The sequence below is a fragment of the Elaeis guineensis genome, chromosome 16 (genome assembly GCF_000442705.2).
Source record: "Elaeis guineensis isolate ETL-2024a chromosome 16, EG11, whole genome shotgun sequence".
Taxonomy (NCBI): Eukaryota; Viridiplantae; Streptophyta; class Magnoliopsida; order Arecales; family Arecaceae; genus Elaeis; species Elaeis guineensis.
In genome coordinates this window covers 35,701,573-35,772,847 of record NC_026008.2, presented here as the reverse complement: position 1 = coordinate 35,772,847, position 71,275 = coordinate 35,701,573, and the positions used below count along the sequence as shown (strand labels likewise).

The following is a 71,275-nucleotide window of genomic DNA, read 5'->3' as shown; positions in this document are numbered from 1 at the left end:
CTTCTCAATACCTTCTCGACCTAGCTGGCCCAGCCAGAGTATTAAAAAATAGGAAGGGCAATTATGAGGAAAATTACGGCTGCAGTTACTGCTTGCAGCAGATAATTTTAAATAAAACGAAGAATGATGGGAGGAGATTGCGGCCGATCATCGATGATGAACAAAAAGGAGAAAAAAAAGAGGCTGCAGCCCAGACTGTCCACAAATGATTAGCCTTGATAATTAAAAAATTATGAAAAAAAACACGTGCACATTCCTTCCCTAAAATCCCTGTTTCAAGCAATCTCGGGCATGATCTCCATAGTAATTATTGGATACATTTTTTCTGCGGGTCATCTAGAGTTCCAGAGGAGGATTTTCCTTTCAAATCGATAGAGATGGCCATTCCAGCAGGTGAACAGGTGGCGTCATCGCATGCTCAGCAATCTCAAAGTGAGAGGGGATTATAAATACCCCCTTTTGCGAGATGGTGAGCAGGTTTGTAGAAGGCCCCCCTCCCCCCCGTACTCCAGATAAGCATTCGATGAGTATTGTAGGGCTTCATTTTTTAACTGTGTTTTCTCTATTTTTAACCTCATCAATGTCTATAAAGGGTGGTTGCTGCAGATGTGCTACAGCCATCCGTTCCCCCTAATACATCATCTGAGGAAGGAGGCGATTACAGGGGTAGGGTAGGGTGGGTCCTTTCTATTTTTCAGCATAAAAAATATGATGTATGTATTTCATCACATGTTGAACGTTAATGTAGCTGTGCAGCCACTATTGACAGGATTGTCGATTGAGAAGGTTGCTGCATACCGCAACCTTCCATTCCCGAAAGAGATAAGAAAAAAAGGAGGTTGCTACATGCCGAAGCCTTCCATTCTCGAAAGAAGAAATGCAGAAAAAAAGAGGAAGGTTGCTGCATGCTGCAGCCTTCCATTCCCGAAGTAAGGGCAAAAAAAGGTTTCAGGATAGGAGAAAAAATAGAGCGAGTTGAGCAATCAGGGCCATTTGGTGAGGAGTTCTTTTTTTTGGATTCGGACAGATCAAAGGATTTCCTTCGGATTCGAATGGGTATAAGAAAAAAGTTTTATTCTTTCGGATTAAGCTCCTTTTTGGATTTGAGTGGTAAAAAAAAAGTTACGAATCCTGAAATAGACCAATGGATTCGAGTTAGGGGATCCGAGTCTTTTTTTAAAAAAGAAGGGTTGGTTTGTGTTAGGATGGTCCAAATGGATCTGAGTTAGCCTGGATTCAGATTAGATTCAGTTTAGCCTTTGGGTTGGGATTGGGTCCGTAATTTATGTCTAGCTTGATTAGATTTGGGCTAGGGTTAGGGATTTGACAGTGGGGACGAAGAGGGCGATGGAGAAAAGCAAGGTTTTTAACTAGGAGGTGACAGGGTGGTGGAGGTTTTCGATATCGGGTGATTGGAATGGCGGTGGAAGGGTTGATGGGTTAGTAGTTGGAGTATTGGGTTATGCCTGCCCTTTTGTTCAGAGGGAGTGGTGCCTACGATGGGTTAGGGTTTTGACGGATATAAAATTAGGGCTTTGGGGGTGGAGGCCGGAACAGTGGAGGAGCATTATGGGGATTAGGTCTATAGTAGGCTAGGGTTATGAATCAACAGTGGGTGGGAGGAATGGCTAGAAGAAATATTAGTCAAAAAAAAAATAGAAAAATAAACTTGGCCGCTTGAGTATGAGGATAGGAGGGGAGGCGGGGGGTAGTGTGAGAAATCAAAGGTAAAAGATGATATCGAAGATGGAGAGCCCAGCAAAGATACCACGTCGGTGATGGACGGCAAGAGCTGTTCGGATGCAAGGTGAAGAGAACGGCAGCTTCATGGCAAACCGAGCGACGGAGATGGCGGGAACCAACAGGTCATGGTGGGGGGAGGTGGCTTTCTAAAGGGGTCGGAGGATGCTTGATGCCGGGGGTGATGGTAGATGGTGAGGGGCGGCTGATCTGGAGGTTCCAAAGTGTATGTCGGGGTTGAGGTCAAGATGAGGCCATGGGTCATCGGAGGGAAAGACCTGAGGGGGCATCATGGCCATTTACGAAATTTAGAGAGGGAAGGGGGATGATTGGGGTTGCAGGGAAGAGAGCGAGGGCGAGGAGGAGGGTTGCATCCACGGAGGAGGGGGCATCTAAGAGGGTTTGGGGGGGAGGATTCAGGAATATTTTAGAGAGTGCGGGGAGGGGGGGGTCATCTGAAGGGCAAAAAAAAAAAAAGAAAAAATGTCAATGGTTCTTATAATGGGGGGAGGGATGTATTGCATGCAGGCATCCCCATAGAAATAGAATTTTTTTTTGAAAAAAAGAAACAGGAAAAAAGAAAATCCTCCTTTTTGGTTTATTTGTTGGTTAAAATGATTTTTTTTAAAAAAATAGGTTTATTATATAGCATTCTTAGATATCAATTTTGAAAATTTTTTTTTATAAAATTTCCAATGCAAGTTAAAAAAATAATAAACCATTAACTTTTATGCACTAAGAAAAGATAATTTCTTATCCTTTTATTTTTTTTAAAGATACTAATTTTAAATCATTATTGCTACAGCCATGTTTATCATGAAAATTTCATCAAAGATCATGCTCAAAGAAATAACTGATAGGTTAAGAGTATACAAGCTGCTTTATGGATTAGAAATCCGAGATGATGGTACTCTAAGGGTGCACGTTCTGGTTGTTCTTGAACATGTTGATGATTCGCCTGAAATTCTTAAGACTTGAGGTCTTTGGATGCACGATCAGGAGGAATCAGCTATAGTATTTACAATAAATAGATTACAAGAAAGGATTTGAGGTCGGAGATTTTAACTTTGAGGATAAAGAATATTATAAATGCATGTACCATAGAATTAATGATGTTCACAATCAGTTACAGTATGAGCATAGACAATTACGTTGGAAATATGTTGTATCTATCGATGGTATAAAAGACTATTGGATGAATACAGTGCATTGGAGAAAGAGATCGAAAAATATAGGAGAATGTTCAATTCAGATGCTGAATCTTCTATTGGTGAGAACGTCATGTGAGCAGGGGTGGTAGAAGTTTGTATGTGTTGCCTTAAAAGGAATATGACGTGCGAGTGTTCATGAGTGCCTTAGCATTTTATATTTTAGGTTTACTTTAGGCACTTTTTCTTTTTTGGTATGTAGGTCTCCAAAAACTCTAATATATTTTGGTTCGTCAGGGTTGCCTTGCTTTTCATCGTGTAACTCTTTAACATCTATAATAAATTTTGCCTTGCTTTGCTATACTTTGTTTATATTATATTCTAAATGAACACAGCCCTAATAAGCCAATTCTTCTCTTTTTTCGATATATAGGTAGGACATAATATTATCATGTTCTACAAAATTTATTTCTTATATACTGAGTTTATATTTTCAAGGCAAAAAAAAAATCCCCTCTATTTTCGTTTATAACAATTATGACATGCTCCAAACATATAGAGTGTTGCCTACAATTGTTGGGCAAAATTCCACTTAATTACAACTTTTCCTTCTGAATGAACTTCTTTTTTTGTTCTTCTTTTTTGAGCAAGGCAATTTGAGTTGCGTAATTCCAATCTCCCTTAACATGTAGGTGTGTGGGGTATGTGGCATGCTTTTTTTTAAAATATTATCAAATTCATATCGTTATATGGTTTGGCCTATTTACCCTAAGTGCAGAAATAAGTAAAAAAAAAAAAGATCACAATGGTTTTTTTTTTCCTTTATGCAGGCCAGTTTGTATGCACAATTCCAACTCTTTCTAACTTGTACCTTCGAGAGATATATTTCTTACCCTTACTATCTTCATCATAAATGAGGCAAGAGAATATATTTTTTTAATTTTTTTCCATAATCATAATTCAGTCCGCCACACTGTCCCAACTATTGCCTTCTTTTATTCTTTAGTTCCTAAAGCAATATATTGTTGTATAATAATATAATGTACTATATTATGTTAAATTATCATATATAATAATGTTATCTAATATATATTATATCATAATATAATATTACTCTATATGCTAATACTAAAATATAATATGTAATAATACACATTAAGATAATATAATACACTATACAGATGATAATATACTATAATATATAATTATGATATAATTAAATGGTATACTACAATATATAATATGCTGCATTAATACATATTCTAACATAGTATAATATAATATAATATTTATAAAATAAAGATTATTGTGGGAAGTAGGGTTAGATCATAGCACCTTACTACAAAACTATAAATATATAAGAACGTTGCTTATAGATTGCATAACTATTTTCTAGAATGCAAAGGAACATAGGCAAATTTTTTTCCTGCCAAAATATTGTCAGCACATAGATAAGCAAAGCTGACTATATTATAGTAGTTGAAGAGGTACATCATGAAAAGTAAGGTTGGCCTATCGAACCAAAGCATATTAGAGTTTTTGAAGAGCCACATACTAAAAAAAGGATAAACGTATCCCTCCTAAATTTAAAGTATGGAGTGCAAAGGTATATATGAACAGCGGCACGCATATTTTTTTTTTTTTAGGTCAACACATGCAAACATTTGTCCTCTAGGATAAATGCAAGCTACTAAGTTTTTGGCCTTTTTTTAAGGATGGATCCTAAAGAAACGTAGAAGAAAAATAGAATGAAAAGGAAGAATATCATTGCATAATGAAGAGCTAGAAATCTTTTCAGCAAAAAATGACATATATATTATCATTCGTCGGCAGATGGTGAAGGAAATCTACGGATCATAGAAATCAGATGTGCTCTAGATTTTGATCAATATAGGATATTTAGCACCGAAGGAGTTGTTCACAACTCATCAGACAGTCAATATTTTTTTGAGAAGATCGGCCTGCTGAACATAGAAGAAGGTAATATTACTTATATTATGTTCTTAGATAATTTCAACTAGATTTTATAACATCAATTGATGTCGAGGTTGAACGAAATTTTAGCTGATGATGAAGTATACAACTAAGAGGATTTCGTGCTATTTTTATATGATCCACAGAGTATTCCTCTCCTAGATAATTCAATTGTTTGTTTTCAGATTTTTTTCTGTGCCCTCTTTTTCGACCTTATTTTCTTAATGCTGTAGGTCATTTTTTTGAAATTTTGCACATCGGTGTCCCCAAACATCAGTGCTAATTTTGTGGAGCTCTTTTCTAGTACATAGAACGTGTCCATAAAATATGTGGTACATCTAGATCTGTATTTACGTTATATTGCCGTGAAAGAAGGGTTGATTTGCCATTACTGAAGCAGGCTTCAGATTTTTTAAATGCTCTATTGGATTATGGTGGAGGGAGAAGGACCTCAAAATTCTGCAAAAATGTAAGGGCATACAACTCCAGGTTTGCCTTTACATCCATTGGAACCAGAATTGATAATAAAATTAATCGTAAACCCAAACTATATGTATTCCGGATCAATGGACAAAATCATCATAGAATGGATTCGCTACTCCCACTTAAGGATGGGAGGCCTAAATTTGTATAGCTATACATATATGATACCGAAAATGAGGCGAGCAATAGGCTCAGTGTACTAAATTTGGATGATATTTCATTTGATATGGATTGAGAAATTATTGTGGGATTGATAAAGATGTTTGACGAAAAAAATCAAATTGTTAAGGCTTTTAAAATGGCCAGGGATTGTTTTCAGCAATCTCAACTTTTGTCGGTGCATTTAAGATTGTTAGACAGACGGGATAGAGATAGCTCACAATATAACTCACTTTTGGCTGCAGAAATAGTAGCACTAATTGTTGTCGATCTCGGTCAAGCAGATCGTCAGCATGATATTATTGTTGAACATAAGACTGAAGGTTTAAAACGTATCAATGACCTGCATCCTAGCTTTATGGCTATGCAGTATTCGATTTTATTTTCATTTGGTGAGGATGGTTTTAGAGTTGGCATCAAGTACAAAGAATCCTCGCGTGGACATTTAGACGCTAGGTAGTGTGTCACCATGAGAGAATTCTATGCTTATAAAATACAGCAACGAGTGAATGAAGGTGAAACATTGATTAGGGGAGGAAAAATATTTCAGCAATATATGGTTGATGTATTAATTGTCATGTGTTAAGGAAGAGAGATTAGATTATATCAGACAGAATCAAAAAGATCTTCGATCGAAAATTTATCAGGATATTAAAGATGCTATTGTTCGTAGTGATGTTGATGGTAATGCAAAAAACTGAGCATAGACCTGATATTGTTGGCAGTCTTTAAGTTAAAAGTCAAACAACTGGTATCAGATATTACCAAAAAAACTTATTTTGGAAGGGCGGCTACAGGTAACATATTTTTTTTTATATGTTTGCAATCCTACCACAATGGTTGATGGCAAACATTCTTATATATCTTATAATTTTTTTTTCTTCGTACAGCCCTATATACTATAGAGTTTCAAAAATGTGGATTACCACACGTGCATATATTGCGTTGGTTGGGAACGGAGTCCAAGCATTCGACCATGGAGGATATAGATTCCATCGTATGCACTGAATTACCTGATAAAGCTAATGATCCCGTTGCTTATTAGTGTGTCGCAAAGTTTATGATGCATGGTCCATGCGGAGTAGATAATCCACGATCTCCATACATAAAAGGAGGATGCTACTCAAAGTATTTTTTCAAAAAAAATCAAGAGTGCACAACGATAGATAAAAATGGCTTTGATACTTACAAACGAAGGAAAGATGGAAGATATGCCCAAAAAAATAGAATAAGACTCCATAACCGATTCATGGTTCTCTATAATTTACATTTAATAATGCGGCATCAAGTACATATAAATATAAAATGGTACAATAAATCAAAGATGATTAAATATTTATTTAAATATATCAATAAAAGTATTGATAGAATGAGGGCAATAATAACAGAGAATGTATTGATTTGATAACAATATCGGAGAGTGGAGTTACAAAGAGGTTGATGACATCAAAATATTTTCTTGATTATAGATATCTATCAGTATATGAAACTATTTAGAGATTGTTCCAATTCGACATACATTTTAAAGAATCAATCGTTGAATGTTTGGTGGTACACCTTTCAACTATGAATATGATTATTTATCATAGGGATCAAAGTTTACCATCCATACTGGCGAGAAAAAATATCGATAAAATGATGTTTACAGAATGGATGCACACTATCGAAGTTTTTGAAGATAGTCGAGATTTAATATATACAGAATTTCCTACGAGGTGGGTATCGAATGCTCAAGATAAAATATGGATCAGAAAGAAAAGGAGGAACAGAATAAGCAAAATCATGTACATTCATCCCAGTTCGGATGAATTATATTATTTGCGGATGCTGCTGAATGTGATGAAAGGAGCGAGGAGTTATGACAACATTAAGATTATAGATGGTATTGTACATCCTACATTTCAATCCGCATGTAATGCGCTTGATTTATTAGAGAGACAATAAGGAGTAGTATGAGGCATTGAATGAAGCCTCTTACTGGGCAACAGGATTCGAATTAAGGCAGCTCTTAATAACTTTGATTATATTTTGTGAAGTTGCAGATCTGTATAAATTATTCCAAATGCCCTGGGATAAATTTTTGGATGATATTACGTCTAATCTAAGGAACATATTGGAACTTTCCAATTTACGAGTTTCGGAATCACAGTTGAAAAAATATGTTTTGTTTGAGCTAGAAAAATTGTTCAATAAGAACTCATGTTCTCTTTTAGATTACAATTTTTCAATGTCCAATGGAGGTATGATGGAAAAGACAAATAATAAATTACTGAGAGAGGAGCTTGATTATGATGTGTAAGTTTTGTAGCATGAGCATTCGATGTTGGCGTGTAGATTAAATGAGGAGAAAAAAAAAATTATGACGCAGTGCTGCATGCTGTTGATAAAAATAGAGGTGGCTTATTTTTTGTATACGGTCATGGTGGAATGGGCAAAACCTATCTGTGGAAGGCCATTATATCAAAAATTAGATCTGATTGTAAAATTGTTCTGACAGTTGCTTCTTCTGAAATAGCATCGCTTCTATTACTTGATGGTTGAACAGCACATTCAAGGTTTAAGATTCTAATTCAGGTAGATGACCACTCGACGTGCAAAATTAAGAAAGATACTTAGCTCACGAAATTGATTGAATCCACAAGTTTGATTGTTTGAGATGAAGTCCCCATAAATCATAGAAATTATTTTGAGGCCCTTGATAAATCTTTAAAAGATATTTTGCATAAGATGGAATCTGACGGCATGGAAACACCATTCGGTAGTAAAGTTGTACTGCTTGGAGGGAATTTTAGATAGATTTTGCCTATTATAGTTGAAAGAAGTAGAACAGAAATAATTGATGCATCGATAAGCCGATCATATCTTTGAAACTATTGTACTATTTTTTTTCTAAAAAAAATATATGCCTAATTTGTGATGACATAGATGAAGAATCAAGAATATCACTGACTAACTTTGTCAAATGGATATTGGATATTGATGATGGAAAAACACCGGCTATAAAGTTGTATGATGATGAAGAAGAAGCAACGTGGATAGAAATTTTGGATAATCTACTCAAAAAAACTGATACAAATCATGTTTAGATATTGCTTCTGCAATTTATTCTGATTTTGAAAAAAAAATTTTCAATCATACATACCTAAAAGAGAGAGCTATCATTATACCTACAAATGAAATGACTGATAAAATAAATATGTACCTACTTTCTCTTCTTTCTGACGAAGAAAGAAAGTACTTAAGTTTAGATTCAGTATATCGGACATCAGTGGACATTGCATGTGAGGATGTTCTTTATTCGATCGAGTTTCTAAATTTTTTAAATTTAGTGACATTCCGCATCATGATTTAAGATTGAAAAAGGGTGAACCAATAATGCTACTGTGAAATATAAATCAAAGTATGGACCTTTGCAATGGCACAAGATTAATAGTAACAAATTTGACAGAAAAAATCATCAAAGTGGAGGCATAACAAATGCTAACATCGATGTCAGGGTATACATTTCTCACATTATAATGCAGGTGAAGAAAACAAAATAACCATTTATTTTTAATTGAAGGTAGTTTTCGATAAGAGTTTGGTACGCCATGATTATTAACAAAAATTAGGATCAAATATTGAATAAAGTTAGATTATATTTGTCAAATCTGGTATTCATTCATGGTCAGCTTTATGTTGCCCTCTCGCGCGTTACCTCATGTAATAGTCTGAAGATTTTGATAAAAAATGATCATAAAGAATGTGAAAATAATACAAAGAATATAGTCTTCAAGAAAATTTTTTCGAACTTGCCTCAAGATGCTTCTTCATCATTTAAAAAATTGTTATATACTTATATGATCATATAACTATCTATATTGTAACCCGTACATTATTTTTTTTAAAAAATTTGTTCATGCAGAGTGATCGAAATAATGAATTACAATATGCTCTCGAATTTATCATTGAAAAAATAAAATCAAAAAATAAAGGTTAAGAATGCAAGAATTTGGGATTCAATAATTCCTAATGCTGATGATCAGCTGCTGAGTATCGACTGTATCTTTATCGATGAGAAAGTCGTGATGGTAATTTATTTAGTATTACTTTTGTTATGCACAACCTCTCTTATTTTTTTTTAACAACTACAGGGAGATACTATCTAAGCATATATTCATAGGGAAGATTCAGTGCAATTCAAAATCCTCTTGATTGAAGGGAGCATCCATACGATTTAATATTGCATGGAACAAAAAAAGTTACAGAGATGCTATACACAGATATATCATCTACATTAATGAATAGACAGGTGTGTAGCAGGTTGATGATCCTCACTCTGATATATCTCTTTTGAAATTTAATTTTATTGACTTCGATGGGTTACCAGCCCGAAACCATAATGATCTTTATTTGATAGGTACATGTTAATTAAGTTTGTTTTTGTTAGTGGTTCTACAATTTGATACTATGGCTGTGTTTATCAAATTATTTTCAGATGTTATTAGTCACATAGTGACCATTAGAGCTCTCAAACAAGTATACATCGGGCAAAAGTTGGTTTAAAGAAGGAATCTGAAAATTGAGAACTTGAGGTAGCATATACAAGCACAATCTATCTTTTGATAACCGTATAGTATATTGCTTCCTAAATATGCGTAAATATTTTTTAGCATGCAGAAGTTATTTGTTATCTTTTGGGCTACCTCAGTCGAGGCTGTTGACTATCACGCAATTAAGCAGGCAGAGTAGAAAGGACCTGTTGTTGCTATTTTCTCAAGAATGATAGTTAAAACTTATAAAGGTAATTTATAAATATCCTATAGGTTATGGCTTGCTTTACCAAATTATCAGCTCTAATATTATCCCATATATTTTCTTTGATTTAGACAAAATATGCCTATCTTCGTGTTCGGCTTCAAGACTTTATATGTCTCTAGAAATAGAGGAAATAGAGGAGTATTGAAGCAGGTTTATATATCCCTTTTCTTATTTTGTATGTGTTGTATTGATTGAAAAATAAAACCTTATTATAATATGGATATGATTGTAAATTTGAGTACAGGATCAATATGCCGATACCACCTATCAAATTTAAAGTGCATGAGCACAATATTGCCGTGCATCCACACGATGAGAGCATTTTTAATAGAAAAATGTTGCACAAATTATTACCTTTGGAACAACAGGATTTTATGGTATAAAATAAATCGATCGAATGAATATGATATTCTTTTATATAATGGTTTAATAAATTTTTTCCATCCTTTCAGAGTGTGAAATTCATGTGCAAAGCTAAAATAAAAGATATCGACACGTCTTATGGATGATGGTATAAAACATGTTTTAGTTGTTGAGTTGCAGTGAAGGTTTATCATACAAAAAAGTTGTATGACGAACCTCAGTAGGATATCATACAAGAAAGTTGTGCAGCAAAATTCTTATATACATCACAAAGACTTGAGGAGCCTAATCTTTCATCTCCTGGTAAAGAAATAGGTCGTAGCCTTTCTCTAGAAACCACTCCAACCAAGCGATTATCAAGTTTGATGAGATAGTATTTTTTTAAAAAATATAACAGCTTTACCCACTTCCATGTTATAAATTAAAGTTATCCTCATCATATGACGGATTATGTGCAGCGATGCATCGGCAATCTCGTCCTCCAAAAGATCGAGATGAAGGTACTCTACCTTTCTGACCCAAATTTATGTATTATTCTTGCTCGAACCGAATTTAATGCGCTTCAATATTTTAATGCCTAGATAATATTTAAGTAAATTTTATCCTTTTTTTTTCAGTTTGAGTGGAGCAAGCTATGTGGAAGAGGAGCGATGATCTGCTCTTTTTTTTATAAAAAATAATAAAATAATAAAAGTTTATGTATCATGGCATAACCTATATAACAGATAATGTTCGAGATTGTTTACTAGCTCCTTTCGTTTAAGTAGCAGTATGCTGTTTTTCTTTCTTTTCATATGATAAAATTTTAACTTAGGTTTATTTTCTTTTTGGGACTACCAATATTTATTTATTGAATATTTCATCTCATCTTGCTACTAAAGATTAATAATTATTTTTTTAATTAATTAGGCTACCGTGGTTGAATATGATTTTACATAATGATGCCAAATATAGCATAACTGATTTTTTTTAACTATTCAACATATTGTTTGCTAATGGTTATCATCACATTTACATTATTATTTTAAATTAATTAAATATTTTTAAATTTCAATCCGCCACATAGCACGGGTAACTTGCTAGTTAAACATGAAATGCAAAGTGTGCAAGGGATAAAGATAAATTGTAGTAAAAAAAAGAAAGGTGTTTTGTATAAGTTTCTTTTTAGAACTCATGTGGGTGTGTTTAGTCTCATGTCAATTATTTATAAAAAAGATCTTGGATATTTATATAAAATCAAGAAATCAAAATAATTCTTTCAACAAGCATTTTTGAGTGAGATCCTTGTTTGTTACAAATGGTATCGATCTAGCTTATAACCCAGTGAACTAAGAGATACTGCAACATAAATTCATTAGGACTAATCATAGGTGAATTATGGTATTTATAAATGGATTTGCATAAATTTAGATCTTATTCTGATGAGAACATCATGGTTTAAATGGGAACATATGTGAGGATCCGTGCCGGTGCATGTTTAATCTCACATCATTAGTTATTCACTAAAAAAATATTTGATACTTATACAAAGCCAAGAGCATCCAAATAATATATCTTCCAGCTAGCCTTTTTTAATAAGATCCTGGATTATTACATTCCCTTAGCAATTGTTCGCTAAAAAGTATTTACAATGTTCTTACTTTTCCAACTAGGAAGTCATGGCCGTGTTTGATTAGTCATGGTGTTTGATTAGTTTTTATATAAACCATAATGATTAAAGGGCCATGTTTGATGATTTTTACAGTTAATTGATCTTTGCAGCCAATAATAGCACATCCCTTTTCATTTGGGAGAAGTTGAAGGCTAGAATTCTGGTAGTGGTATCCGCGTCCTATTTCTCAAAACAACATAACCAGGCTATATATCCTAGAATATTTAATGACAACCGCACAAATATCATTCAAACTTTGATGTTAATAGCAAATATGCCGACATTATCACACCAGCCAAAGAGTTAGAGACCCTTCTAAGGAAGTTAACTAGTACAACGAAGTTTTCACTTTACTTCTAACCCAAAAAAGAGAGAAAAATATAAACGTGGGAATTCCTAACTAATAAATTAAGACTTGATACATACCCAAGGTTGGGGGACCCATCAGAAGCCTAATACGAAACCAAAACCACCCTGTGAGACCCACCCTAAATGATTCATGAACGTGGCAAACGCTTGTCGAGCTAGCTCTACCCCTTAGGTAATATATTTCTGGTGGCGTGAACAACTTTTGTATTCTGACAGCGGCCGTCCATTTCCATTCACTGTGCTACTTGAACTTGTATCACATGTATGTATAGAGACAACTGCACTATGTATACATGTACAAGTGATATGCACGAAATTATCATATATGTACCTTATTCAATATATATTCGAACAAAAACAAGGTGTATTGCATTGGTCATGAGACTTGACGAATCATTATAATGTTTGGAAGTCATAATAAATTGGTATGGACATTGCCAAACTTCAAGTAGTCCAGCCAGAAAGAGATAAAAAACAAAGCTATGGAAAGAAGAGATGATAAGAGAAGCCACTAAAGGAAGATTAAGGTGGGGCTGACCACAGGCGTGGAACGAAAGGAGGACGGAAGGATTTGAGAGAGAGGTGGTAGCATGATGGAATGTCACATGAGAGCTTTCACGCAGACATCATGCTATCTTCCTCCACAAACAACATGCACTTACCAACACCACCCTTAATTATTCCTTTCCCCATTCCAAAACCCCATGCGTTGGTGTGCATGCAAGTATGTCCACTTGGTTCCCAGCAACCCACCCTTTTTGACCTTGGACTCTCTCTCTCTCTCTCTCTCTCTCTCTCTCTCCTCTCTCTCTCAGTTGTGCGGTATAGAAAATTGGTTGCTTTAAAGAGATGAAGGTGTTGGCTTGCTTGCTTGCATGACTTTCATGTGGGCTCTCTCCACCCCCTATATAAACCACAAGCCAAGTAGGTGGGAAGCAATGTTGGTTAATGCTTGATTCTCAAAAGAGATTAAGCTTTCCTGTTTCCTTTCTTGCCACAAGTTTCGACTAAATCGTCTTTACGGATTCAATGCATTTTCTGTTAATTATTTTTTTGATAGCTTCCCTTTGGAACTACAGCTTTGCCTCATAGTTCGTCACTCCTGGCAGGTGACTGGTAGGTTGAATTTTCGTTTATATGCATCATTAATTGTAGGAAGATCTAATGAGTTTTGGTTTGCAGTGGATTTTCTTGTCAACCCTCCAGATTTTCTTTTTTTCTTTTTTTTTTTTCATTTTTTTGTGCGTTGAGTATTCTTCATGGATGAGTTGCAGTTTAGGTATATAAAGCTTCTTCTTACAGATTATTGTAGTTTAGATATAGTTCTTCTTACAAAAGGCTACCAAGGCTCTCATAACAGTTTCACTTCCCCGAGTTATATATAGATAAACCCTGGTGATTGAAGATACTGCAGATCCGAAAAAACTTTTTTTCACTAATTTCAGCTCACTTGATAGGGTTGTGCATCAGATAGGATATTTTGATGCATGCATGAGAGATATTTCCACATGCACATGCTTAGTTGTGTTTGGAGAGGCGAACAGAATCTTGATGGTCGTGAGCTAAGCATGGTGCTCTTTCTTTCAGTACAATAATAGTCACCGTGCTCTTCTTAATTAGAGGCCATGTTAGGTTCTATGTACCAATGAGGATTCCAAGACATGCCTCATCCATTCACATGGATGACAGGAAAAAAAGTACCTAACAACGATTTCAGGCTCTGGCATCCTAGCATCCTTCTAGTGGTTATGGTTTTGCATCTAAATACATATACAACATATTTGCATCCCAGTTCTGCACTGAATCATGCTCAGTAGGTTGACCCTTTTTAAAATAATGGTCATCTATTCTTTCTGTTAATATTTCCTAGCTTAGTTGCACAAAGAAACTAAAAATTGTAGAATGCACATTACAAATAGGTGGTGCCTCTGGTGCCATGGTGTTGCTAAAAAAAATGTAATGATGTTGAACTTCTTGCAGGAGAGCATCTTAGGTGCTGCTGAATGCTGAAGCAAGAAATAAGCTATTGTAAAGTGGTCATGGTTGTGTAGTCGATATTGCAGTAGAAGCAATAATGATAAAGATAGTAGTAGCAATTGCATACAGCAGTAGTTCTGTGTTGTTCTTGATGTTATGTACATGCTGTTACTGCTGCTATATAATGATGTTTTGTTTCTCTTAAGATGGAGATATTACATTACTTTGCTTCAATAAAAAAAAAAGAATTATGTTTTTTTTTTTTTTTTTTGGTACTGAATGATCAGTTAACCGTAACTTGGAGTCTGACAAAGTTCGAGGTCCCGTTCATTTTGCCAAATATGTGATTGTGGCTATTCTTATTGTATGATCAGTTCCTAGAATAGATTTTTTTTTGTACATAGTTCCCAGAATAGATTTGAGATAGATTCATCAGGCTAAAATGTCCTGTGCTATCCAAGGTGTCATTTTCTTTAGGAGGTAAGGTGGTAAGTCTCTTTCTTTTGGTTATACTTGTTCTTTGTGTGGCAGTCGAAGATAGAGTGTTACCACCTACTTCTTTTAAAAATAAATTAACAAAAAACTTCATGAGGCATTGTGATGGTTGTGAAAACATTTATTCTGCATATATTCATTTTATATTTTATAAATGTTTCTCATAATGTGAATTCATGTAATACTACTAGAATATTATGTTAAGACCGATATAAATTGATATGATGTCCAAAGAATAAATATGTATTACAAAATGGACAAACAACTTATTACACTTGAGAGTGTTAATAATTTTAATAATTTTGAGAGTGCAAAAGTTCCCAGTAGATTAGTATTGGAGTGGTAGGCATATAATGGATAATAGTTTGGAAAAAAAAAACTTCATGTATTTTTTGTTCAGAGTTTAAATTTCAATAGTAGAGCTCAATGAATAGGTAAGCATGTCATGAACATGCACTCTTTGGAACATTGTTTCCTTACTGATAAAAGATGCATCTAGTCATGAAATAAACTGCTGACAGCTGCAACTGTAAACAATGCTCTTGTATCGTTGCTGATTTAGTCTTATTACATAGAACATATATTATATTCTATTTTCTTTTTTGAAGATTTCCAGTTTCTGACTCTTATACCTCCTTCCAGAGCAAGCAGCATTTGCAGTACTCCTAATATTTTCCTTTCTTTTGGTTAATTTTGGCCATTGTTTTGAAACTAAAGTTTTCTTGAATTTTATCAGTAAGAATTTTCGGTATTTATTAACTGTTGCTTAATTCCGCACAAGACACGTATATTCCACAATAAAAGCTGATTAGATCATCAAAACCCTCAACTCTTCCATCACATGCACATCCCCTTATTCATATTATTTATGCCATATCAATTGACCAACCTCAGCTAGTATTACAAATGTCCAAAGCACAACTGACACTACAGTTTTCAGTCACTTATGTACAAAAACCATAATCATGCCTTGTTCATCTGATTGATATCAAATTATCTACTATCACTAATTATATATGCTTCTAATTATTCGACCATTATATTATTTTTTTCACTTCAATAGATCAATTTGGCAGCTTGAGGTGGATGTTGAAGCATACTCCACTGCCACTTCTTGGGTATCAGAAACTTGAAGAACATCAACTGCATCTGAATATTCAGGTCCTTTTGATATATCATGGCTAAGCTGGGAAGCAACAAACTTGTCAAGAACTCTCCAATCTGTCACTTGCTCAACTGCTTGATCTATGTCTCCACTGCTATTATAAAATGTGATCATCTGAAGTTGGTGGCTGGGCTGTACTGTTTTGTCCTCTGAAGTTGTAAAGCATTGGAGAGAACTTCCATGGTTGATGTAGTTTGGAAGCTTAGGGCTCTCTAACTGAGGGAGCTGGTGGAAAGGTTCATGTGGTAAGTGGTAGTGCATCTTTGTCTCTCCCTTGTAGGATTGAAGATGCTGGTGGTATGTCATGTTGGTCTGGATTGCAATCCTATTCTGGAAATCAAGTTGGTCTTGCATGATGGAGACTTGTTCATCATACCAACAAGGAGATTCAAGTTCACTTGCCTTCCTGACAGTTGGCACTCGTTTCTTGAACACCCTGCAAACAACCCAACCCTCTTCCTGGAACATGAAAATTGAAAATAAGTCATGGAATCACAGTTTAAGGACTTTAATCTTTAATAATATTGGAAATAGTCCAACAAAAATTATAACTGAAAAAATCTGCTACAGTCAAAGATTGTCTTTGGTGCGAATTAATTAATATATTGCACTCACAGAACATGATCTCAAAAGAAGAAGAAGACATGCCATTTATGGAAATTAGTGAGAATAAGATTGAAGCGCCATCATGACACAGATGGATTACTCAAAACAAGGAAAAGTCTAAGAATAAGTGTAAATATACCTTGGACTGGCATTATGTGTAAGAATAAGGATTATGTACAACTTGCTCGCTCATCATTAATCAAATTTCCTCATGAATCAATGAGTCAAGATTAGCTCATCAAAGAGATTACGAGTTTGAAGGAAGTTGAAAAGCATGTGATTCTGATCTTTCCTACAACTTAGTCTCGAGAGGTTATTATTTTTTTTTTTCCTCTGACTTTCCAGGAGGTGGAGCAGGAGGACTTGCAGTTTCAGATCATTTTATTGGTTACTCTCATTGGCTTTTTTCTTCTCCATATGAGCGCTGTTGGTTAAATAGCTGTTACGTCCAATTTGTTTTGCGATCAAAGATTCTAATGCAATTAAATTCAAGTATTTAGCTCAACAAATATGTGCGCGCGCGTTCGTGTGTGTGTGTATATATTTGTATATATGTATGTACGCACGTATAAATATATATAACTTGGTATTGCACTTTTGTCAACCAATTAAATTTTGCTCCGAATTCATAAAATTAATTTCACCCCTAATGCTCATTCATCAATTCTTAGGAAATTTTATGCAGGTTATAAATTGATCATGGCGTTCATTGGTGAGATTCATTTTCTTTTTTCCATTTTGGGAACTGAGATTCTAATAGTATCATCTATCAAATTATAATTAAAAAGTAGAAAGTGCTTTATTAGTCAAGTCATAGGATCATAGCAGGACTCAGCATAAGAGTTTAGATGTTGCATGGCAAATGCCAAGATGCACAAATCATTTAGAAATTTAACGTATGTCATTGAAATGTTCCAAGCATAACTGCTTAATGAAACCCTTGCAAAGTTCCCAAAGTAGGAATTACCCTCGCATGTTCAATCCATTTTCTGGCTAATAGAGATTTTATTACATTTAATGACGAGAAGCATGTTACTTTTATGTTAAAGAGTTCAGAAGCTTCAGTTGGATACTATACTAACATTGTGGATATTACTTGCATGACAATTTATATATACTATGAACCACTAATTAACATATAGTGGTGAAACTGGATCGGTCTGAACAGATACCTGAACTCCAGCAGATTAAGGTGTGGACCACACTTGGCAGATTCTAACTTGATTGTGGAACCAAAACATTTGTTAACTCATTTGAAAATTAATGCAAGGCCAGCCTATGAAGACTAATTATAGCAACCAAAACCCTCTACAGAAATTGATTCCATCTGACTTGATGTGCTCAAAGATGGATCTGATCTCGGTCTAAATTATACATGTTGTGAAGCAAATTTGAGTTAGGCTCAGATCTAAAGTTTGGCTAGATCTGTAACTAAGCTTCGCTATGGTGAATATTTATGTCACTAAATTTCAAAGTAACTCATAGTATATACCATGAAAAGAAAACCTAAATATGTGGTGTTTTCAAGTGAAACTTCTTAAAATCCAAATTATGTGCGCCCTATGATCTGATTGTAATGATTAATAAATTTGTTTATCTAACATTCTATTATATGCAATCATTATACTTTTTCTTCCCTTTCCTTGAGAAAAACATACTTATATTTTCAGGAAATAAAAAAATAATTTCCTTTTCTCTTCTCTTCATGTTGTATCCAATGAAATTATTTAAGACAAGAACAAAATCATTTGCTTGCATAAACAGCTATCTTTTGCCACCGATCTTGGTCCATTTCTCTTAACTTATAAATTTCACCCTACAACTTGATTTTCCTTTTTGAAATAAAATCCAAGATAGAAGCAAAATAATCAAAAAGATAGCAATGTGATATAAGTGTTTGTTGTGTTGAATCAAAACATTCTAACTTGATTCGTGTCAATGGCCCATTAGTAAAAGAAACTGAGGCTTAAATTTAAAAATACTTGCCTGGGGAGGTGCATTTTCATTAGTTTCAAGCCGATACTCATGCATGATCCAATCCGACTTTTGCCCATTAGGGGCTCGGCCTTGATAAAATACTAAGGTCTTCCTCATGCCAATTAGGTTATGCTTCGAGTAAATTGGCTTGTCTCTTCCGGTGGCTTTCCAAAATCCTGCTGCTGTTGCTCTATTAGTGCGAGTACCAGTTGGATACTTCTTGTCTTTGTGACTAAAAAAGTACCATTCATTCTGCTCTTCTGTTCCTATCCTACATTTTTCTATTTAAGGGAACATGTCAGTTGAAAATAGAAATGTCTATAGAAATCAACTTGACTTTGATCATTAATAACTATTTTTGTAAATGGTACCTTGAAGATCCCATGGCTCAATTCTGTACAAATCAACATCTTTTATTACATCTAGGTCAATCTTTTTTGAAGCCATCTTTTTTCTGAGATAGTAATTCACAAGTTCTTCATCGGTAGGATGGAATCGAAAACCAGGAGGAACATGTGAAAAAGTATCCATGTATATTCTCTTGGATGTATCGAGTCCTGTAAATAATGCAAAAGGGTACGTAAACACAGAGATCAACTAACCATCTCATAGTATCAACTTATGCGATGGCATTCGTGTTACCATTCTAGCTTAATATGAGAATGAAAATTAAACTACATGAATGATATAAAATATGGACATATTTGAAAGGCTGCAATTGAAGTGCAGTAACAGCCTCCCAAAATATTTAGTTTGCAAAGCTAGCTAGAAATTTAGATATAAACATTTAAAAATATCATTGCATGCATGCACACCTTAAACCACCTTTGAAGAGAAAAGTTAACAAAAGAAATAAAAACTGTTTGACATGAAGACATAGATTTCACATATTTCAAGTGGACAAAGATTATTTTTTCAATATTGTAATTGCATGATGCTTATTAGAGGATCTAATTGATGATGCATATATTTCATATGTACATCTAGTTTTAATCATTATACTAAAAATAAAGCAAGTGCTTAGTTGGACTTGTAATTAGCAAATCAGTGTGTTGCTCTATAAATGAATACCATGAGCATAGTAGTAATCAAAAATATATGAGTGAAATCAGCTAACTTAATATTTCCTAGATCATCAAAAATTCATGATTTGGGACTTTGTTTTCCACATCTAGGTTACAACATGCGATGCAATGACATTGCACGTATTTGATAGAGCAAAGAAGGCATACAATATATTCCTGATTTATCATCATGAAGTATAACAGTATTTCTTTAATTTGTTTGAGGAATTATTTCAGAAACTTGTAAAGTATTTTGATGTTAAACAGTCACTTTGTCTATTATTTTCTTGTCGTTCGGATAATCTATTTTGGCATATTTTTCCCTAGTAAAGTATAAAAATATCTCTCTCCAAGTAATCATAAGCCAAAGGAAATATTTATGTTGGCATATATATTTTGGTCTACATGGATAAGACAGAGAATTCTCTTTATTTGGAGCCAAAGGAAACGACCTTGGTTCGATCTATGCATGGAACCAACTACATCAAATGTAAACTAGATGACAATGAGAAAGATGACTTAACTTCAGCTACTAAATGCAAGAGTGAGATTCTGACATTCTCATGTGGAACCTTAGAGGAACTTATATATTGAAATATCTTTGTTAAAACAACGTAGTTCGGATGTGAACCGCACTCCTAATATTGTGTTAGAAAATTAGTTATAAGCCTTGGACAACGAACGACTAAACCATAAAACCTTCTATTGTTTTTTTTTTTTTCCTTTTTTTTTAAAATAAGAAAACCTTCTATTGTTTCAGTACTCCAAGAGAGAGTCAGATCCTCTTGTAGAGCGTTGATAAGAATCTCTGCAGCCAAAAACAAAAACACATATAAACTCATTGACAAGAGGTAGATCTACACAACTACAAATGCTTGGCCGAGATGTATCAACCCATCCACACACACACACACACACACACACACAGCTTACCGGTTGTAGCACCCGGATTCCCTTGCTCTTAGCTAGCACAAGTATTTGTGTTTAATTCTGAGCTATTTTTGTCGCTTCTTTGATCCAGCTCAGTAAAATCAGGCACGGGGAGGGAGGAAGGGAGAGAGAGAGAGCTTTGGGCCTTGTCCTTTTCGTCCGGGAGCAGCACCAACCAACCTTGGGACTTGAACCCCCGAACCTCGTCCTTCACTCCCTCCAACCAGCAGGAGGGGAATCGGATCCCAAGGCAAGCAAAACCCAGAGAGAGAGAGAGAGAGAGGGAGAGAGAGATGAGGGGAAGAGAGAGAGAGAGAGAGAGAGAGATGGAAGAAAAAAGGCCAGATGCCGTTAGGTATCTATATCTAAAAACACGGATGTGGTGAGAAAGGATTGCTTGTAAAGACTTTCTGGCGTGAAAAATGGAGAGAAAGCCTTCGCCGCAACCGCCACCCACCCGCCTCCGACAACGACCAGATCCGAGTGCCTCTCAAAGGAGAGAAGGGGATGTGGGGAGAGAGAGAGAGAGAGAGATGGGGGTGTAGGGTGAGAGAGAGAGAGAGGAGCAGCAAACGGAACGGGAGAGAAAGCAAAACGGGGAGAACCAGCACTCAAGCTTTGTTAAAAGCTCGTAAAGTTTGGAACACTCCCCGTCCCACTTACACAAACAAAAGCAAAACTCATTAAAAGAACATAAGGTAGCAAAATTTATCTAAAGAAAGAGAAGTAAACACCGGAACGGGAGAGAACGGGGAAAGAAAGGAAGATATAGAGGAGACGTAATAGAACAGCCACCTCGTCCAGTCCATCCCTGTGGCCCGCACCCAACCTTCCATCACCTTTTCCATCATGCCCCTCTTTATAAACCCCCCACCCCCCCCCCCCCCCCCTCCCAACCTCTTACCACAGGTCCACAGCTACCTCACAATATGCTTTTACTAATAGCTCACAGTTTAAAAAAAAAAATTGAGAGACAAAAGGAATGTGCTCCAAAAGAGCACAACCTTTGATCACCCAAGTGGTCCATGGACCCTAAGCTTTCAATACTCCATCCCATATTAGATTTGTATTTCTCCATGGTTGGTCGGCTAGTGACTACTGTTGCTCTCTACGCTTTTGTCTGGCTTTCCCTGTATTCGCCTTTGGGTCACGGACCCCACCAACCGACCTACGATAAGGACATCCCTCCAATAGAATTCCACAAACAGAGAGAGAGAGAGAGAGGGAGAGAGAGAGAGGGACGGAGCGAGAGCGAGTGGAGGTGGGACCCATGGGGAGGGAAATGATGGGGGCGGGGGGTGGCGTGGGAGGGCGGCTCGCGGTCCGGCGTGGGCTGGCCCCGATCATTAGGCTCGCAATTTGGGTGCTGGCCTGTTGTCCTCCGTGGGCCCCGGAGCATGCACGTGGGACCGCGTTCTCGAAGGTTGGCACGTGCCGTGGGGGGTACAGTCTGAGTGTGTCCTGAATCTGGCATGGTCTGGCCTGGATGGCCGGTTCATTAATTGCCTTCAATCTAAGAAATTTTCATGCATTTTTCATCTGCATGGATATATTCAAAGGTCTGTGCACGCGATATGGTTTGCAGCAAATACTGTAAGGGAGTAGCAAACATCTTGAATGAGGATTCCTTTTTTTTCTTTTTTTTGATGGAACTTGAAGGAGGATTTAGTTTAGGTAAATTTACTAACAATGTTGTTCCTTTCTCAGAATGATCATTTCTAGTATCTTTGCAAGTCAAGAAATTAACAGAGATCTGAATAAATATAATTATTTGGGAGCCTTTCATTAATTTTGATAGCCATTGATCCGATCCACAATGTTTACACTCAACATAGCTCTATCATCCAGTCTTGAACCAACAATTAGCTTCTTTTTTTTTTTTTTTTTGCTAAGTATATATAAAAAGGTTACAAGCACTAAACTATGGAAACATTCTTGTGGTGCAGCTATTGTCCGGGTAGAGAAAGGAAAGGAAATCTAGTACCACACTGTCACTCGGTACAGAAGTAGAATTCAGATAGAGGACATGAAGGGAGAGGATGGGAGAAAAACAACGTTCTCTTAAATCTTCCTAGTCCACTTTTTGTTGTTACAAGATGGTTCTCTGAATAAATTTATAAGAAAAATTTTGGCAAGCCACCAAAAATTTTGTTGTCAAATGAAATGAGACAAGTACCACCCAAAAGAACAAGCATCTCTACATGAATCTATATATATATAGTACAACATGACAACTTGTATCCCTTTACAAGTGATTCATGACTAAATTTAAAGGCACAAAAATAGGTATATGCTTAGAACTCAAAGAGAACCATATATATCATACGCATTTTTCATTTAACAAGTAGTGTGTGTGCAATTCATATTTCAAAACTGCTTTACTGAATTCGGTTTAATATCCAAAAAACTATGATTACACATGTAAATTTTTTGTTAGGATGAATATGAGATGGAGCAAAATTTACCTTAATGAAGCCGTAGGAGCGTTCTGCCTCTTCTTTCTTGCTGAAAACTATCACTTGTATCAAAAACTCGAAATAGGACTGATGTGCTTGAGAGTGATCTCTCTAAACATAAGAAAAACAGATAGAAGAAACATTTTTAGAAAGATGACGCTGCTATAGTAAGCAAGAAGTTAGAAGCATACGGATGAGTTCCAAATTTACTTAATGATGAATGAGGAATTGCATCCCAAAGAAAAAAAAAATCCAGTAAAAGATAGATAAAAGCTCTGCCAACCTTACTTCTTCTTGGCCCTTTAATCCTTATAAGAAGATGAATAAAAACAAGAAAGGAGGAATCCCATTATGTCCAAGTTTTAAGGTACTTTTTGACTCTTAACAGTTCCTCGATCAATGGAAAAAGATCTTGTCTAAAAGCCTTAGCAGGTCCTTTTGAGGTCAGATCAGCACCTAATTTCAGTCAACTTCTCGAATATTTTTCTAACTATCAATATAAAATATTGATCGGAATACCCATACGGAAATAATTTAGCTGCACAAAAGGTTAGCATGAGCCCGAGCAAAATGCTTATGCTTATGACTGGAAGGGGACCATTCACCAACTTATTGATGCCACGGAAACAAGAATTACTGATGTAATTATGACTATTTCTGAAGTAATGTCTTCCACTAGCATATGTTTTAGGTTCACAATTGATGTCAAATTCCTTGTCATTATGGTCTATCATCCGTTTCAACTGCTAATGTTTGTTACCTACACAAAAGATTATAGTTCATTGCTTAATTTGTTACTCTCATTACTCACTCTGTGATCATATTTACATGGGAGTCCATCAGAAAGTTATTTTTTTTCATTTAACAATGTGGAGTCCATAATCCCAGTCAGTGGTGAATGTGTAAGAGACCATCCTAGATCGGTTCATATAGCTCTTCATGCTGTATAAAGACTTGTACATGGTTCTTCTTGTCTTGTATACAAGGTCATGAGTCACGAGGCCAAGGCTTTTGACAACAAATGCTTGTCAACTCTCTCTCTCTCTGACTTTCTCCCATAGTGAACTATTCCTTCGCCTTTTTTTTTTTTGACTTTCTCACTTAGTGGCTCCTCATGTTCTAGAGCAGTGGCCCGGCTAAATGGATTTCATAATGGCGTGCTACCATCTTAGTATTGATGCTACTTTGTTGTGGGAGGTTGTGAAATATATGAGTCTCACCAAAAGAAAATGATAATAATAGTAGGAGAACATATGATTGCGTTTAGTTTGTATCTATCCATTCAACACAGTAACACCTGCTATAGTCACATACCAGCAGAACACAAAAAAAGATCATTTGTGAGTGGACTATGGAATGATTAGGACCATGCTCTCCAAAGGTACGGTATGGGATAGAAAGAAAACCAGACACAGTAGATAGCGTTAACAGGAGGACTAAGACTACTACGAAGGACAAATGCTATTTAGATGGATTGATGCGCATTTCAGCATGCTTTTAGGGGTTGTTTCTATCGTTGCAGAAAAGGAGATATAATGCTTGACAAATGCAGCCATTAATTTTCCAGCTAAATTCCTTTCTCAAGATAGTACGAAGAAATTAGTAGTGGAAATCGACTTGGGATCATGAGATAGATTGCAATTATATTGAATAATTTTCACATCATCAGAAAAAGCTGCTTGTGGCATGCTACTGCTTTGACACTGGCACCTTCAATGAGACCTATACTTGATCAGGATAATACTGACTGAAAACATCGATCCCTGAGTACTGCTGAGACATCAAGATCTCTTCATCGGTAATAACTCCAGTACTCGAAGCATGTATCCAGGGTCTCTGGTGCCAATTCAGTCGTACCAATTAAAGCAAGGACTTATGTCCTTTATTAACCACGACATCAGCTATGGGTTTAGAATTTTTTTCGTTATATCAATAATAATCCAAGTGGTTAACCGTAAAAACTCATGCCGACTTATTGTTGCAAGATTATTTGTGAAATCCAAAATAACAATAAGAAATCACATGTAGAAAATAAAACATAATATTTATATGGTTAAGCTTTTGATCTTTGTCCTCGGATGAAAATAGGAAGAGGTTTCACTATATTAAAAGATGGAGTACAAATAAAATAAATAATAATCTCTACAATATGTGGCTGCTCAAATAATAAAAAGCATGATTACAATATATAACCATCAAACTCTAAAATAATGAGAAAAGACCAAAATGCTTAAATGGGCCACTCAAATAACAAAATACCCAAATCGTCCGCTACCGCTACAGATCTTATAATGAAAAATCCACTCGGATCGTATCCTCAAAATAGTCGAATCGGATGATAAATCAGATCATACTAAATTCAAGCGATAATTAATATTTATATTTAGTCACATGTCAACTATACACTAGGTAGACCTTAGGTATTTATACAAGATTAAGTAATCCAAAATTAACTTTTTGGATAGCTTTGTTGGGTAAAATTCTAGATTGTTATAAATAGTATTAGAGCATATCTAGTCCATAATTTTTATACATTATAAAATATTATAGCACAAGTCTATTTGAGACAACCTGAAGTTTGTGAGATTTTTGAATGAATTTAGACCTTTAAATTAATGAGAATGCTAACGCCTAAATGAGAGGAGTTTTTGAGGATCTACATAGGTGTGCTTCATTAGTTAAATCATTATTGCCAAACTAAGCACAACATTGTTGCCAATCATTGATAAGCAACTTAATTTTCTTCCCAAAGAATGTGGATTCATTTGGATAATGTTTTTCTTTTTTTTTTTTTCTTAATTTTGGAATAGAGCATAGGTGAGCTATCTTGCATTTGATTGTCTCATATGATCACTCTTATAATATTTAGCCTAAATGACTTGATTTTTGGGGCTGTTGTTAGATTCAGCTGAGATTTTTTTTAAAAAAAAAAAAAAAATCAGAAGAGCTTTCCCTGTAAGGTTAAGCCTTTTAGTGCCAGGCTCACTGAGCTGCCCAATTCATCAGGCAATTAACTTTAATATTTAAACAAGAGAAGAAAAAAAGGCAGTTCTCAAAACATCCGAGGCTCCTGGTAATATTCTTTGCGACTAAAATATATAGTGCTAACACTGAGAAACCAGTACCAACCTCCACTTATAAGAAGAAGCTATTTTTGGAGCTTCCAGGTACTTCCTGAAACTAATTTCAATGGATGTTAAATAAAAAACATACTACGGGTATTAACTGCACAGTTCCCCCCTCTCTATCAATCATCAAACCTAAAACAAAACTATGAATTTTTTCTTCTAACAAAATGTGGATACTTGCTACTTTCATGAAATATGAATTGGGCTGGGTTTTGTAGATTTTTTTAAGAAAGAAAGGTATCTTGTGCCTTTGTTTTCAAAGCAAAAGGTTGGTGTGCATGTCAATTTTTTTCCAGTGGTATATGAATTACCTGGTATACAAGTTTCGACCAACTCTAATTTTTAGCATTGTTCTTGATGGTCTGCCATGATCAATGTCAGTAAATTTGGAACCATCTTTGCTGTACAACAATGGTTTAAATAAAATTGTTGTGAGTTTAGTAGCTTTACTAAATTGCTTTAGATTCTCAAACATCGCTGTACCTTGTGGAAGGCATCTTGGACTTTTTGAGCAAGCTTGTAAAAGACAAGAATCTGCATAATGAAGTCCTAGTAGCCTTCCAATATGTGAACCTCGAAGGAGCCCTGCAAGCGGCCAACCTTATATTTTGCAGGTAAGGTTACATGAAGCAAATCTTTCTCAAGCTTCATGCCAGGGGGACTATAGAACACTTCGGTAGTGGAGATAGAATCTTTGGATTGGTGTTATACAATTTGAGCTGAATAATTGACATTAATGAGTACTTGACTTCTTGTGCTTAATTTCAGAGACAGATTCTTTCAGTGTCCGAAATCTGATATCTCAAGTAGCTCAAGAGAGCTGAATAATTTGCTTATTTCCAAAGTTAGCGCTTGGGATTCAAGAAAATTCAACCATATTAAGATCCAGAAGGATGAGATCAATGGAGTGTTATGGTTTGAGAGCATGCGGTTTCTGTCATTTCATTCTCTAAATGAAATATGAGGTGTCCACCATGGTTTGCCCCAAAATGTGTTTGAGAACATGCTGTTCAAACAAGGTGATCAAATAGTTGAATATAGTTTACATATGACATTTGGACCAAGATGTCATGAAATCATCTTAATAAAATATTTGGGTTATGTGATAAAGTAAACACTGGAGAACTGGCTTACTCTAACTAAAATCTAAGGTCTGTAGCAAAGGAAGACTTCTTTTAGGCTGGTGAGCTGAAATTGGTGGCATATTGTTGCAAATTGAAATTTTCTCCAATCATGAACGAATAAAACAGTGTTCAGGTCGGATGCAATATTGTGGCAATTGATTGATTCAATTATTGTTGCAATTGTTTATCATGTTTTTCTGCTAAAACAAGATCAGCTCCGCAGTTGTCGTCTATTTGCCACCAAAGCTACCTAAACAGTGGTTTTTTTTGGTACCTTTGTGGACCTCTGACTAACCCTTATGCCCTAGATTTGATGTAAAATGTGGTTTCAGGACACTGGGAAGGTCAGGATCTTTTGACAAATAAAAAAAGACAAGAATGAGGATACGGATGCTTGTACTGTTGGGAGATGATGTGAGATGATGATATATTACTTGGCAGTCAACGATCAAAGGCTTATCTAGTTAATTGCTAATTCATGTTTTTATTATAGAAGTGACAAAAGCTTCAATAATTGAGTGTTTGATAACATAGAAACTAATGTTTGAAAGCAATGTTCAACTGATCCTAAAGGAATATTTGATCTTTTCATGCATGGGTATGGTCAAAGTCCACTGCGAATTGGAAACTGATTTTCCACTATAAACCCTCCTGCAATACATATTAGATTTTTAAATTATCATGGCACTCTTGATAACTTTTCCTGTCCAGCACTAAAAACATGATGTAAACACAAATCTTAAAGTCCAATGTGTATTGCAGACAGTCATGTGATGGAAACTTAAGATACAAAGACTGAAAAAGTCCCTGATTCATTTGGGAAAGAATAATTAAAACTGGCCTAACATTTAAAGATACCTTGGATTTCATCCTTGGCTCTGCAATGGTGCCCAACTTGAAGTGCAGCGATATTTGATCATAATACTTGCATTCTAATTTTTTAGATGCAAAACTTAGTAGCTGTCTATTCAAATTAAATTTCGAGAGAGAGTAAGGGATGTACATCTGCAGCATAATTATCCAGGTCCATATTTTTAGAAATAACCATCCAAGAATTGAACCGAAAACTCTAGTTGCTGAACATGGGGATAGGCCTCATTTTAACTGCTATACATTCAAATATGAAATAGTAAATAAAAAATTGAATACTGACTTTGAGAACATCTGAATGTACGTATCTACTTTTGTGGATAATTCTTCTTTAGCACCCTGAAATACAGCTGGATCAATGGCTTTATAGTATAAGAGATCTAATCAACAAGTGACCATGTCACTTTTATTCTTGAGAACAGTGGTGGAAGCGTCCCCTTTTTCTATTTAAGCTTTAGACTTCTTGTCCATTACAAGCAATGAGGACAATGGTGCCAACTGATGGACTAAAGTCCTGTGGGCTCTTAAGTGATATATAGATTTAGAATAAAATACCTGCACACTAGCCTTTAAAATAATCTCAATTAGTGTCATACATCCTCTCACAAAGAAATATAATCAAGTCGTCCTCTATGTTTATGTCTTAATACATAGTTGGAGGGTTTACGTTGCATTGTTTTATCTTGAGTTGCTATTTTACTGTTTCATCCATCTTCCTGTCAAAACATCTAGTAGCTCATATATTTTTTTTGGAAATGTCACGTCCCCGATCCGAGATTTTGAATCGAAGGTCATGGCAACCGCCGCATACTCATAGAAAACTCTTCCCATAAGCATGCAAGGCATCTTATCATACTATCCTAAAACAACAGCGGAATAATTAGTCAACAATTTAAATCTAAAATATAACGACCTAAACTTTTTCTTTAATATCTCAATAAATTCAACAACGATTCAAAGGCTTTGCATCAAATTCAATAAGCCTTTCAACCTAAAATAAAAGTATGAAGATTCTGCTTCTGATCACTCTTCCATTTATATCTTGTATCATCTTAATTCTTCAACATCTGTAAAAACAGTAAAATAGGAGGTAATGAGCTAGACGGCCCAGTAAGCAATGATCACTTTTCAACAGATTTCATCAGATATTTAAGTAAATCATCATTTATAAAAAATAAGCATATAGAGTTCATCAATTCGAAATCAATTTCAATTATACAACATAATTCATGCCAAATTCATTTCTTTTTCGAAAATTCAAGTTTCTTTCTAAATTTCAATTTCTTTCATTCTTAAATTCTTTTCGTCAACCATAAGCTATGACCACATTTTCCCTGTGGCAGGGTCATAATACCGCGTATCTGCTTGCGGTAGGCTGCGAATCATCTGGCAGCCATGTCCTTTGGAACCGCTGGTCTCTCTGGCGGTTTGTCGCTGGTCTCTCTGGCGACATGTCGCTGGTCTCGCTGGCGACATAAACCCTCAGGACAATCAATTGCCAACGTATATGCCCCCATTGGCAGGATCCTTTACATAGTCAGGTTGTCAGTTTTTATTGTTTCTTATATCATAATTCTTCATAAATCATGTTTCATATTCTAATTTCGATAATAAAATATATAATCATGTAGTATCGAAATCAATCAATATAATGCATCATGAAATCAATATGTTCAATCATGCTTCATCATAATATTTCAAATAAGATATTTTCATAACAAAATACCATTCATCCAATTCATGCATCGTTTCACAAATCATGTCAGAAGAATACATTATAATTTGCCGATAAATCTAGAAAAAGTGAAACATTACTTACCTCGAACGCATTCCAATAAATCCACATAATTCTATAAATTTTCTTTCAAAAATTTTATTCGTAGATCATATCGCGATATCTCATGATCAAACATCCACAATCCTATACAGAATCAATTTCAATAATTAGAAAGAATACGAATACCATATTTCAACGGTTTAGATTGGATCCGATCATCTAATTTCATCTAATCAAAATCTAATTAGGACCTAAACGATCCAAAGTTTGACTATCAGATCAAATCGGATTCGAAGTGATAGGACTGAGGTTTCTTCATCGATTTTATAAAATCAAGTAGAGAGAGAAAATCAGAGGAGAGAGAATTTATGAGGTACAATTCGAACTGATCAGGTGACACAATCCAACATTACGATTGGTACAATATTTTAATTGGTGAAATCAACATGATCAAATCAAGTCATGGCTAGATCGGGATCATGGATGATCAAATCTAAAGATTCATGGTCTGATTAAGGTGGGTGCCAGTACGCTGTCTGACAATCATAGATCAGGGTTCTTCATTAAAATCAGATCAGACTTATTAAAAGAAATTTCTTCATTCACTAACCTTTTTTTTTAGAGAGAGAATCAATCAAGAGAGAGAATATTTTAGAGAGAGAAAAATCTAGAGAGAGAAAACTCATCTTGAATTCTTCAGACAATATGATTCAACAAATTCTGATCGATCAAATCAAATCATGCTAAAATTATCATGTGGATAATTCAATAAGATCATGAGAAATAAAATCTAAAAATACCTGATCTGATCAAAGTGGATGTCGGTGTATCGTCCGACGATCACAGATCAAAAATCCATTACGAGAATCATTTAAATTCATCATCATTCTTCTCAAAATTAAAAATCTTAGGAGAGAGAAATAATCTAGAGAGAAGATTCTAGAGAGAGAATGTAGAGAGAGAAAGTCCAATTCTAGAGAGAGAAAATACTAGTTCAGGCTGAAGAGAGAGAGGGAAGAGAGAGAAACTCTCTTTCTCATATTTTATTATTTATATCATTATTTATTAATTAATTTAATAATTTTCTTTTCTTTTCTTTTCTCTCTCTTTTTTTTTTCTTTTTTCTTCACGGAAGAGAGAGGAGAAAATCCTATTTATTATTATTATATTATTATCATATTATTTTTCTTCTTTCTTTTTTTTTCTTTTTCTTTTTCTTTTCTTTTTTCTTCTTTTTCTTTTCTTTTTCTTTTCTTTTCCTTCTTCTTCTTTTCTTTTTCTTTTTCTTTTCCTTCTTCTTCTTCTTCTTTTTCTTTTCTTCTTCCCGTGGACTTGTTTTGGGCTGAAACAGGGGATCTTGAGGTCCCCTCGTTGGGTGGCTGGCCGGCGGCGCAGCCGGCGTGGGGCGGCCGTCGGCAGGAGGGGGTGACTCGCCGATAAGAAGAGGGCCAAACCGGTGGTCGGCGGTGACCACCGACGACGACAAAATGGCAAAAAAAGAAAATTCTTCCGCAACAAAATCCGACGACTCCGGTCACCGGCGAGCGTGCACATCGGCACGGAAAGGAAGGGGGAGAAGAGAGGAAGAGGAGGAGGCTTACCTCTGACGCCGGCGAGGCTTTTCCGGCGAGAAATTGGATGGCACAAGGACGGATCTTCGTGAGGAAATTTTCGGCGATTGCCGTCGTTTTGCTCCGGAATTCTTTGGTAGGAAGAAGGGAGAAGGGTCTCCCCTTTAAATAGAACCAAAGGAGAGGAGTCAAACTCCTCTCCGGTGAGGTTTCCAACTCCGATTAGGAGCCGGTCGGGAGAAGAAGACTCCCTGCGAGAGTCTTCATCATTTTTTTTTTTTTTTTTTTTTTTTGTTTGGACTGGCTGGGCTATCACAGGAAATTAGTTGCTCATATGTTTACTAGAAAAAACAAGAAAATCTTGGCTCGGAGCTAATGGGACTTCAATCCACTGGTTGGCACATCTCTTCTTAGAGTTTGTGAAGTAAGAAGAAATTCCAACTCAAAAGGACAACTCTTCCATTGTTATCAAGATGAAAGCTCTCTCTCCTCCAGAATCCAAGTCGGTGAGAATAATAGGAGCTTGCATGTTCCAACAAATAGCTCTTTCATCCACAATAACTTGCCCTTATGACTCACCCAGAATGGTAATTCAAGTAACGGAACATGTTTACAACTAAGAAGTCACATAGAAATGTAGTAGTTCCTTAACCAAACTGGCTTTCTTGCCGCTAGACTATTCTCTTTCCCATTTCCACATTTAAGATAAACATCAGAAACCAACAGACACAGCATCCAACAAACCACCCCCTTAGAAACAAAGGAAATCGGAGAGCAAGGCACCAACCCAAGCCCACCCGGCTTGGCAGCACGGAAACACAAAGGACTCCATCAGTACCGTTCCCTTCTCTCTCTCTCTCTCTCATAACTCTCGCCTCTTCGCCTTACACCCCCCCCCCCCCCCCCCCCCCCACCCCCAACTCTCCTGTATCTCCTCTCACCTCTCTCCTTCTCTCCTTAAAAACAGGGACGAATCCCCTGTTCTTCCATAATCTGCGAAAAAAGATCGAGTTTTTAGAAGGGAGAGAGGTGGGGATGAACAGCCGGCCCTTCCTTTCTCTCTCTGACGGTTGCCTGACCCTATGCCGGCCCATCATGTCCTTTGCTGACCCCTGGTCTTTCTCCTAAACCACACACTCTCCCCTTCATCTTCTGCTAATCTTTCTATAAAAGTGATCTTTTTTCCTCCAACCATGAAGAAATTGAGAGGTTTCAAGCTGCGAATCAAGGTAGTCCGCATTTGGAGATGGGCCTCACGTAGAAGTTCCACCACAGGGTACCTCCACCTCGCCCCCACGACTCCTCCTCCCTGGTGCCAACTACAACTTCACCGCGTAAAGGCCGCGCCTTTGACAACGAAGCTCCGCCAGTGGGGCCTCTGCCTCGCCCGCGGGCTCGGCGGCGTTGGTGGTGATCGGACGGAGAGGGAAGAGGTGGCGGTGAAACCACTGGAGGGTGGCGGAGGACGGGGGCCTCCACCACCGCCGCCGAAGGGACACCTGGCTGTATACGTGGGCGGAGGGAGGAATGGGGAGGAGGGAGCGCCGCCGCATCGGTTCGTTGTGCCGGTGATCTACTTCAACCATCCGCTCTTCTGGGAGTTGTTGAGGGAGGCGGAGGAGGAGTTCGGGTTCCACCACGCCGGCGGCATAACCATCCCCTGCCCCGTCTCCCGGTTCGAGCTCGTCCGGAGCCGGATCGCCGCCGATCCAGGCCAGACCGGGATAAGGGTAAACCGGTCCTGACCGGCCACCTAGATGTTAGACATGGCCGCCTTCTTGACGTGTCATGTCGCTATGCTACTTTTCTTCTTTTTTTCCCTAAAAAAAAAAAAAAAAAAAAAACTGCTATGTTGATCATGTAGACCTGATGGTTTGTGACTTTTGTCATGCACAAAGTTATTCTTGGTATGTCTTTGAATTTAGTTTTGTTCTTGCTAGATATTTTATATTTTTAATTTTATAAAAAATATTTTTGCTTATTTGCTTTAGGACCTTTTTTTAGGAAATAGAGAAGGTATGGTAACTTTTTTCCAAACATCCATACATGAATTGAATTGTCCATGAAGCTAAAATGGTGTGGTAGAGAAGTTTTGATCTTTAATAATATAATCAGTGAGAACCACATAATACACATAAAGATTGTAACTTTTTTTTCCAAACACTCCTATATGAATTGAATTGTTGTAAAATTAAAATGGTGTGGTAGACATCTTTTGATCTTTAATAATATAATTAGTGAGAACCACGTAATACATGTATAGATTACATGATGCACAATGTTACAACATTTTTTTTGGATGACAAATTAACTTTAAGGTTTTTTGTTTGCGGTAAAAAATTAACCTTAAGGTTAACAAAATGGATTAGTGTCGTCCTCTTTTACATTATTATTCAAATATAGTGACTTATTTGATTTGAGCTCTTGAAAAATTAAAGTTTCAATTTATTGGAAGAGTCATTAACTATATAAAAAAAATATATACTTATGAATGGGATTCTTGGAAAATTATTATGGAACCAAAAGGAAAAACTAAAATTTTCTATCATGCATGTGCCATAATGCCAATAAAATTGCTGCATGTAGTGAGCTTTTTTTTTTTTACTAACTCTTTCTTGCCTCTGGAATATGAAGAATTTCGACTCAATTTTGTTCTTATAGAACTATTTATAAATACACAATGTACGAAGAATGAAGATAGTAGAGAGAGAGAGAAAGAAGTAGAAAAGTCTAAAATAAGATGGGGATAGTATATATAAAAAGGTAATGTACATATACGTGTATGTGAAGATTGCCTATTATGTTCTTGACTCATACCTTGCTCATTAAACTTTTGACCCTGCTTGAGTTAGGTGTCTTAGATGTGAGACGTGTTAAAAATGCCTTGTTCGTGCCACGTAATCTACTTGAAAGATAATACATGTATTTGTCCAGCAGCATGTTAAAAAGTATTATGCAATCATTTATTTGCATGTACACCTGTATGGCTTATGGCTTTGTTAAATTTTAAATCCAGAGTTCATTTATTATAATCTTTAAACTATGATTACTCTAACAAGCGATCTACATCCATGTGGATCCTATTTGCACCCACTAGTTGATGGGTTTAAATTTTTTGGCCCAAAATTTATAGAATTTTAATTTTTATTCCTAACATAATTTAATCCATCACTCGCACATTTTCCATTGTGCAAACTCAAGTTATCTCTAAATGAGAATGACCTATTAATGATAAGAATTTTTGTTTAATCAAATGAAATGAACCTCTTTCAACTCATGATGATGTTCTTAAATGTAACATTAACTTTGATTAAAGAAGGGGCACAAATCAAAGGACCACAAATTGGCATGATAAAGTAGCCAAGTGGATTTTCCTCTCTACTATTTAATGAGAGAGCGCTTCAAACTGGATTATCTTGGGACTTATTTGGTTCACAAAAAAATTTTTTTTTTAGAATTTTTTTTTAATAAGATAGATAATTCAAGTATGAATATATCCAAGATAATCAGAAAGTAGAATATCCCTAAAAATGATGGACGGATCTTGCATATCAATCTAAAGAAGTGGTCCCAAGTGCTTTGCTATAAAAGCAACTATCTAATTAGCCGTCTTATTCGTCTCTCGAAAGATATACGTCATAATGAGATTTGCACATCCAAATAGCAAAAATGCGATATCCTACAGAGAGGGATGGCTAACATATCCCTGAATACATCTTTGGAGCCAAGTCACGACTATGGCCGAGTCACCCTCGATGACCAGATACTCGACGTGAAGGGACTAACAAGCAAAGGTGATCTCGATTCAAGCAGCTTGAAGCTTTGTAGAATGAACAGACGAGTCCCAGCATTGGCTACCCCCAGCTACCACGAACCTGGAGGCAGGATCACGGATGACAAAACCAGCTCCTTCGCTCCTCTCCTCGACACTGCCATCGAAGTTGATCTTGAGGAACCTAAGGGAGGAGGCTCCCAGATAATGAACATCTAGTGGGGTACTACAAGAGCAAGATAGGAGTCCCAAGTCTCTAAATATCTCAGGTTAGCATCAATCACCTCAACCATAGAGGCTATGGCTCTTTCCAGGATAAATCTTATCGGACATCTCCTCATCTCAAACACTAGGTTATTCTTAGAGAGTCATATCTACTATGCAATATAGGCTGCTTGGATTCCAACCTTCCTCAGTTCTTCCCTTTCAGCACTCTACCTCAATAGATCCAAGAAGTCCTGGATAAGGGACTCAGACTAAAGGAAAAAGCTGTACTCTCTCATCATATGCCACACCAATGCCACTCTTGAGCATAAAAATAGCATGTGCTCAACCATCTCCTCCTCTCTCACTATAAGAATATTGAATATTAACGATGATATTAGTGACAAAAATTTTGTCACTAATAACATCTTTTAGCCATCACCAAATCGATCAAAAATCTTACCATCGCTAATACTATTAGCGACGACAAAAGCTATCTCGAACAGTTTAAATTTTTCAAATTTTTTTTATAATACTTATATATAAAATAATTATTAATGACGATAAATTGGGGTTATTAGCAATGAAAATTTTACCATCCCTAAGAATTTTTTTTTAAATCTGAATAATAATTTGAAAAAATAATTTTTGGAAAGCATAATTAGCGATGAAATTAGTGACAGTGAAATTTTTCCATCGCTAATAATTCAGAAAATGATTTGAATTCCATTCAAATCCAACTCAAATTCAATTCAAAATCCTGTCAAATCTAATTTCATTAGGCTTTGAATCTAAGTCCTACTTAGATTATAAAATCTAATTATCTTCAAATTAAGTTAAACCTAATTAAATTTAATCTAATTTAAACTAATTAAAAAAAATAATTTTTAATTTTAGTTTAATTCGAATCTAATTCAAAATCTTGTCAGACCTAATTCAATTTGACTCTGAATCTAAGTTCTAATTAGATTGTAAAACTCAATTATCCTTCAAGCCTAATTAAATTTAATCTGATTTAAATTAATTAAGAAAAAATAATTTTTAATTTGGATTCAATTCGAATCGAATCTAATTCGAAATTCTATCAAACCTAATTCATTTAGGCTTTGAATCTAAGTCCTACTTGAATTATAAAATTCAATTAGCCTCAAATTAAATCAATCTCTACTTAAATTAAATCTAATTTAAATTATTTAGGATTTGATCTATGCTTCAATTCGAATCCAATTCGAATCCAATTCAAAAATCTATTAAACCTAAATCAATTAGGCTTTGAATCTAAATTCTACTTGGATTATATAACCCAATTAGTCTCAAATTAAGCAAGCCTAATTAATTTAGATCTGACTTAAGTCAATTAAGACTTGATCCATGATTCAATTTGAATCCAATTCGAATCCGATTCGAATCTAAATTGAAATCTTATAAAACTTAATTCAATTAGGCTTTGAATCTAAGTCCTACTTGAATTATCAAACTTAATTAGCCTTAAATTAAGTTAATTTTAATTAAATTAAATCTAATTTAAATCAATTAGGACTTATTTCATGATTCAATTCAAATTCGATTCGAATACTGTTCGAAATCTTATCAAATCTAATTCAATTAAGCTTTAAATCTAACTCCTACTTGAATTATAAAATCAAATTAGCCTCAAATTAAGTCAAGCCTAATTAAGTTAAATTTGATTTAAATTAATTAGGACTTGATCTATGATTCAATTCGAATTCGATTCGAATTCAATTTGAAATCCTATCAAACCTAATTCAATTAGACTTTGAATCCAAATCCTACTTGAAATATTAAAATTTAATTAGTCTCAAATTTAGTCAAACCTAATTAAATTAAATCTAATTTAAATCAATTAGAACTTGATCTATAAATTAATTAAGCCTAAAGATTTAATAAAATCTAATAATGATTTTTAGCCATCCAAAAAATGATCAAGGAGAAAAAATTAATATTAAAATTTAATATTAAAAAAGTTTAATAGTATTAGCGACAGCATTAGCTACAGAATAATTTACTATCGCTAATAATTTAAAAAAATATATTATTTTAAAAATTTTAAAAAATAAATTAATATTAAAATTTAATATTTTAAAAAAAATTAATAATATTAGTGATGATGGATGGTTATTAATGTCAAAAACTACCGTCGCTAATATCTTAGCACATAAAATTGAGTTTTACCAACCGTATTATTGACGGTTGCATTGCCGTCGATAATAATCTGGCAAAAAATATCCCTAGCCTGTTGGAGAAAAAAAAATTTCACACTCGTTCTCCTCCTCTCGTGAATCTCCTCTCGTTTTCCTCCTTCCTGACTTTTTCTCATCTCGTCAATGCCTCCTCCTAACCAGTGGCAATCCCCCCTCCCCAGTGCATCCTTTTTGGCATACCCCGCTCCCCGCGCATCCTCCTTCTCGAAGTCCCGACCCCACCAGCACCTCCTATGTTGCAGCTCCGAGCCCACGGCCCCGACCCCACCGACACCTCCTATGCATGCAGCAGCCCCGAGCTAGCCACCCCAGCCCCGCCTCATCCACAACTGCCCCAATCCTATCAGTGCCTCCTACACCGCGGCCCCAAGCCAGCCACCCCGGCCTCGCCTCACCTCACCTGTGGCTGCCCCAACCCTGCCTCGCCCATGGCCGCCCCGACCCTGCTGATCAGATCCTGCAGCCCTTGCCCCACCGGCCTCCCCATGGCCCTATCCCTGTTGGCCTGACTGCATGGCCCCTACCCCTCCTCCCCCGACCTGCGGCCCCTGCCTCGTGGCCCTATCTCCATGCTAGCACGCCTACTATTATAAGTATTAGCGACGGTATTAGCAATGGTTAGTGTTGTCTAGTATTAATGACGGTATTAGCAACGGCTAGTGCCATCATTAAAAGTTAATTAAATATTAATTTAATTAATTAATTAGATATTTAATTAATTAATTAGATGTATGGGACTTGGGTCTCGACATGCAGAGTGCTCAGATCGAGAGAAGGTGCTGGACAGCATTGCAAACATGGGGTCGAGATGTACCCTGCATGCCCGGATCTTAAGTCATAGCTGGCGTTTAAGGCATTTAGCCCTCACGTGCCTTGTACATCAGATCGATGGAAAGTATCAAAAGCATTAATTATGTATTAGTTTTAATAAAATTTATATTGCATGGAGCGATAGACCCATCAGTTGATTGATGTATACACCATGTCTTCCAGAGGCTGGAGCCGTGCCAACTGAGGACAGTGCTCTCGAGGAGAGAGCGATCATGCAGCCAACTCGCATGGTTCTGCACCTCTCACACCAGATGGTAAGCTCTAACACTTTATATATTCTCATAATTTATGCTATTTTGTCATTTGTTAACTAATATAACATTCTTTGTATTAAATGTTTTATATATGCTCAAGTTTGGAGGACAGGGGGTCACCAGTGATCTTATAGTCGCATGCAGCAGCAACCGTCGACTCTCAGACACAATGCCATAGTCGAAGACCCATCTGGCTCATGGAACCTTCAATTCGATCAGAGGATAGAGAGATCATCCATATTAGAGCCATTCGTAAGTACTACATGCTCAATTAATATGTTTAGAATTTAGTAATTTTAGAGTTAATATTTATTCTTCAAAATTAATATTGCAGTACATTCAGAAAGCCTTCTATATCTCATGTTGTTATCAAGATCATACATCGATTGATGCCAAGATCGATGTATGAGTTCTCGAGTTGGCCATCGAGAGCTCATGATGCAACTTGAGAGATGTTTCTGGCCATCAGGAGCTCATATGCAGATACGTTACGTGGCGTATGTTGGTGAGAGATACGGCGATAATCCATCTTCTCAGTCCTTCTTTGCCTTGAGAGATGGCTCAGTGCCACCTGAGGGGTGAGTAGAAGTCGGATCATAAGATTCGGCCACAACTTTAATCCTCCATCGACTCGATATCCTTCGACATCCTCACAGGCCTAGACGTCCCTGACCTGGAGCAATGCATATATGGAGGAGGTCGTGCAGAGGCTTTTGAGCCAGCGACTTCAGAACCTCCTGGATGCTATCTGCGATATGATTGTGGAGCTTTTCCAAGACCCACAGTTGCACGATCGATTAGGCTCATCATCCCAACCATCATATTAGGTAATTATATTACTAAATTCTTTTATTTGTTTTAAATTTTTATATTTAGAAGCTTCATATATTCAGATTTGAGTTCGAAAAGGGGATGTAGGGGCTAAAAATTCAATCTAACCATCCAATTGATGGGCTAGAGGCATCTATAGCTCCATATTATCGAATGAAATGTATAAGAATAATCTATTCGAAAATTGAAGTATATCGAAAGATATGCCTCCATATCAAAACTTACTAATATTATTTTATTTTTTTCATTACAAGATGTTGGGACATCTAGCTCTCATCCCCAGCTACTGGAGAAGAGCAAGAGGAGGAGGCGGATGACGACGAGGATCGGATCTGATTTTTTTTTGATGTATTGTATTTTTTTTTGATACTGCTTGTAAAAAAAATATATAATTTATATTTTTAATATAATATAATTAGTTTTTAATTTTTGATTATCATATTATCTTTAGATTTTAATTATAGTAGGTATTAAAAATCATAATTCATTATGATTAATTAAAATATATTTTTAAAAATATTATTATTTTTTTTTTTAAAATAAAATTAATTATTAGTGATGAAAAATACTATCGCTAATACTTATTAGTGATGGCATTAGCAATGATAATGTCGTTGTTAATATTTTTTAAAATTTTTTTATTTAATTTATAAATTAAAAAAAATAGAGATGGTATTAGCAACGGTATTATTAGTCGTTAATAATTATTAACGATGGCATTAGTCATGAAAATACTATCGCTAATATTTTTCAAATTTTTTTAAAAATTTAATTTAAAAATTAAAAAATAATTAACGATAAAAAAATTTTATCGCTAAAGCCATCGCTAATAGCCTTATTAGCGAAGGCTAGGATTTACATCGCTAATAAAGATATTTAGCAATCAGATTTTTTCAGATTTACTGTTACGACGGAATTAGTGACGGTAAGATTATTAGCGACAGTATATAGACTATTAGCGACAGTTACTAGTCGTCGTTAATAATCTAAATTCTTATAGTGTCTATGGTAGATCGGACAGACAGACTAGATATCCATGCCTCTCCTTCTGAGAATGGATCTGGTTAGAAGCCACATCCAAGCGACTTTCTAAAGGAAGAGACTTATCCACGAGTGCACTCCGATCCTTTAGATTCACTCAATATCCAAGCATCTGAATGGCCCCCTCCAGAACCGACGATAGAGGTCAACCATCACAACCCTTGATAGGTAAAAAGATCTCCAGACCCTGACATCCTGAGTGCTCTAGGTCAAAATTGCTAAAAATGCATGCGCTCTACCAAGCTCTCCTCGAAAAATTGGGTCAAGGCTCCCAGATCCCAACTTCGATTATCCCGAGCAAGCAGATCACACATCCTCAAAGAATCTCCAACTTTTATACTGATGAAGGTCAGCCATCGGCTCAACAGTATATCTACAGCCCAAGAGTTCGACAGAACATTCACAGGCCAACCATTGCTCACAATCCACCTAGTCAAAGGGGTGACTTTAGGGGCCATGCACAGGTCTTTTTTCAAAGAAAGGAGCACTTCCTAGTCACATGGATCTCCATACTAGTGGCCCATATATCATACCTGACCCTCATCACCAAACTCCACCAACTGTCGAGATCGAGTAGAAAGCGAGCAGTATGTCGAGCAATAAGAGCCTCCTATCTAGCAACCAAGGATTAGATCCCCAATCCGTCATCCGCCAGTGGTTGACACACCGCATCCCAAGCCAGTAGGTGGATGCCACCACCTCCGATGTCCTGCCCCATAGAAATAACTGAAAATACTGCTTGATCTTCCCCATCAGGGTTTTGGGAATGATAGTATTGGAAAAAATATAAACAGATATAACACTAAGAACTGACCTCATCAAGATAACTCATCCATTATGGATAGCGCTCAAGCCTACCAACCCTCAAGCTGCTTCTGGATCGATTCCTCCACCCCCACACATCTTGTCCTTTTAGGTCTGTGACTAGCCATGGGGACCCCCAAGTAGCACAAGACCTCGCCTACCACCCCCACACTTCTAAAAGTATCACCTACAAAAAGTGTCATGAGGTTTGGGAGATATGGCAAGCTGAGTCCGCGATTTATTAGACCTTTTGAAATTTTGAGCCGAGTAGGAGATGTTGCTTACGAACTAACTTTACCACCAGAATTATCTAAAGTGCACAATGTCTTTCATATTTTACCACTAAGAAAATTTGTACCTGATTTAAATAACGTGATAAAGTATGAGCCATTGCAAGTTCATGAAGACTTGACCTATAAAAAAAAAAAAAATTTCCTTCGAATTATTGATTGAAAAGAGCAAGTTCTAAGACGACGCATCATTCCATATGTGAAGATTCACTGGAGTAATCATGAAGAGAGAGATGCCACATGAGAGCTTGAAGATGATATAAAGACGAGATATCCATACTTATTTAAAAATGAAGGTATGTTAAATTTTGAGGACGAAATTTTTTTTTAGGGGGTAGAATGTGATCATCTGGCCCAATTGGGCCCAGAATCAATCCACAGCCCAGAAAAAAAAAAAAAAGGGGAAACAGAGAAGAAGACTCCCGCCTCCTCTCACCGGCTCCCAATCGGAGTCGGAGAGCCCCCCCCTCCGGCTCTATTTAAAGAGGAGAATCCTCCTCTCTCCCTCTCACTGAAGATTCGAGACCCAGTCGGCGGCAATCGTCGAAAAATCACAGCGAAGACCGTCCCTGTGCCATCCTTTTTGCTCGTCGAAAAAGCCTCGCCGGCGTCGAAGGTGAGCCTCCTCCCCTTCCTCTCTTCTCCTCCTTTCTCCCCATGCCCGTGTGCACGATCGTCGGCGACCAGAGTCACCGGATTTCTTGGAGAAAGGGATTCGGTCCCTTTTGAATGTGTGGGCATCGGTGGCCGCCGCCGGCCACCGGCTTGGCCTTCCTCTTGCCGCAGGGTCGCCCCTCCTCCTGCCGACGGCCACCCATGCCGATTGCACCGCCGGCCGGCCGGCCAACAGGGGATTGTGAGATCCCCTGTTTCAGCTCAATGGAAGCCCAGGAAGAAGAAAAGAAAAAGGAAGAAGAAGAAGAAAAGAAAAGAAAAGAAAAAAAAAGGAAAAAGAAAAAGAAAAGAAAAAGGAAAAAGAAAAAGAAAAGAAAAGAAAATGCAAAATAGAAAAAAAAAATAAGAAAAGAGAAAAATTCTCTCTCTCCCCTCTTTCTCCCTCATTCTCTCTCCTTTCTCTCTTTCTCTCTCTCTATTGTCTCTCTCTAAAAAGAAAAAGAAAAAGAAAAGAAAAATATAATAATAAAAAATACATGTGAGAGAAAGTTTCTCTCATCTCTCTCTTAAGTCTTTCTCTCTCTAGAATTGGATTTTCTCTTTTTACATTCTCTCTCTATTTTCTCTCTCTAGATTTTCTTCCTATTTTCTCTCTCTAGACCTTTTATCTCTTTTTATGGATTTCATCTCTCTAGGGTCATTCTCTATCTGATTGTATCACAGACCTTAGGATAAACTTGAGATGAAAATATGATGATTTGAGACTGCTCCAAAATTCATGCAGTAGATTAGATCCTGATCCGATCCTTCTTCGAAATTGATAACATCGATCATGGTTAATCCATATTAAGTCATCCTGATATAACCTCTGATGATCTCAATCATGATTGTCACTTTTGAAGGATACGAAGATTCTCTCTCTACTTTCTCTCTCTACTTTCTCTCTCATGACTGACTTTCTCTCTCTAAAAAAGGTCTATGAATCCTGTATCAAGTCATGCCTTCATCTTTTAGAAGCTCATATTGACTCTAACAAGATGATCCGAAGTTGCTTTGATATCCATGCTATATGTCAACCTCATTTGATCACATCAAGGATCTTTCAAATTCATTATTAAAGAATCCTATTGATTGATCTTGACCTTAATTCGATCTGTGCTTCACGATTTCTTGATTAAGTCACTTAAATCTGACCCTCAGATCAGAAACCCTGAATTACCCTGGTATCTTGATGGACCGACACATCCGGACAACAATCCTCTTTCCTTATGATTTAATCTTATTATATTTATGGAATAGAAATTGATGATGATTTGATATTTTAAATAGGATTAGCTGATTCTTTTAATAAAGTCTGAAGATCTAAGATGAACGAGCTAAGTGGATCTTATGCTCCTTATTTATTTTTAAATGATCATATTTTTATGTAAAGAATTACTATTGATGAAATCATAATTTTTCATAAAATAAGGATCGGCATATGTGATATGAAAAAGCATGTTTTATTATGAGCATTGATTTCATGAATATGTCTTATAAAAATAGCATGATTATGAAGCATGAATTTTATTATTTTTTTTATTTATGTATATCTATGTTTTAAGAAAAGATAAAATGATTTCAAAGGCTCTCAGATAGCTATGAATGAATCTCTTCGGGAAGGTCGACATTCGGAGCTAGCATCCACACGAAACATGACCCTGCCAGCGGGTATAAAGTTGGCACATGAATTAAGAACTCTGTCGATTAAGAAATATGGCCCTGTCACGGGTATAATAGTGATCTTAGCACGAATGTCTGTGAGCAATGTTTTGAAACATGACATGAATACATAATGAAAATGATTTACGATTCATAATTATGAAATATACATGATTTATGCATGCATGATGAGCTTATAACTTGTTTTATGCTCTATGAAATATTTATTTTTTGCAATAATTGTTATTTGCTAAATGATGCATTATCATAGAAAACTTATGCTTGATCCGATAAGGAAGCAGAAGTCTACTTACTGAGCTAGTGTAGCTCATATTCTTTTTATTTTCTTTTTGTTTGAACAGAGAAATAAGGTTAGGATCGACAAAAGGAATCCAAGCTTGAAGATCGGTATAGCAAGCTGAAAAATTTGACAATAGAAGTTTAATTTATTTTATAATCATGAATTTGTAGTTATTTATGAATGTTGAGATTCGGGTTAGTACTTGCTTTTGGATTTAGATGCTCTGAACCAATATTGGTTCGATTATTTGATGAATAATAGAATTGAATTTTTTTATTTGATGGATTTTAGATGATTATAATGGATTGGCTTCGTATTATCGTGGGCTCCATCCCTCGGTAGCATGGCCGTGTTATGTCCCGAATTTGGAGCGTGACACTCCAACTTCTATACTGATGAAGGTCAGCCATCGGCTCAACAGTATATCTACAGCCCAAGAGTTTGACAGAACATTCACAGGCCAATCATTGCTCACAATCCACCTAGTCAAAGGGGTGACTTTAGGGGCCATGCACAGATCTTTTTTCAAAGAAAGGAGCACTTCCTAGTCACATGGATCTCCATACCAGCAGCCCATATATCATACCTGACCCTCATCACCAAACTCCACCAACTGTCGAGATCGAGTAGAAAGCGAGCAGCATGTCGAGCAATAAGAGCCTCCTGTCTAGCAACCAAGGATTAGATCCCCAATCCGTCATCCGCCAGTGGTTGACACACCGCATCCCAAGCCAGTAGGTGGATGCCACCACCTCCGATGTCCTGCCCCATAGAAATAACTGAAAATACTGCTTGATCTTCCCCATCAGGGTTTTGGGAATGATAGTATTGGAAAAAATATAAACAGATATAACACTAAGAACTGACCTCATCAAGATAACTCTATCCATTATGGATAGCGCTCAAGCCTACCAACCCTCAAGCTGCTTCTGGATCGATTCCTCCACCCCCACACATCTTGTCCTTTTAGGTCTGTGACTAGCCATGGGGACCCCCAAGTAACACAAGACCTCGCTATGCTCAGCCATTCCAAGAACTTTCCTGATCATGTGCCGGAGTTGGGCCAGAGTCTTCAGGCTAAAATGCATCATCAACTTGTAAAGGTTCACCCTCTGGCTCGAGGTGAGGCAATGCTCCTCCACTACTCTCTTAAAGCAGACAGCACTTCAGATCGTACGTGGCCCAACCCACCAATAAGCAATCATTTGTAAAAGGTAAGTACGAGATCGATTGAGCCTCAAAAGCCGAGAGGTAAGAGGCTAGATCCGATCCTTGAGATGCAGCATATGGGAAGAAATTTTTTGAGAAGTTACTTTCTGAGAAGATGATTTTGGCATATTTGATTGATCATGAAAAAGTGACTTATTGCAGAATAACTTATATTTGATTGAGTATCTATTTTTTTGAAAAAATTATGTAAAATATCTATTATATGCTTAATAGATATAAGACCATACTTTTTTGCTCTTAAACTTTGTACAAATAGTAGTATTATATTTATATTAATATAAATATAATATTAATATACTATAATATAATATTAAATCATAATAATTTATTATGTTAATATAATACTGATATATATGTATTGATATTATATTAATATAATATTAATATTTTAATATAATAAATTTATTAATATAAATATAATATAATAGTAATATATATTAATATATTAATATAAATAATATATTAATTTTATTATTCAGTATTTTATTCTAATCATCCATTGATATTTTATAAAATTTCAACCGTCGGTCTTAAAAGGATATTTTTTGAAACAAAAAAAGATCAAGAAGTCTCAAAATCTATCTCTTCCATGAGTTTTCACTTCCCATAAAATATGTGTGGAAGTGTCTTCCTATAGAAAGAGATTTTTTCATTCTCTTTTATCTTAAAACTTCAACTAAACAAGAAGACTCCTTTGCACTTTTCAAAAATTATCTCTTTTTTCCTCCACTTCCCATGAACCAAAGAAGTCCATAAAGATGGATCCTCTAAAATGTAGGGGAAAAAATGATGAGAAAGATCTAACATATTATCCATACACTTAAAATAATATATATTTTAAAAAAAGGTCCCACAGGATCTTAGATAGATCTATATATCTAGAGAATCTGAAATGGCATAGAATCTTGATGGATTTGGAACATCTTCAAAGTTCTGATCTAGAAAGTGCTCAAGAATCCTAAATGTCTGCTAATTATTCTTTTTCAAATCATCATTTTTCAGAAGATAATATCTCAATGACAATGCTGCTCAATTTTGTCTATTTATTTTACCAACCACTATAGATCAAATAAGATCTCAGCCATATCATTCTATGCAATGGATGTGCAAAATAATAGTCATACATGGTGCTTTATGCTTTAATTGAAATTTGAACAATGTAATGCTAATTCATATGATTGTTTAAGATCCCAATGTTGGAAATTATGTCCTAAAATCAATCGTATGACGATTGAGTTCATTCTTGTATATGAATTATTGATTATTGAATAATAATTATTCTGATATTTTTTATCACAAAGTGACATCTTCTTTGAACTCTTGTACTGTGATGAAGTTTCTAGAATTATGCTAGTGTACGATAAAGAGAGAATTTATTGTATAGTTCTTAAATAAATTCACGACCAAATGATACATTATTACGGGATGATGATGTTTATCGAGTGAAGGTCGTTGTGTGTCATATGGATTGGTTGTCCTCTTAACCAAAGAGTGTGGTGACACTGGTATGACATACAAGTAAGATATAAAGGTACATCATCACTGAACAAGTGAGTCACCTACTGAGCATTTTACTGTCAAGAGCTGCTCGCAAAACACATGGATATAAATATCCTTCAGACTTGAGATCACCATAATGACTTACAAGCAACTCACTGTGCTTTGATGTCGAACTATCTAGATTTTTAATGCAGTGATGGAAGGCTACTGGGTACAGTCAAGTACTTACAAAGTTTGTGTGTGGATCAAGATGGGATTGACCCCTCCAGATTATTGGAGTTGATGTATCGCTGTATTTTAATTTAGTAAAGTCTTAGCTAGGATAATCTATGAGATATATTTGAAAGGTTGAAATACAATATGGACGAAGCAATCTCGGTTGACAGTTAACCTGAGACCATCCTAGAGCATCCAAGGTCAAAAAAATGAATTATGCGAAAACCATGAGTATGGATTCTGAAATATTTTTTTGCGATAATTTGATCTATCTGAACGTCGAAAATCATTGCTAGATGGTATCTCGATTAGTGTAAAAATTAGTTTTCATGCTACCGGCTTAATGTTTGAACCTATGGAGTCACGCACACAAGTCAGGCAAAGTAGGAAGAAATTGATCTATGTTTATATGTCCAATCTAGAAGTACTTGACTTGATTGAACATATAAGCTAACTTGATTGAAAATTAAGTTATGGATCAAATGGAATTGAAGAGTTGACTATGTCTAGCTAGCACTACACATGAGGTTCAGGTTCAATCCCGAAGATGAACAATTTTTATCTATGATCTATGAAATATATGAAAGATTGAATTTAAATACTAATTAATTTTAGATTAGATCTGAATTAATTAGATTTAAATAGATCTAAAATTCAAGTTAGACTTGGTATAAAAGTCTTAAAGAGTTTAGGATTGACAGCCTTTCGAAATTATTTTGAACCGGCTTCGAATCGGATTCGAATCGGATCTATTTTGGATGATATATGAGTATTCCTACTTGCACTGAGAATATCTACTCATAAAGTATGACCAAATATTGGTTTGGTACTTATTTGGGACATCCCAAGTGGGTGTGAGAATGGGTGCAAAGTGGATATCTTAAGTGATGGTAATTATATCTCATATAGGAGTCCTTCTTTCATGAGTATTGAACCAATTCAAATCAGATTTGAATAAAGAGTCCTCCTCTCATTGGGTCATGAGAATCATCTATAAATAGAGAAGGTCTCTACCTATGGATGAGGGAAGAGAATAGAATAGCAAACAAATCAAATTAAGAGAAGAGAAAAAGAGAGAGAGATAAGCGTGTGAAGAGAGAGGTCCTTCATCTTCTATATCTCTCCCTTTGTTGCTGCCTCCTCTCCTTGGACGTGGATCCTTCTTGGGCATCCCACCTGCTGGTGTGAGATGTCACATCATCATATCTCATCTCTCGATTGATTGTGTATGTGAAGCCAATTGGATTGGAGTTCATCCTGCTTTCCTGCAGCGTCTGACGTGCATGCGAAGTAGAGGGTCTACATATTCAGGCCTCCGTGAAGGTTTATATCAGATAATTTGAGATTTGATCTTTAGTTCTGCTATAATTCAGATAAAGATTTGATCTATAAACAAGTAAAATATTAGAAAAAATTTTTAGATGCAACCTGGGCATTCTGGTGGAAAACTGTTTCCTTCCCTTCAATTGGTATCAAAGCAGGTTTGAAATATATGCATGTAAAATAAAATTTTTTATGATTATTTATATGAGATATAATTAAGATTTTTCGTATGATATTAAATCTTATTTAAATCTATTTATATAAAATTTTTTATTTAATTTTGATTGGATTAGAGGTGTCTAATCAATGGTTGATTGAGCTTGTTATAAATCTGTTAGAACAGAATTATGTTGTTGTTGAATTTTTGATGAAAAATAATATAAATTAAAAATTTATTTTAAATTTATTTTAATAAAATTTTAATTTTATTATTTTTTATGAAATAAAAATTATCTCAGATTTAAATTAGATCCATTTCGATGGATATTTAGATCTGAATCCTATCATAATTCAGCATTACGCGAAAATATATTTTATCAAAAATTAATTCCTTATGCATTCATATTTGCATCTAATTATTTTTTTATTTGATATTAAATCTAAAATTGATATTTTATAATCAGTATAAGATAAGTTTTAGATTTGATATGATGTATGATACATCAAATCTAATTAGATTAGATGAAGAACATAATTGATGGGATATGTTGAAGACATAAAATAGTTTTATCAATAATTATATGTTGATGTAATTGTATATGAAATTAGATTTCAGATCTTAGTAATCTAGTACTCAGATTGATAAAATCACCAGACCATCTGGTCATAAGAGATTGAAGAGATTAATCTCTCTTTTGTCTATTCGATAGGTTCTCTTATGATGTGTAGGGATGTCGTTGTGATCCAGTTTTATGAAAAAAAAAGTGAACAGATTTTTATATATTATTTTGATCATAAATATATTTAGATTAGATCTAAAATAATTTATAATTTATTATAATAGGATAAAATTCAGATATAAAATTATTTTAGATCTAAATTACATGTTAAATATGATGTAATTGGTATTGATCTAAAAGTTATCATGATACATGAGATGTATGAATGAAGCTTATATCATACCTATGTATGTTTAATTGTTAAACATATTATGAAAATTTATTTTCATGTGTTGAAACATATGGTATGCTTCCCTTGAAACCCTTGTAGAATAGTTCTACAAATCGAAACACACGTTTTACATACTTAATTTTGAATTAAATTTGAATGATCTAAAATTGAGAATTGAAGATCATTAAGACACCACATAATATGATGAGCAAAGAGTTAGCATGAATCAAATCCTTTTAATAGGTTAGACCTAGGGTTAGGAACACATATGGACCAAGTAGAGAAATTGATTAAGTCTAATCAAGTGTTGAATTAGATTAGGTCAGTATTTCTCTAAATCAATCTCAATAGTTGAAGTCTAATCAAGTCCATGTGTTTGATCCTAATAAATGGACCATGATCATGGCTCCGTGGTTGAGCCCGAATCTTCTACTGTGCCAAATCAAAACTAATTAACCAGTTGGTGTCTAAGGTAAGTTTGGCAGATTCGATCAAATAATTTTTAATTGGAAGCTATTCATCTAGATGCATCTATGGTGAGTTAAGGGCAGATCTCTTCCGTTGATCTCACTTATCTGGCCAACATAATAGATTATATTTTGATTAGGTCACTAGTCGATTTATGCAGATCCATGCCATTAAAGTGAATCAGTATGACTGATTTAGGTGTCTTTAGACCAGCTTGTGTTTAATCCTTTACATGACTTGATAAAGTCAGTGGAAGGATTTGCAGCTTGCAGGTCGACTTTTTCTCTTATTCTCAGATCAATGAAATCAAATCTTCTAAATTATTAGATCCATAAAGTGATAAAGTTATGAGATAATTTGATCATTATCTCCCATTAAGGTGTGTGATAATCAGTCCAATATTTCAAATAGGCATTGGAGGTGCCACATACCTGATGTCTATTACGTATTAAAGTTGTCATTCATCATATGACCATCATGATGTACTTTCTGATCAATACTCAGGTTGGTCGAGCCACACTCGGATCTGGATATCCATTTGTTGGATGTACTTGATGTGTCATGTTAATGGTTGGACCTAAGCAGAATTTTCAGTGGAGGCGCCACACACCTGCTGAAGGAAAGTTTGGAGCAAAACCCAATGCTAGAAGTTGTTTGGAGAAATAATTGGTTATGAACCTACCTATGGATGCACTAGGGTTAGTCGAGCCACACTTGGGCCCAAATACAGTCTGTGTCGATTCTAGTATCTGCTAAGAAATTAATGTAATTTCTCGAGTTGGAGGTAGAGGCTACCAATTTATAAAAAATAATAGGAGGACCTTTAGACTAAAGTTCATATCTTCAGGATTAAAAAAATAATTCATATACTAATAAGCTAATTTTTTTTTTCAGTTATGGCCAACACACTATCCCTCCGTTTGCTGTTGGAAAGCGACAAGCTCACCGGACCCAACTTCGATAGCTGGTATCGAAAGTTGAAGATCGTGTTGGAGCATGAGAGAATTTTATATGTCCTTATGGATCAGGCACCTGAAGAACCTGCAGCCAATGCTTCTCGTGCTGCAAGAGACACTTACATGAAGTGGCTCAATGATCGCATGACTATACGTTGCGTGATGAGGGCAGCTATGAACGATGAACTTAGTCGTAAGTTCAAGGATACGCAGCCTAAGGAGATGATTCAAATGTTGAATGAGTCCTTCGGCACCCCTGAGGATGCGGAGAGATATAAAACCTCCTGCGCAGTGCTCAATATCCGTATGCGAGAGGGAGCTTCAGTCACCGATCATGTATTATATATGATTGAGCAGATTGAACGTCTTAGCAAACTTGGCTTTCCGTTACATGAATAGTTAGGCAAGGATGCTATTCTCAATTCGCTACCAAAATCCTACCTACCATTTTTTGTCATTATAGAATGACGAAGCTTGCAGTAAACTATCATGGTTTGTTAGGATTACTGTAGACTTTTGAGAAGGATCACCAGCTCCAAAAGGAGCCAGTGAATTTAGTGAAAGGTTCATCTACAGGATGTCGATCCTCTAGGAGAGAAAAGAAAAAAAAAAGTTCAAAAATCTCATGCCGTCGATCTCAAGCAGAGCAAACCATCAAAAATTGACAAGAGCCAGACAGAGTGCTTCTTCTGTAAGAACCTGGATCATTGGAAAAGAAATTGTCTTGCTTATATAGCCACCCTTAACCCAAACAGGCCTAAGAAAAAGAGAAAGAGGCAAGTGGTTGCTTCACAAGATATTTATATGATAACACCTTGTAATTTTTCTGTTTGTGATACTACTACCTGGATATTAGATACTGAAAGTCCTATTAATATATGCAATTTGTTGCAGAGATTGCAGGTAAGTAAAAAATTTTGAGAGGGTGAGCGGTTCCTTAACGTTGGAGATGGATGCCTTGTTCTAATTTTGGTCTTGAAAATTTTGCAGTTTGTCTTTGAGTTCAGTAGTGTCATGTTAGATGATTATCATTATTGTCCCTCCTTTATGATGAATATCATCTCTATAGACCTTTTGGCCAAACTTGGTTACAAGTTTATAATAAAGGATAATTTTTGTGATATCCTTATGAATGATACTACAATTATGCGTGGATAATTAAAACATGGTATATACATAATATCACGGTCTGTTAGTATAATGTACACATCTAGTAAATACCCCAAAATAGATAATGTCAGTGAATCCTACCTTTGACATTGTAGGCTTAGTCATGTGAACAAGAATAGGATTGACAGGTTGATCAAGGAATGTGTCTTTGAGATAGATGATTGTGAATCATTGCCTATCTCTGAATCTTGTCTACTTGGTAAGATGACTAAGTCACCTTTTAAAGGAAAAGGTGAAAGAGCCAGTGATGTCCTAGGTCTAATATATATTGATGTATATGGACCTATGAACATAAGTGTCAGAAGAGGATACTACTACTTCATTACGTTTACAGACGATCTATCGAGGTATGGGTATGTCTATCTTATGAAGCATAAGTCAGAATCATTTGAAATGTTTAAACGATTTCGTGCTGAAGTAGAGAAATAAACTGAAAAAAGTATTAAGATCCTTCAGTCAGACCGAGGAGGTGAATACTTCACTAGTGAGTTTCTGACATATCTGAAAGAGAATAAAATTCTCTCACAATGAACCCCTCCTGGAACACCACAACATAATGGTATGTCTGAGAGGAGGAATCGAACCTTGTTAGACATGGTCTGACCCATGATGGGCTTTTCCAGTTTGTCAATATCCTTTTGGGGATATGCTCTAGAGACTGCCTGCTATATTTTGAATAAGGTGCCCAACAAGTCTGTCGATAAAACTCCATATGAGATATGGACTGGGCGTAAGTCGGTGCTCTCACATCTTAGGGTCTGGGGGTGTCCAGCTTATGTCAAGCATTTAAAGATAGATAAGCTTGGATCGAAGTTTGATAAATGCTTGTTCGTAAGGTATCTAAAGAAAACTAAAAGGTACTACTTCTACCTCACTGCAGATCAAAAGGTGTTTGTCAGCAGTCAGACAGTCTTTTTGGAAAAGAAGTTTTTTGGTGAAGGAGCTAATACCTGTAAAATTAAACTTAATGAAGTTCATGAGGTGGAAAGACCGACACATACAGAATTAGGTTCGATTGGTGAATCGAATCCAGAGCTAGTAGAGGCACCATTAAGGAGATCCGGTAGAGTACCGCATCAGCCGGACAAATATTATGGTTTTCTGATCCAGGATGATGATTCTATTGAACTTGATGAGAACGATGAGGATCCAATCACCTATATGGAGGCCATGCAAAGGTCTGACTCTCAAAAATGGCTTGAGGCCATGAAGTCTGAGATGGAGTCTATGGAGATCAATAGTATCTGGATACTAGTTGATCCACTCGAAGGGATAAAACCCATATGATGTAAATAAATTTTCAAAAGAAAAAGAGGAGTAGACGGAAAGATAGAGACCTATAAAGCATGTCTAGTTACTAAGGGTTACCGTCAGCGTTATAGTATTGACTATGACGAGATGTTCTCTCCTGTGGCAATGCTCAAGTCCATCCAGATTATGCTTGCTGTCGCTGCACACTTAGATTATGAAATCTGACAGTTGGATGTCAAAATTATTTTTCTTAATGGAGAACTGGAAGAAGAGATGTATATGATACAACCTGAAGGGTTCACATCCACAGACGAGTTGAAAGTGTGCAAGCTGAAAAGATCAATTTATGGACTTAAGCAGGCATCAAGGAGTTGGAACATGCATTTTGATAAAGTAATCAAAACATATGGCTTCGTTAGGAACAGAAAAGAGCCTTGCGTCTACAAATGAGCTTGCGATTCTGTGATCATTTTTCTTGTGCTGTATGTGGATGACATATTGTTACTAAAAAATGATATTCCGACTTTGCAGAGTGTGAAGCTATGGTGATCATCACAGTTCTCCATAAAAGACTTGGGAGAAGCATCCTACATCCTAAGGATGAAGATCTATAGGGATAGATCTAGAAGGTTGCTTGAATTGTCCTAATCCACGTACATTGATACCTTGTTGAAGCGATTCAACATGGATAATTTCAAAAAAGATTATCTTTCGATAGGCCATGAAATTACTCTTTTCAAGAAGGATTATCCGACAACTCCTGAGGAGAGAGAGCGCATGAGTAGAATATCATATGCTTCGACAGTGGGATCTATCATGTATGTTATGACATGTACGAGATCGGATGTGGCCTATTCACTAGGGGTAGTGAGTAGGTACCAGTCAAATCCGGATGAGAAGCACTAAAAGATTGCAGAAGCAATTCTTAAGTATTTGAGAAATACTAAAGACCAATGATTTATCTATGGAGACTCTGATCTGAAACTTGTGGGATATACTGATTTCAATTTTCAGTCAGATTGTGATGACAGCAGAAGCATATCGGGTTAAGTATTTATCTTGAATGGAGGAGCTGTTTGCTGAAAAAATTTCAAACAACATACTATGGCCGATTCTGTATGCGAAGAGGAATAAATTACTGCATCGAATGCTGCAAAGGAGGCGGTGTGGTTGCGAAAGTTTATTATTGAGCTGAAAGTTGTACCTTCTATTATGGTCCTGTCCTGCTGTATTGTGACAGCTCCAGTGCCATAGCTCAGACGAAAGAATCTAAGTCACACCATCGCACTAAACATGTTCTGCGCCGCTATCACCTAGTACGAAAGATCGTGAATCGAGATGACGTCGAGCTTCAAAAGATTGATGGAAAGGAGAACCTAACCGATCCCTTCACTAAAGCTCTCGAGATCAAAGAGTTCGATGACTTCAAATGGAAGATGGGTATAAGATACTGCCCCGATTGGCTTTAGTCCAAGTGAAAGTTGTTGGAAATTATGTCCTAAAATCAATCATGTGACGATTGAGTTCATCCTTATATATGAATTATTGCTTATTGAATAATAGTTATTCTGATATTTTTCATCACAAAGTGACATCTTCCTTGAACTCTTGTACTGTGATGAAGTCCCTAAAACTATGTTAGTGTACGATAAGAGAGAATTTATCGTATAGTTCTTAAATAAGTTTGCGACCAAATGATACGTCATTACGGGACGATGATATTTATCGAGTGAAGGTCATTGTATGTCATATGGATTGGTTGTCCTCTTAATCAAGAAGTGTGGTGACACTGGTATGGCATACAGGTGAGATATAAGGGTACATCATCACTGAACAAGTAACTCATCTGCTAAGCATTCTGCTGTCAAGAGCTGCTCGCGAAATACATGAGTATAAATATCCTTCAAACCTAAGATCACCATAGTGACATGCAAGCAACTCAATGTGCTTTGGTGCCGAACTACCTAAATTTTTAATGCAGTGACGAAAGACTATTGGGTACAGTCAAATACTTGCGAAGTCTGTGTGTGGATTAAGATGAAATTGACCCCTCTAGATTATTGAAGTTGATGTATCACTGTATTTTAATTTAGTAAAGTCTTAGTCAGAGTAATCCATGAGATGAATTTGAAAGGTTGAAATACAATGTGGATGAAGCAATCTCAGTTGACAGTTAATCTAAGACCATCCTAAAGCATCCAGGATCAAAAGGATGAATTATGCGATAACCATGAGTATGAATTCTGAAATATTTTTTTACGATAATTCAATCTATCTGGACGTCGGAAACCATTGCTAGATGGTATCTCAATGAGTGTAGAAATTGGTTCCTATGCTACCGACTTAGTGTTTGAACCTATGGAGTCACGCACACAAGTCAGACAAAGTAGAAAAAAATTGACCTATGTTTATATGTCCAATCTAGAAGTACTTGATTTGATTGAACATATAAGCTAACTTGATTGAGAATTGAGTTATGGGTCAAACGGGATTGAAGAGTTGACTATGTCTAGCTAGCACTACACATGAGGTTCAGGTTCAATCTCGGAGATGAACAACTTTTATCTATGATCCATGGAACATATGAAAGATTGAATTTATGTACTAATTAATTTTAGATTAGATCTGAATTAATTAGACTTAAATAGGTTTAAAATTCAAATTAGACTTGGTACAAAAGTCTTAAAGAGTTTAGGATAGACAGCCTTTTGAAATTATTTCGAACCGGCTTCGAATCGGATTCGAATCGGATCTGTTTTGGATGAGATATGAGTATTCCTACTTGTACTGAGAATACCTATTCATGAAGTATGATCAAAAATTAGTTTGGTGCTTATTTTGGGTGTCCCAAGTGGGTGTGGGAGTGGGTGCAAAGTGGATGTCATAAGTGATGGGAATTATATCTCATATAGGAATCCTTCTTTCATAAGTATTGAACCAATTCAAATCAAATTTGAATAAAGAATCCTCCTCTCATTGGGTCATAAGAATCATTTATAAATAGAGAGGGTCTCTATCTATGGATGAGAGAAGAGAATTGAATAGCAAACAAATCAAAGTGAGAGAAGAGAAAAAGAGAGAGAGACAAGCGTGTGAAGAGAGAGGTCCTTCATCTTCTACATCTCTCCTTTTATTGCCGCCTTCTCTCCTTGGGCGTGGATCCTTCTTGGGCATCCCTTCTGCTGGTGTGAGATGTCACATCATCATATCTCATCCCTCGATTGATTATGTATGCGAAACCAATTGGATTAGAGTTCATTCTGCTTTCCTGCAGTGTTTGACGTGCATGCGAAGTAGAGGATCTGCATATTTAGACCTCCATGAAGGTTTATATCAGATAATTTGAGATTTGATCCCTGATTTCGTTGCAATTCAGGTAAGGATTTGATCCATAAATAAGTAGAACATTAGAGAAAATTTTTAGATGCAATCTGAATATTCTGGAAGGAAACTATTTCCTTCCCTTTACCCAAAAGCTTCCTAAACTCCCACACGAGTTCTGATGGACCAAAATAGTGACTTATTATGGTTAAAGAAACCCAAATTCTTAGTAGTTCTTGTGTATTTTTTTTTCTTCATTCTCACCAACTAATTCTGGATTGAGAATCATTTATGTTGGAGTAGCTCGATTATTGCATGGCCCCTGGCCATGTTCAAGCCCTTCCTTTAGCTGTTTTGGTTTTTTATTGACTTTGATTTTAAAATTTTAGTTTTTAAAGCTTCTCTAGCATTTAATATTCTTTTATTTCTTTTACCTAAGTTTGATCTTTCTTGCTTTTTATTCTTTAAGTTTGTTCGGCCTTCCTTTTTTCTTTATTTTCTTTGTTTTCCTCAGAAAATTATGAGTTTAGAGAAGTCAAACCAATTTCCTTTGAAAAATGAAAGGGTCCAACAAAAATTGGGAAAGCCTAGAAACAATCAACAAAGAGAGTAATATGAAATTACATAAATGAGATAGAGAGTATTGCAACTCGCAAGAATAGATTCTACCACATATTTTTTTTCTCCTTTTGAAGCAACTTTATTCCAATTTTAGTGAAAGGAAGATAGTAATATGAAAGGAGTAATTCTTTGCGCACTGCGTGTAGTGTCACAAGATTAATGTGGAGTACACCATCTAATCATACAGAAATATATAGTATAATTAATAATAGGACAGATATTAAATATCACTTATTTTTTTCTATCAAATTTTTTATAACAAAAATATCATTTCTTTATAAAATAAAGAATAAATAATATTATAACTTCTTGATATCTTATATGACTTCTTGTAAATATATATGATCTTCTAAATAATATATATGACTTTTTATATCTTTATGATATTCTGAATAATATATATGATTTTTTATGAATATATATAATATCTTGAATAATATATATTTTTTTATGAATATATATGACATCCTGAATAATATATATGACCTCTTGATATCTTATATGACTTTCTATGAATATATATATGATATTTTGAATAATATATATAACTTTTTATAATTATATATGATATTTTAAATAATATATATGACTTTTTAATATTTTATATAATTTTTTATGAATATATATAATATTTTAAATAATATATATGGCTTTCTAATATCTTATATGACTTTCCATTGGTTATAATCAACAAAAAATTATATACATTATTCAGGATGCCATATATATATTCACAGAAAGTCATATAAGATATCAAAAAATTATATATATTATTAAAAATATTATATATATTTAAAAAAAATTATATATATTATTCAAGATATCATATATATATACAAATAGTTATATAAGATATCAAGAAGCTATATATATTATTTAGGATGCCGTATATATTCATAAAAAGTCATATAAGATATTAAAAAGCTATATATATTATTCAGGATGTCATATATATTCATAAAAAATCATATATATTATTCAGGATATCATATATATTTATAAAAAGTTATATAAGGCATCATATAAGGTATTAGAATACCATATATATTGTTCAAGATGTTATATATATATATATATATATATATATATATATATATATATATATATATATATATATATATATATATATATATATATATAAAGTCATATATATTATTCAAAATATCATATATATTTATAGGAAGTCATATAAAGTATATAAGAAGTCATATATATCATTCAAGATATCATATATATTTACAGAAGGTCAATTTTATTGCATAACACATGATGCACAAAGTCTTTCTCAATATGAAAGACATCTAATTTTTTAGAATCATTTTTTCTAGAAAAATTTTGACTTCCTTTCACTTCAATTGCTTTAATAGATTATTGAAACTAAAACACCCTATTGATTCTCTCCAATTTGCCGTAATGTGTTGCTATCTCCATATTATCCAAGGTTGAGGCTTGACCCACCCAATAAATCACTAGGCAGCAAAGGGTCGAGATTTGATAAATATGTCTCAATCTTGGTTTCAAAACTCCTGGGTTGGTTTAAGATTGATTTTTAACCCAACCTCTAATCAAATTGGAACCTAACCCAACCCAGTAAGAAGATAAATAAATAATTCATATTTGTATTATTTTATGAATTACTAATATATCTCATATGGCTGTATATGCATCCTATAATATTACAAAATTATCCATGTACCATCAAAATCGATGGATGGTTGATATCTCCTAAATACTAATTGAACAAAAATGAATATCCAAATAGTTGTACTATCTTAAAACTTCAATGGAACCTGATTCAACTTGCTTTATGTGACATGGCCCAAACAAATTTGTACTAAATCAATCCAAATTGATTTGCTCTTAAGATTGGATGAGGTTTAGTTATTATAGAAAAATTCCAACCTAAGGGCAGGTTGGTGGTTTAGGTTTGGGGATATAAAAGTCATGTTATATAGGTCTAATTAACTCTGAACATGGTTGAAATTGAAACAGCCTAAGCTGCAGTCCTGGTGATAATCAAGTGTTAAAAAGCTAACTAAAAAAGTTTCATGTGCTCTCAGGAAAAGGGCTTGAAAAAAGGAGATGATTAGTAGCCTTCTCAGAATTCCAGCAAACCAAGAGTTAGAATGATCCTTTCTTTTTTTTTGGATTTTCTATAATTAACATTTTATTTTTACATAGGAATTCATTAGATGTACGTACGACTCTTAAGTGAGATTGAACAATTAGGAATCATACCTCTCAATTTCAAAAATTTTGTAAGAAAAGCTTGGTTCCCTTTAAATGTTTTTCTTTTTTTTCATTCATTTATTTTTTTATATTTTTATTCTCTATGCCTGTCAGATTTTCTTGGGTGCCAAAAAATGTTGATAAGGGCTGATTTCTTAGACAAGGCCTGCCTATACCAAAGAATATTGAACATTTTCTTAGAAGATGGCTGCTTATGCTAACTAAGCCCATTTTCTAATTTCAAAATTTTTTTGTAAGACCAAGCTTACTTTTCCGCTAAGGATACATTATTTCATTTGCTTTTTTTTGTCTAATGTTTGATTCTTTTAGCTTTTCTAATTTTCTCAAAAAAGTTGGCTTCTATTCCAAAAATTTCTCACAGAAAAACCATATGGTGCCAAGTAGACAGGGGTTGCTTGTTTGTATTCATCACCACTGCTGCCACCAAACCAACACATGGTGCCCCCTCCCTCTTGACACTCTCCTTACCCTACTCCTCCCACCACCCCTGCTTGCCACCTGGTCATATCTCTCTCTCTCTCGCTCTCTATCCTTAAATTTTAGAATATCATCCTTCTCCTCTCTAACCTAAAGAACCAAAGAAAATGGCTAGCAGTAGATTCTCCTCATTGTCTCTTCTGATCTTCTTGTCCTTCATGGCCCTCACCTCCTCCTACTCTTCTCTAGATCTGAAGGTGGCGAGGAGGCACGGAGAGGAGGCTGTCCAGAAGGCACGTGACGCGCTTGTGAGTGCCATCGAGTGGGTCTCGGCCTCAATCTACTTGGAGAGAGATGGTCTGCATGAGACCCAAAAGGGGATGGCATTGTCCGACTGTGCCCGGCTCTACGAGGACGGTGAGGAGACTCTCCGGCGGTTGACGGGGGATTACGAGCTGGTCGATGCTCACACATGGCTGAGCGCGGCGATGACCGCACATTCCACGTGCGTGGAAGGGCTGCGGCAGGTGAATGTGCCGGCGCCGGCACTGGCGAGGAATGTGAGGGCTTTGCTCCGGAAGGCACTGGCATGGCACGCACCGCCGGCTGACTTGAAAGATGATGGTGAGTAGCATGACAGGTTTCCTTGGGGTGCCAACTAGCTCCTGGTAAAATCGTTGGATGCTAGATATATTAATGACATGGTTTAAATTATTTTTCTTAAAGGTTGCGATCTTGCTGCCAAGTGTGTTCAACTGCCAGCTAAATGACACGTGTACCAAAATTATTAATAAAAAAAACTAAAGTCCATAACATCTTTCGCATATTAACTTATAGTGAAATTTTTATAAAAAAAATGAAGGACAGAAAGAAGGGAAAAATTCCATTCAACTTAATCAAACTTGTAAAGAAACAGCAAAGTTCATCAATATTATAACCTCAGCACATTCAGGTATCCCCAAACTTGTAAAAATGTAAAACCTAGTAAAAGCATTGATACAGTTGGTTAGATCTGGGCCCTATAGTTTAGCACAGAATAGGTGTCACATATTTCCTGCATGTATGCAGAGAGCGTTCGGGTTGTGCCTTTTGTAAGAATGATATTGATTTCTTTCACGGCATTTACCATTGGATCACATTTTGTACATTTTGTACAACTTTCAAAGCATCCAAACATCTCTCCGTAATATCTCCGCAATATTCGTACAGATCACGAAACAGATGTGGCGCATCAAAACTGTACAAAATGTGATCCAGTGGTTCACATCGCGAAAGAAGACCAATCATTCTTCCATGTGAAAGATATATGCAACCCACACCCACGCAGAGATCTCCCATGAAAAGCTTAGGATGAACCACCTATCATTTCACAATATGTTTTGATTTCTTGCTTTCAGAACAACCCAATCATTGGTGGAACGTCACAGCCCTTGATGATGCTGGACTACTAGTATCATGGGACTCATCCAAGCAAAGAGCAGATATGGTCGTAGCTCAAGATGGTTCAGGTAACTACAAGACCATCAGTGAAGCAGTAGCTGCACTGCAGCAGCAGCGGAGGGAAAGCAGGGTAGTAATCTACGTCAAAAGAGGGGTATACAAAGAATATGTCGACATTGGTAGGAAACTAAAGAATGTAATGTTCGTCGGAGATGGCATTGACAACACGGTCATAACCGGCGACCGCAATGTTCCTGATGGTTACACCACTTTCAGTTCAGCCACCTTTGGTAAGTTTAGAAGAAAATTTATCAAGATCCATGAGACATGCATGCAGATGCTTTCAGCTAAGACTTAGTGATATATATGTACGCACGCGCATACATATATATATATATATATATATATATATATATATATATATATATATATATATATATATATATGCGCGCACGTACCTGTGTATGTGTGATGGCATTATATATAGCTAATCATAAGGAACAACTAATATATCGAATATTCTTCTAGATTTTTTATATATTTTATTTTTTGATTCTTATTATTCTTCAATATTAGAGCTAAGGATTTATGGCTCAGCACGTGAAGTAAGGTGTTATCTGTTCTGATCTATGGGTCTCACGATTTTATTCTTCAAAAGGTACTTCATGTGGGATGGATAGTCCCTTTCTATATAAATCAGAATTCTTCTTAACTCACGATCAATGTGAGATTAATAATACTCTCCCTTCTACACCGCAACATTCATAAATATATTTTTACTATGCTGGTTTAATAAATCTGGTTCTAGTAGAAAATCTCACTGGTATATTTCCTTGTAGGTGTAACAGGTGACAACTTCTGGGCAAGGGACATGACATTCGAGAATGCCGCCGGCCCGGAGAAACATCAGGCCGTCGCCGTGAGGATGGGCTCCGACCACTCGGTGTTCTACAGATGCAGTTTCAAAGGCTATCAAGACACACTTTTTGTGCTGTCACAGAGGCAATTCTACCGCGAATGCCAAATTTATGGAACGATCGATTTCATCTTTGGCAATGCCGCAGCAGTGCTTCAAAACTGCGACATCTATGTGAGGAAGCCAATGTGGCACCAGTCCAACGTGATCACAGCCCAAGGAAGAGATGACAAGAACCAGAACACCGGCATCTCGATCCATGCATCTCGAGTGAGGCCTGCACCAGATTTCGAACGAGTTAAGGGATCATTCAAGAGCTATCTTGGAAGGCCATGGAAGGAGTACTCGAGGACAGTATTCTTGAAGACAGACCTTGATGGTATGATAGATCCTCAAGGGTGGACGAGGTGGCGGGGAGATTTCGCACTTGATACCTTATACTATGCAGAGTACATGAACTCTGGGGACGGTGCTTACGCTGGGAAGAGGGTGAAGTGGCCTGGATTTCATGTACTGAGCGACTCCAATGAAGCAGCTCCATTCACTGTTGAGAACTTTATAGAGGGGAGGTCATGGATTCCAGAGAGTGGTGTGCCATTCTTGGCAGGAATTTAAACTGAAGTACAGCTTATGTATCATTAGTTGGAAGTAGGCATCTGAAAGTGTAGTAATTTTAGGCACCCATGGATGTATATTGTATGGTAATATATCACTTATATATTGTATTATTTCCACATGTATCATATAGCAATTGCTAGAAGTTAGCTGCCAACTGGGGGAGACTTCTGAAATGGTCAAAACCACCTACTTACTTGACAAGTAGGACAAGATTAATTATATATATCAGCCATTTACCTTTAAAATCTTTAGATTAATTCACATCTTCCTTGCTAGAACTTGGCTCCTTCACTCCTTCCTTAAGAATCATGTCATTATGGGCAATTGATAGCTGAGCATGATTATATGGTAGCTGGCACTTAACTCAGGTGCCCAAAGAGCTCAAAATTTTCATCTCCAAAAATTTATCAAAAATAGTATAGAAGTAACTGGAAAATAATGTTAGGAAATATATTCTAAAGTCAATCGTTTGGACGATTGTACTCTTTATATTTATATATAAATTATTTATCAATAAATAAAAAGTATTTTGGCAAGTTCATCGTATGGACATCTTTCCTATAGAACTCTTAATGATATGATGAAGTCCTTAGAACTATCATAAGATTGATAAAGAAAAATTTATTGAATAGTTCTTAAATCTGTTCGCAATCAAATGATACGTCATTAAAAAGACGATGATGTTTATCAAGTATAGGTCGTTATATGCCATATATGTTGGTTGTCCTCATAATCAAGGAGTGTAAAGACACTGATATGGCATACAGATGAGATGTAGAGATACATCGTCATCAAATAAGTGACTTATCTGTAGAGCACTCTGCTGTCGAGAGCAACTCGCGAAGTGTATAGGCATAAGTATCTCTCAGATCTGAGATCACCACGGTGACTTATAAGTAACTCACGTGCTTTGATGCCGGACTATCTGTATTTCTAGTACAGTGATGGAAGGCTACTGGGTACAGTCAAGTACTTGTGAAGTCTGTGTGTGGATCAATATAGGATTGACTCTTCTGAATTATAGGAGTTAATGTATCACTGTATTTTAATTTAGTAAAATTTGAGTCCGGATAATCCATGTGATGGATTTGAAAAATTGAAATACAATATGGATGACTCATCTCGGGTTGATAGTTAAACTATAAGTCATCTTTGAGCATTCAGAGTCAAAAAGATGAATTATGCAGTAACCATATGTGTAGGTTCTTGAATATTGTCTTGTAAATATTCGACCTATTTGAACATCGAGAGCTATTATTAGATGGTAACTTCAATTAGTATGAAAAATAGTTCCTATACTACCAGCTTAGTGTTTAAACTTATGGAGTCACGACAAAGTCAAGCAACATAGGAAAAAATTGATCTAATATCTATATGTTCTATTTGAAAGTACGAGATTTGATTGAATACATAAATTAGCTTCATTAAGAATTAAGTTAAAGGTCATATAGGATTAAATAGTTGACTATGTCTAGTTAGCACTGGGTATGAGGTGCAGGTTTAATTCGGAGGATGAATATGATTGGATCAGTGATCCAAAAAATTTATGAGAGATTGAATTTATATTCTAATTAATTTTAGATTTGATTTGATTTAATTAAGACTTAATAAGATTAAAAATTTAAGTTAGACTTGGATCTGAATCCAAATCAGATTAGGATTAATAGCCTATTCAAAATTGATTCAAATCATATTCGAATTGGACTCGAATTGAGTCCAATTTGGATTAGATCATTAGAGTCTCAAATACTAGAGACTCTCTCTCATCATGGCCGATCAAAAGAAGAAGGGGGCACTGGTTTTCCTGCCCCTCCTCTTGTGTGCATGCATGAGAAAGAGGGGGTGCCAAGTTTGGTGTCAATCCTTTCTCCATATGGTTTCCTATTTGAGTTAGGATTAATTCGAAGATGGTTTGAATTAAGAGTCCTAACTAACTAAGGATATGATCAGATAAGGGAGAGCCACCTCTATTTAAAGGAAGGACCATAACCACTAGTAGAGATGTCTTGGATTTGTGCAATAAAAACAAGAGAGAAACCGTGAGGTATTTGTGCGACATATAATAAGGGGCGGGCACTAATTGTTTTGGCATGGTGTCCCCTTAGGCATCCTTCTTCCTAGGCATGAAGATTTCCTTCCAGGCGCACGAGATTAGATCTCTTTCCTTTCTCGATTTCTTCTGAAGGATTGATGTAAAGGATCATCCTTCTCCTCTACGGAGCCTAGCATGCACGCGAAGTAGAGAACCTATACTTTCAGATCTTGCGAGGCATCAGATTCAAGCAATCCTTAGAGATATTGATCTCTATTCCACTGTAAATAAGATAAAGATAAATGTTATGTTAACCTTTATAATAAAAAAATTTTCAAATGTATCCTGACAATCCGATCCTAAAATGAATTTTTTCTTTCAACTGGTAACAGAGCTAGATTGATACATGGATGCATAGATAATATTTTTTGATATGTTTATATATTGTATGTAATCATATTTTTATGTTAGACATTAAATCTGATTTACATATGCTATTCAAATTTTTTTTTATTTGATTTTGACTAGATTTTAAGAACCAAATCAATGGTTGATCGAAATCTATTATAAATCTATTATAATAGAATTTTTTATATTAAATTTTTTTTATGAAATAATAATCTAATTAAAATTTATTTTAAATCAATTTTTAATAAATTTTTTGTAGAGTATTTTAGGTTGGAAGTTAGACTTAATCAAAATCTGAATTGAATCTGTTTTGCAGATTTTCAAACCTGATCTTGAACAAAATTCTACACAACATAAAACAGGTCTAACCAGAATTTTATTTTCTATGCGTTCATATATATATCTGATTATTTTTCTATGTAATTCTAGATCTGAATTAATTATTTTATGTGCTATATAAAATTAGATTCAAATTAGAAATAAATCTGATGCGATGATCTAATTAGATTAGATGCATAATATGAATGATATGATCATGTTCATATGACCGCAAACCTAAATTTTTTATTGCACATGTAGATGTAATTAATTTTAAAAATTAAATTTTTGATCTTAGTAGCTTAGTACTCAGATTTAGATCACACCAGACTATCCAATCATAAGAGAAAGTAGGAACTAAGTTCCTCTTTTATCCATTCGACGAGATCTCTTATAACGTATAAGGGTGCCACTGTGATCATATTTCATAAAAAAAATAGCGAACAGAATTTTAAAATTATTTTGATAATGAACATATTTAGATTAGATCTAAAGTGATTCATGATTCATTATAATTTTAATGAGATTAATTCAAATATAAAAATTAATTTTAAGATCTGAATTGTATATTGCATATGATGTAATATATAATGATCTAAAAGTGGTCATGATATATGTAATGTATATATGAAATTTAGATCAAATTGATGCATGTTTAATGGTTAAATTTAAATCTAAAAATTAGATTTTAAGATCTAAAAATTGCATGACATATGATGTATGCTTCACATGAAATCCTGATAAAATAGTTTTACAAACTGAAATACACATTTCATATACTTAATTTGAAATTAAGTTTAAAAGATCTAGATTTAAAAATTAAAGATGTTAAGACACCTCATAAATTGATAGACAATAGATTAGCACGAATCAGGCCTTCTAACTGGGTTAGACTTAAGGTTAGAAATAAATATGGATTAATTAAAAAAATTTATTAAATCTAATCAAAAGTTGAATTAGATTAGATCAAAATTCTCTAAGATCAACCTCAATAGTTGTAGCTTGATCAAGTCCATATTTTTGACCATACCAAATGGATCTGATTGTGGCTCAGTGATTTAGCCGGAGTCTTTTGAACGATCAAATCGAAACCAATTGATCAAGTGGTGTCTAAGGTAAGTATGACAATTTGACTGGTGGTTTTTAATTGACAGTTCGCTTACGTGACTATTTTGATGGTGTCTAAAGTAAGTCGAGGCAGATCTTCTTATCAATCTCACTTATCTGATCAATTTGGTAGATTATGTTTTGATTAGATCACTGATTGATTCGTGTTGACCCATGCCATTAAGATAAATTAGGTGTCTCTGGACCAGCTTGTATCTAGTCTTCTTCATGACTTGGTGAAGTCAGTGGGAGAATTTATGACTTGCAGATCAATTTCTTCTCTTGTTCTCAAATTATTAAATCAAATCTTCTAAATTATTAAGTCCTTAAAATGATACAGTTATGTAGATAACTAGTTCACAGCCTCTCATTAAGGTGCATGATAATGGATCCAATAAGACATTGAAAGTGCCACATACCTAGTGTCTATTGAATATTGAAATTATTATTCATCATATGACTATCTTATTATGTCTTTCAGATCAATGATCAGGTTGGTCGAGTCACACTTGAGCCTGGATATTCATTTGTTGGATGCACTTGGTGTAGTCATATTAATGGTTGGATCTAATCAGAATTTTTAGTGGAAGCGCCACATACCTACTAAAAAGATGTCTGGGACAAAATCAATTACTAGAAATTATTTTAAAAAATAATTAGTTAAGAACCTATCCATAGATACACAAAGGTTGGCCGAGCCACACTCAGGTTCGAATGCACTCCGTGTGGATTCTAATATCCGTTAAAGAATTAATATAATTTTTTGAATTAAAGGTAGAGGCTACCAATTTGTATAAAATGATGGAAGAACCTTTAGACTAAAATCTAAGTCTTTAGGACTAAAATGATTCATATACTAATAGGCTTTTAATTTTTTTTTTCAGTAATGGCCAACACACTATCGCTCTGCTCGCTGTTAGACCACAATAAGCTTACTGGATCAAACTTCGATAGCTGGTATCAAAAGTTAAAGATCGTCTTGGGGCATGAGAGGATCCTGTACGTGCTTATGGATCCAGTATCCGAAGAACCTACTACGAACACACTCCATGCGATGAGAGATACTTATTTGAAGTAGCTTAATGACCGCATGACTGTGTATTGCATCATGAGGGCAGCCATGAATGATGAGCTTAGCTGTAAGTTCGAAGATGTACAATTAGAGAAGATAATTCAATTGTTGAATGTGTCCTTCAATACCCTGAGGATGTCAAGAGACATAAAACCTCCTGCACTATGTTCAATGCCCGTATGTGAGAAGGGACATCAGTTACTGATCATGTATTGCATATGATCGAGCAGATTGAATACTTGAGCAAATTTGATTTTTCGTTATATGAACAGTTAGGCAAGGATGCCATTCTGAACTCGCTACCGAAATCCTACCTATCCTTCTTGAGTCATAATAGAATGACTAAGCTTATAGTGAACTACCATGATTTGTTAGGATTATTGCAGACATTCGAGAAGGATCATCAGCTCCAGAAAGAGCCGATGCATATAGTGGGAGATTCATCAGTAGATCATCGTTCTTCTAAGAGAGAAAAAAAGAAAAAGACACAAAAGAGTCGTGCCATTGATCCAAAGTCGAAGTAGAGTAAGAAATCGAAAGTCGACAAGAACCAAATAAAAAGCTTCTTTTGCAAGCAGCTGGATCATTGAAAGAGGAACTGTCCTGCATATATTGCTTCCCTTGACCCAAACAGGCCAAAGAAGAGAAACAAGCAGTATATTGCTTTATAAGGTATGTATATGATAATTTTTTATAATTTTTTTATCTGTGATACTACTACCTAGATGTTGGATACTAAAAGTCCAATTAATATTTGTAATTTATTGCAGGGACTATAGATCAGGAGGAAGTTTAGAGAAGGCGAATGATTTCTGAACGTTGAAGATGGAAGCCTTGATCCAATTCCAGTTTTAGAAACTATATAGCTTGTTTTTAAGTCTAATATTGTCATATTAGATGAGTGTCATTATTATCCTTTCTTTATGATGAATGTTATCTTTGTAAGCCTTTTGGCCAAACTTAATTTTAAATTTTTAATAAAAGATGATTTTTATGATATCATTATGAATGATATTAAAATCATTAGAGGATAATTGAAATATGGTATATACTTATTATCACAGTCTGTTAGTATAATGTACACATCGAGCAAATATCCCAGAATAGATAATGTCAGCAAAACCTATCTTTGGTATTGTAGGCTAGGTCATGTAAATAAAAATAGAATAGACAGGTTAACCAAAGAGAATATCCTCGAAATTAATAATTGTGAGTCATTACCAACCTGTGAATCATGTCTTTTTGGTAAGATAATCAAGTCACCTTTTAAGAAAAAAAGGTGAACGAACCAGTGATATTTTTGATCTAGTACATAGTGATGTATGTGGACCTATGAATATAGGCGTCAGAGGAGGATACTATTACTTCATTTACTGATGACCTATCGACATATGGGCACGTCTATCTTATGAAGTACAAATTCAAATCATTTAAAATATTCAAACGATTTTGTAGTGAAGTAGAAAAACAAACTGGAAAGAGTATTAAAACTCTTCGGTCAGACTGAGGAGGTAAATACCTCATCAATGATTTTCTGACGTATTTAGAAGAGAATGGGATTCTCTCATAATGGACCCCTCCTGGAATATCACAATATAATGGAATGTCTGAAAGAAGAAATCGATCATTATTAGACAAGATTCGATCATGATGGATTTTGCGACTCTGTCAATCTTCTTTTGAGAATACGCTTTTGATACTACCTGCTATGTACTGAATAAGATTTCAAGCAAATCTGTCAATAAAACACCATATGAGATATGGACAGGATGTAAGCCGGTGTTCTCATACCTTAGAGTTTGGAGATGTCTAGCTTATATCAAATGGCTAAAGACAGATAAGCTAGGATCTACGTCCAACAAATATTTGTTTGTAAGATATCCTAAAGAAATAAAAGGATATTATTTCTATCTCACTGAAAAATGAAAGGTCTTTGTCAGTAACAGGACAGTCTTTTTGGAAAAAAAAAATTTAAAAAAAAACTGATGCCACTAAAATCAAACTTGGTAAAATTCGTGAGGTAGAAAACTCGAAACAATTGAATACATAATCAGATTTAATTAGAAAATTAAATCCAAAGCCTATAGAGATACCACTAAGGAGATACGGTAAAGTACGACGTCAATCAATAGATACTATAGTTTCTTGGTTCGAAATGGTGATCCTATCGAACTAGATGAGAACGACAAGGATCCAATCACCTACATGGATGCCATGCAAAGGTCTGACTCTCAGAAATGGCTTGAGATCATAAAATTTGAGATGGAGTCGATAGAGATCAATAGTGTATGAACACTAGATGATCTACATGAAGGGATTAAACCCATAGGATGTAAATAAATTTTCAAAAGAAAAAGAGGAGTGGATGGAAAGATGGAGATCTATAAAGTCTGTCTACTTGTTAAGGGATATCATCAACATTATGGTATTGACTATGACGAAACATTCTCTCTTATAGCAATACTTAAGTCCATCCGGATTATGCTTGCAATAGCAGCATATTTAGATTTTGAGATCTGACAAATGGATGTCAAAATCACTTTTCTTAACGAAGAGCTGGAAGAAAAAGTATATATGATACAATCCGAAGAATTTACATCCACAGACAAATCTAAGATGCGCAAACTAAACAATCCATCTATAGACTATGGACTGAATCAAGCATCTAAGAGTTGGAACATGCATTTTGGTGAGACGATCAAAACATATGGCTTTGTTAAGAATGAAGAAAAGTCTTGCATCTATAAATGAGCTAACGATTCTGTGATCATCTTTTTTGTACTGTATGTAGATGATAGACTGTTAATAAAAAATTATATCTCAGCTTTGCAAAGTGTA

The 71,275-nt window shown here is 35.4% G+C and overlaps 3 protein-coding genes across 3 annotated transcripts; 2 read left to right on the top strand and 1 right to left on the bottom strand.

Moving 5' to 3' along the window:
• Positions 1 to 13,871: 13,871 nt before the first annotated feature.
• On the bottom strand, positions 13,872 to 21,609 carry LOC105059501 (NAC domain-containing protein 7-like). The gene is made up of 4 exons (XM_073250077.1): positions 20,905 to 21,609; positions 19,279 to 19,464; positions 18,913 to 19,188; positions 13,872 to 16,779 (listed from the first exon to the last, which is right to left on the bottom strand). The coding sequence occupies exons 2-4, from the start codon at positions 19,436 to 19,438 to the stop codon at positions 16,211 to 16,213; spliced, it is 1,005 nt and encodes a 334-aa protein (XP_073106178.1). The 5' UTR covers positions 19,439 to 19,464; positions 20,905 to 21,609; the 3' UTR covers positions 13,872 to 16,210.
• An 11,122-nt stretch (positions 21,610 to 32,731) lies between these two features.
• LOC109506728 (auxin-responsive protein SAUR36) lies at positions 32,732 to 33,785 on the top strand. The gene has a single exon (XM_029268626.2). The coding sequence runs from the start codon at positions 33,021 to 33,023 to the stop codon at positions 33,570 to 33,572; it is 552 nt and encodes a 183-aa protein (XP_029124459.1). The 5' UTR covers positions 32,732 to 33,020; the 3' UTR covers positions 33,573 to 33,785.
• Positions 33,786 to 60,659: 26,874 nt separating this feature from the next.
• On the top strand, positions 60,660 to 63,618 carry LOC105059500 (pectinesterase). Its single transcript, XM_010942820.3, has 3 exons — positions 60,660 to 61,150; positions 61,924 to 62,256; positions 62,806 to 63,618. Exons 1-3 carry the CDS (start codon positions 60,694 to 60,696, stop codon positions 63,495 to 63,497), a joined length of 1,482 nt encoding a protein of 493 aa, XP_010941122.1. The 5' UTR covers positions 60,660 to 60,693; the 3' UTR covers positions 63,498 to 63,618.
• The last annotated feature ends 7,657 nt before the right edge of the window (positions 63,619 to 71,275 follow it).

Bases quoted from the DNA above. Each gene is read 5' to 3' on its own strand.
- LOC105059501 (XM_073250077.1), bottom strand. From the start codon at position 19,438: ATGGATACTTTTTCACATGTTCCTCCTGGTTTTCGATTCCATCCTACC. The intron at 19,189-19,278 runs GTACCATTTACA...TCCCTTAAATAG, and splicing joins TGAGCCATGGGATCTTCAAG to AAAAATGTAGGATAGGAACA. The intron at 16,780-18,912 runs GTATTTTTAAAT...TGTTCCAGGAAG, and splicing joins AAATGCACCTCCCCAGGCAA to AGGGTTGGGTTGTTTGCAGG.
- LOC109506728 (XM_029268626.2), top strand. From the start codon at position 33,021: ATGAAGAAATTGAGAGGTTTCAAGCTGCGAATCAAGGTAGTCCGCATT.
- LOC105059500 (XM_010942820.3), top strand. From the start codon at position 60,694: ATGGCTAGCAGTAGATTCTCCTCATTGTCTCTTCTGATCTTCTTGTCC. The intron at 61,151-61,923 runs GTGAGTAGCATG...TCTTGCTTTCAG, and splicing joins GGCTGACTTGAAAGATGATG to AACAACCCAATCATTGGTGG. The intron at 62,257-62,805 runs GTAAGTTTAGAA...ATTTCCTTGTAG, and splicing joins TTTCAGTTCAGCCACCTTTG to GTGTAACAGGTGACAACTTC.